Genomic DNA, 70,400 nt, shown 5'->3' on the forward strand with positions numbered 1-70,400 from the left:
TTCTTATAAGCCCCCTTTAAGTACTGGAAGGCTGCAATAAGCTCTCCCCACAGCCTTCTCTTCTCCAGGATGAACAACCCTAGCTTTCTTCACAGCCTTTCTTCACAGGAGAGGTGTTCCAGTCCTCAGATCATTTCACGGCCCTCCTCTGGACCTGCTCCAACAGGTCCATGTCTTTCCTGGACTGAGGACTCCAGAGCTGGATGCAGTACTCTAGGTGGGGGTCTCACTAGAGCAGAGTAGAGAGGCAGACTCACCTCCCTCGACCTGCTGGCCACGATGCTTTTGATGCAGCCCAGGATACGGTTGGCTTTCTGGGCTGCGAGAGCACATTGCCGGATCACGTCCAGCTTTTCATCTCTCAGTACCCCCAAGTCCTTCTCCTCAGGGCTGCTCTCAATCCCTTCATCCCACAGCCTGTATTGATACCAGGGATTGCCCCGACCCAGGTGCAGGACCTTGCACTTTGTCTTGTTGAACCTCATGAGGTACACATGGGCCCGCTTCTTGAGTTTGTCCAGGTCCCTCTGGATGGCATCCCATCCCTCAGGCGTGTCGACTGCACCACTCAGCTTGGTGTCATCTGCAAACTTGCTGAGGGTGCACTTGATCCCGCTGTCTATGTCATTGATGAAGATATTAAACAGTACTGGTACCCACTACGGACCCCTGAGGGACACCACTCGTCACTGATCTCCATCTGGCCATTGAGCAGTTGACCACGACCCTCTGGATGTGACCATCCAGCCAATTCCTCAGCCACCGAACAGCCCATCCGTCAAATCCATCTCTCTCCAATTCAGAGAGAAGGATGCTGTGGGGGACCGTGTCAAAGGCCTTACACAAGTCCAGATAGATGACATCCGTAGGTCTTCCCTTCTCCACCAATGCAATCACTCCATCATAGGAAGCCACTAAGTTGATCAGGCAAGACTTGCCCTTGGTGAAGCCATGCTGGCTGTCTCGAATCACCTCCCTGTCCTCCGCATGCCTTAGCATAGCTTCTCGGAGGCTCTGTTCCATGATCTTCCCAGGCACAGAGGGGAGGCTGACAGGTCGGTAGTGCCCAGGGTCCTCCTTTCTACCCTTTTTAAAAATGCGTGCAATGTTTCCCTTTTTCCAGTCACCAGGGACTTCACCTGACTGCCATGGCTTTTCAAATATCATGGAGAGTGGCGTGGCAACTACATCAGACAATTCCCTCAGGACTCAGATGCACCTCGTCAGGTCCCATAGACTTATGTACATTCCGACTCCTCAGGTGGTCACGAACCTGATCTCTTACAGTGGGAAGGACTTTGCTCCCCCAGTCCCTGTCTTGCAGTCCATGCACTCGAGAGGTGTGAGAAGAGAGGTTGCCAGTGAAGACTGAGGCAAAAAAGTTGTCGAGTACCTCAGCCTTCTCCTCGTCCATTGTTACCAGTCTGCCTGTCGTGTTCATCAGGGCGGGATACGCTTTCTTTGACTTTCCTTTTCTGGCTGACATACCTGTAGAAGCTCTTATTATTCTTTGCATCCCTTGCCAAGTTCAGCTCCAGCCGTGCCTTGGCCTTCCTGACCCCATCGCTACACAAAGGGGCAGCGTCCCTACACTCTTCCCGTGATACCTCTCCCTTCTTCCACTGCCTGTGGTCTCAGCTCATCCATGCCAGTCTCTTGCCTTCCTTTCCTGATTTCTTACACCTGGGGACTGAGCGTTCTTGCCACTCTGTGGAACATCTCCAAGACACCATTAGCCTTCTTTGCTGCAAGGTACATTATGATTTTGTTCATTCATTTCATGTGTACAGATCATTTCATGACTTTAAGGATGCATCTCACTTGCAGCTGAGTTTTGTAATCTTGCTGTCTCCATGGGCGTTATGCCTCTACACTTCAAATATACTCACTGGAGAGCAAGAAAATGAAAGGACTTGAGAGAGACGTTCAGGTCCCCATAGCAAGGAGAGCTAAATTTGATCAGCTGAATAATTTCTTTGGCTCCACTGATTGTTCTGACCGTTGGATGCCTGACTCACAAATAAATGCCAGGATTTGGGTGCCCAGGCATAGCTCTGTTCATCTCTCCTCAGGTCAGCTAGGGAGTCCCAGCCAAGAACATCCACAGAAGGTCAGACTGAAGCCTTGCCTTGCTCGGTAACTTGATTCCATAATCATATAAACCATAGCTGGTTTAATTCCTGTGACTGTATTGACTGGACCGGCAGGGATAGCAGTAGAGATTTAAACACCCAAATTATATCTTCCTTTGGATACCTATAGTTAATTATCCTCGTCTTCAGCTGGTTCTTCCCTATGCTGACTACACAGCTGAATCATGTTGTCCCCTGTAATGAAGACTTCTTCACTGACTATGGAGTAACAGCAGATATGTTGAACGCATGAAGACATCTCCATTGGGGTGTCTTCATCAGCAAATGGAAGCTAAGCATTGGGCTTTTTCTGACTAAAAGAACTAGGAAAGGAAAATATGTTTTGTCCCCATTTTGGTGAAAATAGATTCTTCCCTGCAAAGTCTCCTGGGGTTTGTCTTTCCCAGAAAGAAATTGGTTTTCTTCAGTGCTGTCACATAACTCTTCTGTTCACCCTTGGCACCTGGTCCTCTGAATGTCCACAGGGTAGAACTGACTGTTAATTACTTGTCTCCATCTGGAGTGAAACAAACACTTTTGTAGAGTAGATCACTCCAGGAATCCCTTTCAAGAGGCACCGTGAGTAAGACTGGAACAGGCTTTGTTCTTTCTGCTCTACACAGCCACTCAACACTACCTAGGTAAGCTCTGCAGTGTCAAACACCTGCAATGGCTCTCAAGCAATACTCTCAGTGCTGCAATGCAAACCCTCAGCTCCGTGTCATGGAAGTTTTCTCCTGGTTTTGTTTGGTTTGGTTTTGGGTTTTTTGGTGACTAAGCATAGCCCTCATAATAGTTGAGGATTTTTGAACGGGGGGCAGGGGGATGGGGGGGAAGGCCCTACACAGGCACACGCATAAATTTAGGGCCACAGATGCACCGTGTGACATTCAAAGTAGATGCTCAAACAAATGCTACACAGTGGTGGGATGTCCCACCATCCATGTCTTAGGGGGTGGAAGTCATTCCTTCCTGGGAACTACTTTATCAGGTTGAAGCAGCTATTAGCTCTGCTACAGTGAGAGCCCATGTAGTACAATAGGAGTAGGGGGGTAGGCCAAACCAGTGTGTGCTCAGCTACTGGAGAGGAGATGCCACTGTACAAAGGGAATGCACGAAGCGTTCGTACAAAGTGAAACAGTTCATGTCCATCCAAGCTGTTCCATAAGCTGAAATAATACAGCTAGAGAGGACAATTTAGAGATTCTCTCCTGAATCATACCCCTACCCCAAAGCAAACCAGTAAGGTAGACACTGCCACTGCCTGTGCTGGGAGAAGTCCACCACAGCAGGTTATCTTTAGTCATTGATTTTCAGGGAGAAGAACATGACCGGGCATCTTTTCTATTTACAAAGACAGAAATGAGGCTGAGGGAACACTGGGAAAAGTGAGTGCAACAGAGGTGTTGGAGCTGAAGTTTCTCCGCTTCTTCAGCTGTATGAACACAACCTGGTTTCCTGCACAACAGGAAAAGGATTGGTATTAACCATGCTGGCCATTGACAAGACAGAAATCTGGGTTGCACTAGGAGAACGAGTCAGGTGCCAAAATTTAGGCATCTATCATCACTGGACTTGCCTTGGGATAGCCAAGTGGGCCTCTATGCGTCACGCCAGAAGGACAAAAGCCCTCTCTCTGCTCCTTCTGGCCCAGCCCCACTGGGTTGTCTTCAGGTATCCTGAGGCATCACAAAGGATATCAGGCACCTCTCCGTAGGAAACCAAAGCCTCATGTAGAACCTAGACAGCTCTCTCTGAAGTAGCAATCTACCTGCCACTCAGACAACCATGCCTGCAGCTCAGTGGCTGTATTAGCTGGACCTCCAATGACTATGGGGAAATGTGCTTACAGATGTCTTATGCTGTAGGTCCCCAAATGCAGTTTAAACATTGTGCCTGTCAAAGACATCCGTGTAGGCCCTAAGAAACGAGCATTGGGTCCAAAACCAAACCAGAGAACGAATACAGAAAATGGAAAATACATCTTCCCTGGTTCTCCCCCAACAATCGACAAGAGGCATGTCAGCATAAAGCAAGCCGTTTCTAATTATTTTGCATCTGAAGTGCACACTGCTGAGACAGGTTCAACACCTTGTTCACCAGGCCTCCAGCCTGTCCTCTGGACGGGGCTTATTTTGTCCCAGCTGCAGGACTTTGCAAATGACTGGCTATACTGAAATTACAACAGGCTCTTGTATTATGGAAGCACTCTAAGAAAGGCTTTTGGTGGGTTTCAGCTAAATCCACTAAGTTCACTCAAAATACACCCTCAAGTCCAAGCTGCCTACGTAGGCTCTCTCAAAAGTCAGTCTGCTGAGAACATCGACTGGAGTCTTGTGCTCTTTTCTAGGAAGGTCAGAACATGCAAGGCTTGGGGAAGGAAGCTACTTAAGTCCATCCTTGAAATAAGTACTGATATCCAAAAGCAAAATGTTATGAACGCTTTAATAATAAAAGCAAGAGAAAAGCAGTAAACTTCAGAAGGAAACACTACTGCACGCCCTCAAAAGATTTTTTTTAACAATCCATACCTTTTTAGCTGTAAGAAGTGTTGCTATTTACCTCTTTCCCATCTGTCTATTGTTTTGCTCGCGATTATATTTTTGTTTTGTTCTGCTGACGATGGTTCTTTTGGCTAGAAATAGTATATGAACTTCAGTTGAACTGTTCCAACAATTACTTTGACATTTCCAAAACATTCATCCCTCTCTTCCAGCGGAATCCATTGTTCACACCTGGAATTTCTTTGTTATGACTTCTTATGCTCCCATCATGGAAATGTTGAAAAATGGTGTTAACTTTAGAGAAAAAAAGCCATCCCAAGCAAATGCTCCTATCTGTAGCTCTGCCTCATTAACTCTGTAATTCCTGAACCAGTCAAGTCGATACACACCTGCTAAATTATCTGGCAAGCCAATGGCATTCTCTTTGGCATGTGCATTCAGTTTTTCTTAACTTATTCCTGTTCATTCTATTGTTTACATATTCCTTAGTCTGATTGCCCCTGAAAATTTCTGTTTCCTGCCCATCTCTCCATTGAGCCAGCTCTTTTCAGGGTTCATGTCCTGAGGAAACTGGAGCTCAGGGGGGGCAGAGTAAAAGAGATGACTTTGTTTAAATTAAGATTTTTTTCTTTCTTTCATTAAAAAAGGCCTTGAAATTCTTTTGCAATGGTGATGAAAATTCCTCCTGTTTCTGTGCATAGTTAGTACAACAGGTAAGGACAGTGCTAATTAGAGCAGACAAAGGCTGTGCAAACAGAGCCTTTGACACTGCTGTGGGTGGCGGTGACAAGAGAACAGACTGCAATAAGAACTGTCTTACTGCTTGCACATGCATCAAAGGTTGGCTGTTGTCACTTGTTGCTTGATCACAACGATGTTTTTCTTCTCTCTGCCTGTTTCCCATATAAGCCAGACTAATTTCCTGTCAATATTTCTTCATTTCCATTCTTCTTCTCATACATAATTAAAATAAAAAATGAAAATTATGCTGTACATATTAATTGAAACACAGCTGAGTGCTCCCTCATTAGCTACTCAATGCTTACAGCTCTACAGGGAGTGGCAAAAGACCAAAGGCAGAGCTCATTATCGCTGCCAGCATTTTAATGAGCCCCTTGAGGAATGTGGTGCTACCTCCCTGTTACTTTGTAGCTGTGGCAAAATCTGGCAAGGGGCCTTGAAGAAATGACAGGCAGAAGCAGAAAGAAAAGTCACTTGCAGTTTTAATGGAGCCCCGTGTGTCATGCGAGACCAGAAACATAGTTGGACAATGTGTTCCCACCAGGTCTCATTAGAGCAGAAACTCACAGACTTTGATGTCTGTGAACAGCTCAGAAAGTGTTGTGGTTTAACCTGGCAAGCAGCCGAACACCACACAGCCATTCGCTCCCTCCCTCCTCTCCCCAGTGGGATGGGGGAGAGAATCAGGGGAAAAAAAAAAAAGAAAACAAAGTAGAATTCACGGGTTGAGATAAAGACAGTTTAATAGGACAGAAAAAGAGGGGAAATAATAATGATGATGATGATGATGATGACGACGACGACGATGATGATGAAGATGAAAGAATATACAAAACAAGAGATGCACAATGCAATTGCTCACCACGTGCCAAACGATGCCCAGCCAGTTCCTGAGCAGCGGTCCCTCCCCCCGGCCAACTCCCCCAGCTTATACGCTGAGAATGACGTCGCATGGTATGGGATAGCCCTTTGGCCAGTTTGGGTCAGCTGTCCTGGTTGTGCTCCCTCCCAGCTTCTTGTGCACCTGGCAGAGCATGGGAAGCTGAAAAGTCCTTGACAAGCGCAAGCACTACTTAGCCACAACTAAAACATCAGTGTGTTATCAACACTGTTCTCATCCTAAATCCAAACCACAGCACTATACCAGCTACTAGGAAGAAAATAGCCTACCTCATGACTGGTGTAAGAACAAATTCCAGCAATGTTCATTATCTCCTTGTTACAGTGGAGATAAAACAGACTGAACAAAGGACCCTTTGGCACTGCCCCTCTGCTTCCCAAGTTCTGCTCCCTGCCACTCACAGACTACACGCACACAGAATCCCCTGTCACCATTGCTGAATCAGCATTTGTTCACTCTCTTGGCGTGAAACCTCAAGTCTCCCTCATAACAAAAGCAGAATGCGCGCTTGCAAATAGTCAGAGATGCCCTGGAGTACCCCACCTGGCATCCAACTGCCTGTTCAGAAGAGTGTGGTTTTCTTATAGTTTCTACACCAGATTTAGTGGCCTGAGGAGAATGTCCAAGTACTGCAGGGCACCTCAAATGTTTGGACAGCTGAACTGAGCTCTGTACAGCTGTATTAGGCAACCCAAAGATGGGTATAACCATTTGCATGAATTCCAGAAGCTAAACAGAGTTCATTCCATCCTGGCTGCTGTAATGGTCGCAACTAGACCACAAGAACCGGACAAAGAATTATCTATCTTTTCAACCTATAGGACAACAAAGATGATATGTAAGGCTGAAGTAGTCATGTTGACTCTAGCTATAGCCCTGGAGAGAGAGGAACACCTCCAGAAGACAGCTCCTTCCACATGTCCTTGAGACATTCCCTGCCACTATACTCATCAGGCACCCTTTTCTCTGCTACGTGCCTAGATTTGCAGCGTTGTTTGTAGCTGCACTGTGGCTGACCTTTACTTGTCACATTCCAGAGTCCCTCTAGATGCATGGGGTGCAACCAGGGTGTGAATCATGTAAGTTTTCACTCCGTTCCCAAAGTCCAAGTTCCGAGTGTCCACAATGAGGCAAACTGCATTCACTCCTGAGCTCCAATAAATCCACAGGTTCCCTCTGTGTTGTGGTGGGACTCTCCAGCTTGTTTGTTCCGGGGACCATAACCACACACAACAGGAACAAAATCACATCAGTTGGCTCCCTCTACAGTTCTCCATCACTACCGCAGAAAGTCTTGCAAATTCAGACACTGCTGGTTGCCTGTACGCATATCCTAATTGTTGAAACACAGTTTCCCGCATTTTCCTTGTTCATCCTTTTACAACTAATGTCACAACAGAAGTTCTTCTTGTGCCCTTGACATCCCTTGCAAAGCCGAACTTGAGGTGAGCACTGGCTTTCCTAACACGGTTTCTACATGGCCTGGCAATGTTTCTCAACCTTACTTTGTAGCCTGCGTGCCACCTGGTTGCATTGGAGCTCTGTCATGAGCTCCCTGCAGAGGCAAACCGATCTCCTGGTAGGCCTACTTGCTTTCCAGAGTATCAGGATGGACTGTTCTTGCACTGGGGGAGGATGCTGTTCACAAAGACCTGCCAGGTTTCCTCAGCTCCACGAGCGCCACCTTCCTGTTACATATTAGAGTGTCCGTATCTCTAGTTGGATCAGCTGTCTGGAAAGACGCTGGGGGTTCATATTTCTCCCCAGTTTAGGCAGTGAGTTCAGGTGAGACATTCAGGGAACCATTCAGGTGTCAAAACATACGAGTTTAGTACAGATTTAGACAGGCTAAGGTTTCTCAAGCCTGTGTATGGGGCTTTCAGTCATGATGCAAGGCCTCCAGAAGCCACTTTCTGGAGAAGTGGCTGGAGGTCACATAGGGAGGACGAACTTCCTATGCTTAGGAATGTGAATTGCTTCTCCACCTTAGCTGAGATTGTTTCAGCACTGAGGGGTTCCCTTTCAGCCATCACCATTCTAAATCACTCAAGCTATATATTTTTTAAAGTAAATTGGATGTGCTAGGGCCTGTTTTCTGGCACAGAGGCCAGCTGACATAGTCTGGCCACATGCACTCTACAAAACTCTCCTAGCCACCAAAATTGAGATGCCCCACCCACATTGCCTGCTGGGAGTAGACTTTAGCTCATGCTAAATTCTGACTTGTTCCTGGGAGTTTCCCTGGACTGCTTACCAGTCCCAGGACCATGCTGACAGTTTAGGAGTGCAGACCCCTGTGTTCCAGCACCTAGGAGTGTGGAATTACCACTGCAGCGGCAACTTCCGAGCAGAATTCTTTTTCACCCTGGTCCTAGGGCTATCATTAAGACATGCCTGGATTATGCCGATTTACACAAGTGAAAACCTGGCTCTTCAAAATGCAGTGGGCAAGACAGGAAAGCAAGAGAAAAAGCAAAGGATTCCGGCAGTACCAGGGAAACGTTTTTGAATCTTGTTGGCCTTCAGATGGCAGCAAAGGATTAGAGATGAGGCTGAAAAAACTGTCAGAGACAGTGTCTTGTGGGGCTGGTGAAAGCAGCAGTTTGGAAGCAGGCAGACAACAAAATACGGATCCCCGATGGGAGTAATAAAAGACATTGATTCATTTACTTGCCTTATCCTTAAAGATGAGAGTAAGAGCACCGAATGGTCACCTTCATTGGTGTTGTTTCCAGCACTTCTTCAAGAGTTTCTTGGCTGTGTCCTAGGATCCTGAAGAGTGGCCAGCTCTTGCTTTGACATCATTTCGTGTCCCCTGACTCTACATCTGTTTCTCTCCAGAGTGGATTAGCTAGTTTCAACTCTGCCTTTTCAAAGTCAGTATTCTCTTTCAGATGAAGAAAATTCTGAGAGCAGAACCAACAAGCTTGTTAGTAGTTAAGCTGTTCAACCACCAGGCTGGGAGCAACATAGGTTCCTGAAGAGAGTCATCTGATGACATTTTAATGCCTATGGCTGTCCCATTTGGCCTACAGCTACCACTCCAGAAGGGCACGTTTCCTCTAGATCATATGTCACAGCTGCCAGCCCCATGCAGATGTCTTCCATACCCTAAAATATCGTGCAAGACCTATGTTTAGGGACTAAAATGGCACTCTAGGTATGCCTAATGTGGTGTGGATGTCTAAACTCCCCTGCTGCTCATGGGAGAGCTTCCAAACACAGCCACTGCAGCTGAGACTTGTTCAGCGCTGGCCAAGCAGACAATATCTGGCTGGATGAAGTGTTCTCTGAACTCAGCCATGGCAGTGACTAAATCCCCACTGATGACACTGTGAATTCAGATTCCGTGGCTGCCACGGAGATTCTCTCACAAAATGTGCGCGTTTGGATGTCCTTATCCACTGCTAAATGCTACCAAAGACACTGCAGTGTCTTTGCTGGAAAGAACCTTGGGATTGTGCCTCACTCAGTACTTATGAGATGGAAAAGGATTCCTGCTGAAGGCAACTGGGTTCTCTCTGGTACTCTTAGGTTCTCTGGGTGTTGGAGAGATGGTCCTGATTCCTGATGCAGAGTTGTAGCGTTCCTTCCCAAAGTCTTTCTGGAACTCTGGGTATCCCCCAATGTTCTTAAGTGTCCCTAGTTATAGGATTGGGTAGGGAATACCTTGTTGATGAGTAGTCCATTCCAACTGCACTGCCATTTTCTGATTTGCTGTCACCATTTTTGGCGCTCCCAATGACCTTGAGATGGACAGGGAGCATTGAACTATGGAGCTTCTTGTGGCATTTTAGACACGGGGAGTGTCCTGCCTCACCTTCAGCTGCTGCTCTGTATGGATACAATTGTACTCTGAATCCTGCGATGTACGTGCCAGCTCCATGCCGTTAACCATGGCCATCTCAAATGGCTCCAGGTGTCTGTGTTTTAGCAAATGACATTTGCCTGGCCAGACTACTGCAGAAGAGTTTAGAGACTGTAGAAACATGCCACTGAGTACCCAAGGGCTAGCCAGATATTGCTCTCTGGAACTGATGCTTTTGTCTGTGTAGATAGACCTTACAGTGTAGACATCAGCACTGGTGAGGCCACACCTGGAGTACTGCGTCCAGTTCTGGGCTCCCCAGTACAAGAGAGACATAGGCATGTGACACAAAGAGAATCCAATGAAGGGCCATGGAAGTTACGAAGGACTGGAGCAGCCTTCATCATCTGTGAGGAAAGGCTGAGAGAGCTGGGATCGTTTAGCCTGGAGAAGAGAAGGCTCAGAGGGGATCTTATCAATGTGCATAAACAGCTGGTGGGAGAGAATGTAAAAGACAGAGTCAGACTCTAGTCAGTGGTGCCCCGTGACAGGACAAGAGGCAATGGGCACAAACTGAAACACAGGAGGTTCCCTCTGAACATCAGCAACACGTTCCTCAGCATGAAATTCCCTCAGCGTGGCCGGCACAAAGCCTACGTCACGTGCCTTGCTCATCTCAGTGTGATCTTCTTGTTCATTTCCACTAGGATCGTTGTCTGTCATACCCACATCGCCCCCACTCCATGAGTTCTGAAGCTCACTGTGAATGTTCTCTGTTCAGTTCTTCCTCCAGTGATGAATCCAATCATTAACAGCATGAGAAACAAAGAGATGAAACGTGCCACAAGGAAATTGGTTACCTAGGAGCTTTTTCCCCAAAACCAAGAGGGTAAAAAGGAGGACCCTGGGCACTACCGACCTGTCAGCCTCCCCTCTGTGCCTGGGAAGATCATGGAACAGAGCCTCCGAGAAGCTATGCTAAGGCATGCGGAGGACAGGGAGGTGACTCGAGACAGCCAGCATGGCTTCACCAAGGGCAAGTCTTGCCTGATCAACTTAGTGATTGCATTGGTGGAGAAGGGAAGACCTACGGATGTCATCTATCTGGACTTGTGTAAGGCCTTTGACACGGTCCCCCACAGCATCCTTCTCTCTGAATTGGAGAGAGATGGATTTGACGGATGGGCTGTTCGGTGGCTGAGGAATTGGCTGGATGGTCACATCCAGAGGGTCGTGGTCAACTGCTCAATGGCCAGATGGAGATCAGTGACGAGTGGTGTCCCTCAGGGGTCCGTAGTGGGTACCAGTACTGTTTAATATCTTCATCAATGACATAGACAGCGGGATCAAGTGCACTCTCAGCAAGTTTGCAGATGACACCAAGCTGAGTGGTGCAGTCGACACGCCTGAGGGATGGGATGCCATCCAGAGGGACCTGGACAAACTCAAGAAGCGGGCCCATGTGTACCTCATGAGGTTCAACAAGACAAAGTGCAAGGTCCTGCACCTGGGTCGGGGCAATCCCTGGTATCAATACAGGCTGTGGGATGAAGGGATTGAGAGCAGCCCTGAGGAGAAGGACTTGGGGGTACTGAGAGATGAAAAGCTGGACATGATCCGGCAATGTGCTCTCGCAGCCCAGAAAGCCAACCGTATCCTGGGCTGCATCAAAAGCATCGTGGCCAGGAGGTCGAGGGAGGTGAGTCTGACCCTCTACTCCGCTCTAGTGAGACCCCCACCTGGGGTACTGCATCCAGCTCTGGAGTCCTCAGTCCAGGAAAGACATGGACCTGTTGGAGCGGGTCCAGAGGAGGGCCGTGAAATGATCTGAGGACTGGAACACCTCTCCTGTGAAGAAAGGCTGAAAGAGCTCGGGTTGTTCATCCTGGAGAAGAGAAGGCTGCGGGGAAACATTATTGCGGCCTTTCAATACTTAAATGGGGCTTATAAGAATCATGGAATCATAGAATCATAGAATCGACAAGGTTGGAAAAGACCCTTAGGATCATCAAGTCCAACCGTCAACCTATCACTGCCAAGTCCATCTATACCATGTCTTCAAGCACCGTATCTATCCGTTCTTTAAATACCTCTTAGGGATGGGGACTCCACCACTTCCCTGGGCAGCCCGTTCCAATGCTTGACCACCCTCTCGGTGAAGAAGTTTTTCCTAATATCTAACCTAAACCTCCCCTGGCGCAGCTTGAGGCCGTTTCCTCTCGTTCTATCACTCGTTACTAGGGAGAAGAGACCGACCCCCACCTCGCTACAACCTCCTTTCAGGTAGCTGTAGAGAGCAAGAAGGTCTCCCCTCAGCCTCCTCTTCTCCAGGCTAAACAACCCCAGTTCCCTCAGCCGCTCCTCATAAGACGTGCTCTAGACCCTTCACCAACTTCATTGCCCTCCTCTGGACACAAGAAAGATGGGGACAGACTTTTTAGCAGGGCCTGTTGCAATAGGACAAGGCGCAATGGTTTTAAACTAAAAGAGGGTAGTTTCAGACTAGATATAAGGAAGAAATTTTCAAAAATGTGGGGGGTGAAACACTGGACTGGGTTGCCCAGAGAGGTGGTAGACGCCCCATCCCTGGAAACATTCAAGGCCAGGCTAGATGGGGCTCTGAGCAACCTGATCTGGTTGTAGATGTCCCTGCCAATTTCAGGGGGGGTGGACTAGATGACCTTTAGAGGTGCCTTCCATCCCAAAGCATTCTAGGATTCTATGAAAACAAAAGCGTTCAGCTTTTTGTTATGACCATGACTTAATGAAGATTTTCTGCCTAATACTAGAAGTCTGGTGGCATTTTCTCTTTGAAAATAATTTATAGAAAATTCTCCCACCAGTATGAATTTACACCAGTTAAAAATGATTATGTTTATATTCAGAAGTCAATAGCAGTCCTCCCAGTTAACACCATTAACAGTAAAATTAAAATCTGTCTCTTTAAATATCATGCTTTTCTCCAACCAGTCATTTGCAAACTAGCTAAGGCTAATTTCCTATAAAACTTCTACAGCACCACAGGATAATGAGTGTTGGAAAGGACCTCTAGGAGTTCTAGTCCAGCTGCCTGCTCAAAGTGGGGTCAGCTATAAGATCTGGTCACTCAGGACTTTGTCCAGTTGCAACTTAAAACTCTCAAAGGATGGAGATTTGCACAGCCTCTCTGGGAAACCTGCTCCAAAGCTTCAGTCTCCACAGGCTGAAAAGATTTCCTTGAAGTCAGTCAGAACCTCTTTTATTTCAACGTATGCTCATTGTCTTTCATCCTCCCACCATGCACCACTGCAAAGAACCTGCCTGTATTTTCTCCATGGCAACTCTCTGGGTACTGCAAAGCTACTATTAGGCTTCTCCTCTCCAGGCTGAACATTCCCAGTTCCCTCAGTTTCTCCTCAAAGCACATGCACTCCAACTCCCTGATCTTCCTGATGGCACTCTGCTCAACTCAGTCTAGTTTCTTGATGTCTTCACTGATTTGGGGACCCAAAACTGGATACAGTAGTCTAGAAGTGGGCTAAGCAGTGCCAACTAGAGGCAGACAATCTCTTCCTTTCATTGACTGACTATGCTCCTCTTAACACAACCCAGAGTGCTGTTGGCTTTCTTTGCTACCAGCGCACACTGCCGATTCGTGTTCAGCTTGCTGTCTGCAAGGTCTCCAGGCCCTTTTCTGCACAGCTGCCTCCAAGACCGTCAGTACCCAGCCTGTATTTTTGCCGCGGGTTATTCCTCGTTACGTTTTGTGCAGCTCCTGTTGTCCCCATTCCTTCTGCCTGCCAAAACCCTACTGAATGGCAGCCTGATCTTCAAGGCTATCAACTGGTCTCCCCAGTTTTGTGTCATCTGCAGACTTTGCAGGAAAGTGTTCTGCAACATCCTCCAGATCAAGACGTTCAACGGGACGGGTCCGAGTGTAGATTCCTGCAGTGCTCCACTTGGTATCAGCCTCCAGGTAGAGTATGACCAGTTAATTACTACCCTCCAAGCCCAACCAGCCAGCCAGCCTTTTAGCAACCTAATTGTCCACGCTTTGGGAGACAACGTTGAAAGCCTTACTAAAGGTGAGGTAAATTACATCAATGTCCCTTGAAGGGATTAAAGACTCTTAGGATGTTTAAAGTCCGTTTATTTCTACTTTTCTGTGGAGGCCGAGAAATTACAAATCAGAGCATGAGAGCTTTATGGGTCTTGTTTGCTCTAGCAATGGGTTATTTATTTCATATTTTTGCTTAGGCCTTGTTCTGATGGGAAGCAAGGCTGGTGAGTGCTTTTTAGAGGAACAGAGAGTGTTTATAGGCATGGTGAGTGACTTTTCAGCTGATGAAGTTTGAAATGCTATGCCCTGCATTTTAAACTACTTAGGAGAGTGTCACCCTCTGGAAGAACATCTTTCCACATTGATTGTAGGAAGATTTAGACAAGCTGTTAAAAAACAACTGAGGTCATTCACATCAAGCTACGCTTTATGATATCTGAGACGGCTGTCATCTGAGTAAATGGAGACGGTCATAATACAGACATCTCCATTTCTCCAATTCTCTCCTTGCTTCTTAGGAACTCAGGGAAAGGGCCAGGGAGTGATGCATCTCACCCAAAACTAGATCTTTACAGTTAGTCAGGTGACCTTGAAGTGCCTGTTTCTCTCCACTTACTATAAAGGAAGCTAGCAGATGCTGACACAGACTCGGTCTGTAGTCTAGACACTTAGACTTGTCAGAGGAATCCCACCTCTAAAGTTTGCATCAGGCTGTTGAAAATGAACAGTTTGGTAGTCCCCTTAACTACTAGAAAGACAAGAACCAGTTGCTCTAGTCCACATCCAGCTGACACATATGACGTAAAACCTAAAGAATGCTGATATGGCATCTGAAAGCAAGGCTGGCTTCCCTAGAGTAGCCGATATTTAGCCCCAGGTATTTACATGTTTGCAGCTGTACCCCACGTACCTGGCCAACAAACCCACCGAGACTGAGGTGACACAAGCATCTCTCTCCACATCTCCAGGAGGGTACTGGTTTCTTATGTTAATCTTCTTGCCCTGTGTGGTTGTCTCTGACATCCTCAGACATCTTAAGTGGCATTAGATGCCTATGTTTGGGTGACTTTCTACCCAGTGGAGGGTGGAGAGCTTTCACAATTGCCCTGAAATAGAAACCAGATTCATCATTCATTAGATGAGTCAGTCTCCAGAGTGATTGTATTGTATTTAGCACCTTTGGCTAAAAAAAAAAAAAAAAAAGGGAGGGGGGTTTAATTTCCCAGCACACAAGGAAATACCTTCATTATAGACACTACATTCATGCATTTACATGTTTGTTCGAACTTAAATCTGGGTTCAAGGATGGTCAAATGAATCACAGCCTTTAAGTGATCATTTCTTTCCTCTGACTATAAAGGGAGGCTTCACAATCTCACATTATGAATTCCTAAAATAAGCTGAATCACGCCCAAAAAGACCACAGGGAAGTGAAGAAAGCAAGTGAAAAAGACCTCGCTGACACAGCTCAGAGGGGGTTCTCAGTATCAAGGAGAACACAGGGACATTGCTCCAGAAACAAATTCAGATAGGATTCAACACTCACATGTATCAACAAAAGTACCCAGTCTCTTTAAGACATATTTTGGGACAAGGGACCTTTGTAGCCACGGAGCGATGAATATCCACGCTTCCTCTTGCAAGTCTTGTACAAGTGTGTAATGCTGAACTGAGAAGTGCAGGGCATCACACAGCCACTGGAAGGGAGCAAGTGATGCTGATCATCTCACTGACTTTCCTATGCCTACAGCAAGAGTGTGGGATTCAGCTGCTTAAACACAGGCAACCATGCCCTTTTAGATGCACCACGCTATACCTCTCTGTAACGTGGTTAGATATGGGACTGGGAGGGGGCACCGCTGGGAGGGGGCACAGCCAGGGCAGCTGGCCCAGACTGGCCAAAGGGCTATTCCATATCATACGACGTCATTCTCAGCATATAAACTGGGGGGAGTTGGTCAGGAAGGGGGGACCGCTGCTTGGGGACGGGCTGGGCATCGTTTGGCACGTGGCGAGAAATTGCATTATGCATCACTTGCTTTGTATTGTTGTTGTTGTTATTACTACTACTACTACTATTTTGCTTCATTTTATTTCAATTATTAAACTGTTCTTACCTCAACCCATGAGTTTTCTTGCTTTTGCTCTTCTGATTCTCTCCCCCATCCCACTGGGGAGGCGGGAGTGAGCGAGCAGCTGTGTGGTGCTCAGTTGCTGGCTGGGGTTAAACCACGACAGTCTTTTTTGACGCCCAATGTGAGGCACAAAGGATTTGAGATAATAACAGGTTAGCCAGAGTGTATTAAGGAATTTATGTTTGTTAACAGTTGCCGGTCACAATGTTGATTCATCTGTTCTTGACATTAGTTTATCTCATCTGCACCATGCTCTTGTTTTTGCTGTATATGTTAAAGATTGCTGTTGGGTTTTGCAGTTTGCTGTGCTCGACAGTGATTAGTGATGTTTTGCCTGGGAGATTTGTTGTTAAAACAATGGCCTTGAGCTTTATCTGGTATTCGGGTTTTGTACTGAAGCCATTACTGTACTTCGGGTACCACCTTGTGGAGACAATTAGCAAGTATACTTCTTCCTCTGAGAGGTTTTTTTATGGAGGAAATACAGAATGGCACCTTTGCTGCCTTCTTCTATGATGTTTCCTCCTTCATTACAACAACTTTTCAGTATCTTGACCATCCTTGGGTAGTTAAGATACTTCTATTGGTACGCCTTGGGCATATTGTTTTGGTTTTGTCTAAGCTTAATATGCCCTTTAAGAAGATTACCCAGAGATCTGCCCCAAGGCTGGATAGTTAGGAGTGGCAGGGTGTGTGGGATAGCATGGGCAGATGCCTAGGATGGTGGGCCCCTCCAGTAGTTTGGAACTTCACCCCTGAACAAGTGCAGAATCCTGAAAAATTGGTAGAATATTTGGGAAAAGTATGCTGTCACGCTGCCAATTCTAGGGAGACACAAATCACTGCAATGTGCTGGGGCCTGGCCCATGCCTCCTGAGCCCTATTCAACATTATTCAGCGCCCTCAAGGGGAAGAGAAGGTCTCTGGATCCGACGACAAAACGGCAGGCACTGCGACTACTCCAACTCCCAGGGCAGCAGGAATCGGGGCTCTTTGATGCTGCTGCCGCCACCGCCAGCCCGCACCGGTGAGCATAGAAAGATTGGTAATGGGTATCACGTTTGTATTGTCATTCAACTGTATATTGCAATTGCTATATTATGCTTGTGCTGTGATTTCAGTACATTGCCATACTGCTCCGCTAAATCAAAATCCCACGTAATGCCAAATATCTTCAAATAGGTGAATTTTATACCAAACATTAAACTCTTCTCATGTGGAATACCTAAAAGAACCTGGTCAGGGAAGCTGGACTCTGACACTAATGCAGTCAGTCGGGTCTGAAGAGCCAGACAACCAAAGAGCTGGGTTCCATTTCCTAAAGATAAGCATCGAAAACAATTTCCACATGGCAGGAGGATATGACAGAGGACTTTTTGGAGAACTAAATACTTCTGGAGCAGCATCTGGAAGGCAGGTAGAATACCTTCGAGCACAGCAAATACTGCTAGGCACCTTTGTGTTGGCAACTGATTCCTCGCTCCTCACTTAGTCCAGTGTCAAATTTCTCTCAGCTATTTTAATCTGAATTCTATCAAAAAGTCAGCTTTGTAGTCAAGGATGGGCCTTGGAAATGCCTGGTTATATCTCTTAACTACAAATGGATTATGGGATAAGGAGCTTCACCTGAGAAATGTGAATGTGTTGTGTTCAAAGGGAGGTGAAGGAATTTCCTTCACTAGATTTGATCCTAAGCTCCAGATTTAGGATGACGGTCAAATTTTACATACCATGGCATGTAAGGGACCTAATTAGTCCATTTTACGTATTATAATTAATAAGGACCCATCTATTTCAGTTGCAGGTGGAAGGCTGTTGTGCAGAGCTCTACGGAACAGTTACTCACCACCACAATTGTCCTGTGGAATCTACTCGCACTGATACACCACAAAGGTGCTGAGCACTCAAGTCCTGTTGACCTTGCAAGTGAGATTCCTCATAAATAAGCTCAGTGTGATGGATTCGGACTGTTCCTGTACTCGGAGCACCCGATCACGCCACAAGTACAAGTAACTTACTTACGGAATTGATGAATTTGTTATGTTAAACATGCCACTCATTCCTCAATCACGTGGATAACCAATGATGATGATAAATTTGGCTTTGTTTTTCATTCTGTGAAGTAATAATGAACATTCACATCTTACGTAGTGGTCTTTGATTAGCGCTTCCAGGAGTCTAACAAGCTGTTCAGGTAAGAAGAAACAGAGGAACAATTCAAGTGTACACAGTCAGGCATCTAGTATCAATTTGGGTCTTCTAGAGGATGTGAGATATACACAAAGGTACATCGAAAGCCAGGCAGCCTTTTGGATATACAGCTGGAAGCCACACAGAATGACACAAACCCCCTGAAGAGGTGCTAAGGAGACACTCGGTTTCCTAAACATTGATGCCTAGCACCATTAGGTGCTGGATGGTATCTTAGGTGGCCTGCAGCTGTAGGTTTCCCTTAGGTTCTGTGTTATGTCTGCAAGCCTCAGGCAGTTGACTTGGATACCCCAGGGTATCTGCAAAAGCAGTAGTTGCTTATGGTGATTTTGGTTATGCTTGTGGACAGCTCCTTCAATGTCTAAAAGAGGTCAGCTGAGCCATATGAAACATGTTTTTCTCCTCACCAGCTCAAAGGGGAATCTCAGGGTTACTAGCTTCAGTGCAGGCTGTATTGGAGGCGCCTAGTTTGCTCAGATGAATCCTAGCCCCCAGCTAAAAAAAAGCTTCAAGAAGAACACTACCTTAAGCCTTATGGGGTTTAAATACCAATTCCAAGCACATATTGTGGCAAAGTGGAAATTTTGACGCCTTTGCAAATGTCAGCTTTGAGGAATCAGCAGAGGTCCTGTTACATGGAAAGACTGACTTCCCCAAGGAACTTTATGGAATCCTACGGTCGTATTTTTCAGTGCATCATGAAATAGATGAGGGGAGTTGCCCTGGCGATTCGTCCTCCTTAAACATCTAAAGAAAACTGCTGCAGCAAATTTCTTTAAATAGTGATCTTAGAAAGGCCGAGTCAGCCCATCCTGCAATGAACTGCCAAGAAAGGTCAAAGAAATCACGAGTTTGTGTAAATTTCTCTCCATAGATTCTTAACGACTTGTAGGGTGACAAGCTGTGGCTTAGGCATCTAAACCATAGACACAAAATGTTAGAGGAATGTTAAAATCTCAGGCTAAGTGCTGAAAAGCATTTGTAGTTACTGACATGAAAAGGTATGGGTGTCTTTCGGAGGGAAAAGGTTTAAGACAGTTGTCTTCCTTCAGCCATCTTTGCATCCCAAGGTATTCACGAAGAACTGACTCCATGGTTGCGGTTCACCTGCGTCTCTGTAGAACTCGTGTTTACATTTGCCATCAGTGTTGAGTCCAGAAGAGAAAACTTATGAAGGGAGTTCACATAATGGCTGAAAACAGCTGAGATGACAATTACAAATAAATATGAATATGAAATGTCTAAAAACATAGAAGTAACTAAGAATTGATAACATATAACTAAGAGTTTATAACATATAAGTAATTGAGTGTGTCATTTAATGTTTTTTTAAATACGCAAACTTACAGCTATGCAACCAACCGTGTAGCGTTCACATGCACTGCGACAATTACAATCCTCCTGGTATAGTTACTCTAAAGCAAAGATTAAATTGCTCCCTCTGCAGCAGATCCCTTCCTCTGACCTACCTTTAGCTGCCTAAAAAATCTGAAAAGCATCTCTTAAAATGTAAATTATTCATCTAAGAATCAACTGCCCTCAACAACTCTCTTGAAGTGAAATGGGACGCTCTTCAGAGGAGTGGGATTGCAATCAGCTGATTTGAGTTAGTATCACAAGTTAGACATTGAAAGCTGAACTAGTCACCCAGGCAACTCATACCATTGGTAAAGAGAGATGACCCTTTTCCAGAGAAAACTGTCTCATCCTCACTTGGGCAGTTAAAGCAGGTCAGATTAGCTAATTTGATAGTGAAACGTCTAGGGTAAGTAGCACAGGCTCTGAGGGCTAAAAATGACATGAGGAGAATCTTCCCTCAAATATCCTAAGTTATTTTCTGTCATTGTCTTCCAGGGGAAGAAAATGGTTAACACTTTCTAACCTTCAGGAAATATTCACATTTCTTGACCGCTTTACTCAGAGCGTCCTTCACCTCTCTGTTTCTCAGACTGTAGGTGAGGGGGTTGAGCAGTGGAGGCACAACAGTGTAGAAAACTGAGGAGACTTTATTCAGTGCTCTTAAGAGTCTTTGTTTTTGGCAGGACATGAACAATTATTAAGCTTCCATAAAAGACTGTAATAACAATGAGGTGGGAAAAGCAAGTGGAAAAAGCCTTTTGCATCCCAGTGGTGGAAGTCATTCTCAGGACAGTGGTGATGATACACATATAGGACACCAGGGTTAGTAGGAAAGGGGGTACTGCGCACACTGATGAGAGGATAAACACCAACGTTTCAGTCAGGCTGGTGTCACAGCAGGAAGAGTTTTATCACTGGAGTGAAATCACAAAAGAAATGGTCAATAAACTTGGGACCACAGAAGGAATGTTGTGAAATCAGGAAGCAGCTTATGGCCATAACAAGGAAACCATGCACCCAAGACCAAGCTACAAGCTGCAGACAGGATCTGCTATTCATGACAGCTCTGTAGCGAAAGGGTTTGCATACTGCTAAATACCGATCATAGGACATCGCCGATAAGCGAAAACTTTCAGGGACTGCTAGGGAACCAAAGAAATAAAATTGTGTGATGCAGCTGCCGATAGACGTGCTCTTGTCCCCAGTCAGAAAGCTGGACAACATCCTGGGCAGGATGGTAGAGCTGTAGCAGGTCTCCAGGCAGGACAAGTTGCCCAGGAAGAAGTACAGGGGTTTGTGGAGGCGCCGATCAGCCACCACCAAAACAAAAATGAGGATGTTGCCAATCACAGTCACAATGTAGATCACCAAGAAAAGGAGGAAGAGAAAAGATTGCATTTCAGGGATATTCCCAAATTCCAGGAGCAGAAATGTTGTGATGACTGTTTTATTTCTACAGCCCCCGTTTGCCATGGATCAAGCCAAGAGGAAATGCACCACAGCCTGGAATAAAGCATCAAGAACTACATTTAATTATTGATCCATCATCACCGAGTAGTTACAGAAGAAAGATGGTATTGTTAACATTGTATGGTGGTACGGTTTATTTTCTTTTTGAGCAGTTCTTGAACGTTCTCTGGATAATAATTTATGAGAGACGTTATTGTATATTTTTAATTTTCTCTTATGCAAATTTTTTAACAAAATTGCTTCCTTGAGTTTGGAAAGCATCACACAAACTGCGGCAGGATGTTTTGATGACCTAGACTATACCAGACCAATACAACCAGTGGAAAGCCGTAATATGCGTTTCCTAAGAACTGGACACGTTGACGAGCATTTGTGTATACTGAACTTGATAAAAACCTGAAATATCCAGAAAAATATTCAGGAAAATGTTGAAAGGTACGGCTTAGCTCACTTGGCAATATCTTTTGAAACCTGCAGGGTCAGAAAGTGATATTCCAGCCAACAGAAACAAGCTGTGATTCAGAAACCTTCAGTCAAAAGAAGAAAGGAAAAGAGAGGAATTCTTTGAGTGACCATTTCATCACCCAACATGACAAATACCATGCCTAGGAAATATAACAGATACTGAAGGAAATCATGAGAAGAAATGTACTTTTTATTTTAATGCACTGATAGTTATTAAAACTATCAATTTCTCTTCTTTCTCTCTCTCTCTTTTCTCCTCTCCCTTTTTTCCTTTTTTTTTTTAGGGGTTGGCAGGTTTTTGTTCATTAGTTTTGTGGTGGTGTGTGTGTGCATGTGCGCGCACGCTTTTTTGTTTTCTGTTGAAGAGTTCCTTCACAAGCTAAAAAAACACAAGGCTGAGGAACAAGAAAGTGATCTGCCAGGGACCTGGTGTTACTTGTTAAATTAAATGTCGTTGCACACACAGTTAACCTCAGTCTAGACAAGCGTATCTGGACATATTAATCCCACAGTCAGTGTTCAAAGTAATTGAGGTGAACTATACTGTAAGAGGATTTCTCTCTCTCTCTCAGCCACAGACTACTGTCTTAGTTCTGGACAATCATATTGAAATATCTTTATTTCATTCAGATAGGATATCCAAAAGGATAACACTTCAAAACCAAAAAAATTATTCCTGTGTCACAAACCGTATTTCAATAGAAAAGATCATGGGAAAATTGCCCACCTACCTTGCTGCAGGACAGTTTGCATTTGTAGTTCTTACAGGCAGACTGCCGAGGCTATCAGTACGATTTCTGCCCTTCTTGTCCCAAAATATACTGTACAATTGGAAAGTAAAAAAATACCTAAGGAAATTTGGCACTCAGTTACACTACGGTCAATACCTAGCAGATTGACAGCGTGCTTGTTTGTCTACATGTTCATCCTTCCTGCAGTAATTTTCTTCATATCCTTTGTGCATTAATGTCCACCCTACTGTTTCCATCCTAGACCAATCTTAGAGGATAGAAGAGCGTAATAAAATAATCTTTCCTCATTTGACCCAAATTAATCTGATTTACCTCTTAGAAATGTGATTTCCGCCTAGTTTGATATGATGCACCCTCACTTGACGCGCTTTCACTCTGTAGCTCAATCAGATCTTCCAGTGCATAAACCTTCTCCAGATGCCTGTGGCTCTGCTCTGCCTGCTTGTGTACTGCTGAAACACGAACCTCCATCTGGAACTGATATGAGATGCGTCAGTTGTCCCACTGCTTATTTCTGCTGCCCGAATAACAAGGGTCCCTGGGCATTACTGCATTTGGGAATTTACCATTAATAACCCACAATACCTCGCAGGCTTTGCAGATTTTTCAGACTACGACACAACTAGAACAGGGTGAAAACGGAATTTTCACTCTGAAAGAACATCTTTAACAAAGTAGTTTTCCTATTTGTCTTTCTTTCCCATTATCGGCCAAAATTGCAAGAAACTGCTAATTTTTGTGTGACTATTTATTTATTTATTTTTCCTAGACTGTGTTGTACAGATGTTGTATTGGGTCTGGCTGGGATGGAGTTAACTTTCCCCATACCAGCCCTCACAGTGCTGTGCTTTGTATTTGTAGCTAGAAGGGCACTGATAACGCACTAATGTTTTGGCTCCTCCTCAGCAGGGCTCGCACAGCATCAAGGCTGGATCTCCAACACCCTACACCTGCCCTCGCCCCCCCCAAAGGCCAGGAGGCTGGGGGTGGGCAAGAGGCTGGGAGAGGACATAGCCAGGACAGCTGACCCAATCTGGCCAAAGAGATATTCCATACTACATGAGGTCGTGCTCAGCAATAAAAGCTAAGAGAAAGAAGGAGGAAAGGAGCGCATTCGTCATTAAGGAGTTTGTCTTCCGAAGCAACCGCTATGTGTAGTGAGGTCCTGCTTCCCAGGAAGGGGCTGGACATCGTCTGCTGATGGCAAGTAGAGAATAAAGCTTTTTTTTTTTTTTTTTCTTCCTCTGGTTCTGCATGTAACCTTTCCTCTTTCTTTATTAAACTGCCTTTATCTTGACCCAGGAGTTTTTCATCTTATTTTCTCCCCCTGTCCCACTGAGGAGGGGGGAGTGATAGAGCGGCTTGGTGGGCACCTGGCCACCAGCCAAGGTCAACCCAACATAGATGTCTATGTTTTGACTATATATATATATGTGTGTGTGTGTGTGTATTTTACACATTGCCAACAGAATTTTACCTCTTAGAACAGACTGAAACAGACCAGAGCCTTAAAACTCACATCAATCATGTTTAAACTTTAGTTAATTATTAAACTCCATGCGTGCCCTTACATCAGGTATAGTTCTGTGCATTGTTACTGAACGCAGAAAAACTAAGAATGGTCATGGACAGAATAAAATTATAAAAAGAACCTTTTCGAAAGAATGTGGAAAGTGGGACTTCTTAAAGAAAATGAGCCTGCTCCAGTTCAGCTGGCTAAGTTCAGCAGTTTAGATGGCTGAGTCCAAGGTCAGCCCCTTTGCTGATAAGAGTTGTGGCGAAGAAAGCAAGAAGCAAGGGCCTGTCCCCCCAGTAACCTGACTTGCTGGATGGCCACTGTCTCTGGACCCAGTCCTGACTCTGACTTACCCCTCAGCATCCTGGATCCTTGTTGGTGAGGTCACTGCTCCTGCCCACCTTACTGCTGCATTTGGCTCCCAACTCAGCTTCCCTTGTGGAGCAGCTGGCCTTTGCTGCTCCCTGACAGGTCCCTCCACATTCAAATCTGCTGGACCCAGGCAGGCTTAAGAAACCAGTGGAAATGTAGTACCCCAACTGCTTCCATGGATTTGTACCCAGGGCCACAATCTCTCCACAGCTCAGTTCCCTCCTTTCTGAGCAGTGCTGTCTACCAGGGATGAATTCACAAATGAAAGCATAGGGTGAACCCTGGAGAACGTCAGAGCATGTATATGTGTGAGAGGTGGGGCAGTAGCTACAATAATCCCCTCGGCAGCAGCACACAGCTGCCCTCCAGCCCTGTGGCAACTCCTTGTACCACTGTCACCAGTCAGATTGCTCACCTGGCTGCTTCCTCTTCTGCATGCAGCAGACTCTGCTGTCCTGTCTGGACACAAAATACGTGAGCATCTGAGCAGACTACCTCTATGTCACACTAAGACCAGGTATTATTTCTTTGCCCTTCAAAAGAGGCCCAGACTTGAGGGGGCTGACATCCTCCAGAGATGCTCAGAAGAGAGATACTGGAGCTCCAGCATCCCAAAACCATTCACAGCCACCAAGTGGCCTCCATCAAGAGCCAGTGAGAACCTTCAAGTATGCATCCCAGCTGGACAGACGTTTTGGGAAGGTGAAGCTAGCTCAAGGGGTCAGCAGTTCAGTATTTGCGGCACTTTTTGACCAAGCGTGCCGGTTACTCATCGCCTGTGGTGAGGAAGGGAAGAGTGGAGAGGCAGGAAAGTGTTCCCTAGCTACTCAAATGCAGCAGGTAGCATCTACACCTAGGGCTCATTTGCCTCCTCAGAAGCATCAAGACTATTGGAGCCAACATGGGGTGTTCCACCAGTTCTTGAAGGTAGTCATGGGCCACGTCTTCCAGCAGCACGTGAATGTCGGTTCACCCACTTCCTCAAAGAACTTGATCTCCATGGGTGTAATGAGACTGTGGCAGAATTTGAGCAGAGGCAGCCAGAACTGTCTGTGCTGATCGAGGCTGTCACACTGTCCTTGGCGTGGTCTTGTCTGAGAATCACAGCAATCCTGAGAGGCAGATTGAAGGAAGCTGCCCAGGTTTGGTGGCCAAGTGAGAGTTCAGTGAGAGACAGCCAGGGTGTGCTCTGGCAGCAACACAGCTGAAGTCAGACGCAATTTGGCCCCTTGAGCGTCTGGAGACTACCGATGAGATGGGTCGTCTCAACCAGGGGCTGGCTGCCAGGGAGGCATGAGCATGGGGCTGGCTCAGGCGAGGAAGGTGGAGACGGAGCATCCCAATCCAGCAGGTGAGGGGAAACACCCATGCCAAAAGTAGGTATGTAAGTTTGAGCTTGTCTGCCAACTCTCCCCATTCCTCAGCTGGCCAGTATGTTGGGTTTGCTTCTTTGCAATCCACTACCCAATTAACAGTCTGGCACTAATCAGTGTAGGGACCCGAGCCCAGCCTCCAACTCTGCAGCCAGTGCTGCAGGCCTGGCAGGGGGACAGGTTCCCGGAGGGACGAGTGCCACCTCCTCAGGCACACAGAAGACGCTGTCCTGGTTGCAGGGGGCCCTTGGCAGCTGCTGCCCATTGCATCAGACGTGAGGACGGAGCGGAAGGGCTGGGCGGCGGGGGGAGATTTGGCAGCCTCCCTTTGGCCAGGAGCAGTCCTGCTGCGGGGTTTGCAGCCCTTTCCTTGGCTGTGCCCGGAGCATCCTGCGGCGGCGAGGGACGCTGCTCCCCGCCCAGGGCGCCCGCCCCGGCCGGGCGCGGGGGGGCAGGGTGCGCAGACGCTCCCGTGGCTGCAGCAGCTGACGCGGGGCCGTGTCCCGCAGCGCAGGTCGCAGGCGCTCCCGCCCACTCGCCGCTTCGGCTTCCAGGGCCGGGTTCCAGGAGGGGGGTCCAGGGACCCCGGGCAGATCCCCTCCACCGGGGGTGTCCCCTCGCCCCTTCCCATCCCACAGCCTCCCAGCCACCCGGCATCCAGGATCCCCGCTGACCCCACAGCCCCCGGGGAACCAGGCGCCGGGGTGCTCGGGAGGAGGTTTGCAGCCACCCGAGTTGGGGGTGGGGGGTGTCTCCGCCCCCCTGGCCCTGCCTTCCCGTCAGTCTGTCCGTCCGCCTGCCCCTCCGCCTCTTTCTCCACCGCAGCCGTCCCTCTGCTTACGTAGCCCTGCATCTTCCCGTCTGCCCGAACGCCTCTTGCTCTGTCTCTCCATCCCTCCCCCTTCTGTCCCTGTGTCTCGTCCGTCTGCCCCTTACTCTCTCTCCCCCTCCTCTTCCACCTCTCCGTCCATCTGACTGTCAGTCCATCCCTCCTGACTCTGGCCTTGATTCTGGTGAGTGCCTGCTTGTTTGTGCTTTGCTTTGTTATTCCGTCCTTACGCTCTCTTCATTATCCCTGTTCCCTGGGGAGAGCTTGCCCCTATTCAATCCATCCCTCTGCCCATCCCTCTCCCCTACTCCCCTGAGGACTTACACCCTATTTGCTCTGTCTGTCCACCCCTGATGGTGGGGTGGGGATTTTTCTGGTGCTCCCCACTCTGTCACCTCAGAGCGGGACCTGGGGAAATTGAGGCAAATGTGTCTGAACCAGAGAGATCTATGCGGATGGGTTTGGAGTGGAGGGCCCTCCCTTGCACCTGCCACTTGGCCACAAGACAGCCAGATATCACTTGAACTACACCCTCCCCCCAGTGCCTTTCTGGGATTTGCTCTGCAATCATGGAATACCTGACCCTCACCTCATTTCTCTCTCCATCATGTTTCCCCTTATTATCTGGACTTTCAACCTGCCCTCGCAGGTGCTCTCTCTCGTGCAGCTGCATTCACACAAGACTCTTTGTGATGGGTACCTGCTCATCTCTTCTAAAATGGACCCCTCCACCTGTTCATCCACCCATTTCAACAAAAATTCTAATGTCTCTCCGCTTCTCCACCTATGCATCCATCTGTCCCAAAATGGACCTCGTCTGCCAATCTATCTATCCGGCCATGGATGGATAGCCATGTATTGTTCATCCCAATATAGTCCCATGCATCCGTCTATCCGTCCATCCGTCCATCCATCCATCCATCCATCCATCCATCCACTCTTGCTTTGACACCTTCTTCCCTCCATCTCCCCTTGCTATCCCTCAGTTCTCTTTAAGATTCTCCCATGGGGGGGGGGGGGGGTGCAGACCTCCGCAATGCAGAGATACTCCCGGTGACGTCATGAACAGGGATTTCTGAAGCCCTGGGTTTGCTCTGGCTGAACCTGGTGCGCTGGGGCTTCCAGCTGTGTGTGTAGGACTGGGGAAATGGCAAGGAATCTTCACCAAATAGGGGCTGCCTGGTGGTTTCTGTGGATCTCTCCTCTTACAGGAGACTCTTCTTGTCTGCAGGTCTCCAGAAATGTGGCGTCAGAGCTTTGGACTTCTAGAAAAATCCTACGCCCATGATGGTGAGCTGGGGACAGACAGCGGAGGGACATTTGGGGGACGGGGGATGCTCCCAAAGGGGGACAAAGACAGGAGAAGGATAGGCAGCCACAGGGGGAAATATCTGGACTGGATCTTCCCAGAGTGAAACAAGGATGGGAATGGTCAAGAGCTCTACAGGAACCGGGTGGGCACCAGAGGTATGGGGAAAAAGGGAAGCTGGGGCAGTGAGGGACAGATGCTGTTCTATGGCAGGCTCACACTAGACCCTCAGTAACGGTCACCTAGTCTTGGTTTCCAGGGTGGGAACAACCACATACTTGAAGTAGCCCCAGCCACCTCCTTGTGTCGTTCATGTGTGCTGATGGACACGTTGCATCTCTCCCAACAGCAGCAGGATCCTTTTTCCTGGGGAAGTGGCTCTACGAGTCCCTGTGCTCAGTGCCTCTGTGTGGTGCTGTGGTGGATGTTGCTATCCAGGATTACGTGGCTGACGTGGCCTCCGAACTCATCTACCAGAACAAGAGCCAGATCTCCAAAGAAGTCCTCTTTGCCTTCCCCCTGGGCCCCCACATGGCCATCTACTCCTTCCAGGTCCGCAGCGAGGATGCCAAGGTCCAGGCCATGCTGCGGGATGAGGTACCAGCATCCAGGGACAAATGGGCAAACCACCACAGGAGCATGGGGTGAGCAGCCCATGGCCTGCATGGTGATCAGCTTTCTGTCCCTCCCTTTCCCACCCAGGTCCAGCAGTCTCATGAGGCTATAGGAGGCTGGGAGAATCTGGAATACCTTCAGAATGAGTCTAGGTATGCAGGCGAGGTGTTTGCCTGCTTCCTGGGCACCCTGTCCCCCGGCAGGGAGGTGGTCGTGACCTTGCACTATGTCCAAGAGCTGCCACGGAAGCCCGATGGAGCAGCCCAGTTTGTGCTGCCACCCACGCTGCATCCCTACACAAAACACTATGGTGAGTGACCCCACAAGGCACCTGCCCTCCCAGTCACACACCCCACAGAAGGGTCACAGACTCCCCATGTACTTTACGAACAGGCACGATGCAACTTCCCTTGGCACCCGCAGGGGGACACACCTTTTTCCCCCGTGCAGCCCCTGGACAGATCCACGTATTCTCCCTTGTGCCCCATGAGGGGATCCACACTTCCCACACACATTTCCCATAAACGGACTCATGGACCGCTCCATACACCTTATTGACAACCCCCAATTCTCTCCATATGTCCTATATATGGATGCCACATCCTGCCCCAGCCCCGCAGGGAGAGCCTTTGCCCTCCCCAGTGCCATGTTTCTCCTTGCAGCCTGGAACTGTCTCACTAGCAAGCTGCACTACAGCCTGCTGCTCACCGCTAGCCTGCAGTCACCCCGTGGAGTGGCCAATGTCCAGGCCAACTTTGCCCTCACCCCTTTGATCTACACTGCCCAGGACCGCAGCACTGCACAGGTACGCCCTCCTGAGTGCCAGGATCCTGGGGGGAGTTGGGGGGTGGGGTGTCATCCCTGAGAAAAAGGGAATGTACTGGGATCAGTGCCTGTGCTCCTGGCCAAATGCTGGGTCTGGTCCCCTCCTCCTGTGTACGACCAGGCACCCTTTCTCCAGGTCTCACTGGATGGCAGCCCCCCAAGTCATGATGATTTGGAGCTGCTGGTGTATTTTGGAGACCCCACTGAAGTCAGTGCTGTGGTGGAGAAGGGAGACCCTGGGGCCCCTCCAGGTGAGCGCAGCTGGGGACGGAACATGGGGGCACCTCTGGGTTGCAGGAGGCATTGGCCATGGGGGCACACTGGGGATTCTGTGGGGTGAGGTATCATTGGACACTGGGATGGGAGTGGGAGGCATTCAGGTGGGATAGTTTGGGTCCTGGGGCTCCAGGGTGGGCTGCTGGGGACACTGTGGTGAGGTATCAGATAGAGCAGCATGCACACGGGAAGTTCTATGCCAGGGCTCACTGGGTAGCTGTATTGGAGGCACTGGGTTGGAATACATGGGACACTGGGCTGTGCACCTCGTGGAGAGTACTGTGGGGTTTTGAGGTACCAGTGTGGGGCATCAGGGGCCCTGGGATGGGTAGAAGCTGAAAGCACGACGAGAGTCAGAACCAGGATGAGGAGAGGGTCTCTATCTGGCCTTAATCCCACCCCATACCTCCTCAAGGCTCCCTGCCTGGTGACCGCATGGTGTTGGTGACGCTGGCGCCCAGCATCCCTGAGGCAGTGCCTGGGCAGCGCCAGTCTGGAGAGTTCATCTTCCTCCTGGACACCACTTTCCTTGAGCATGCACAGGTACCCCCGCAGAGCAGGGACCAGGATGGAGTGGAGGAGCAGGCTGATGGGGAGAGGGCCAGGGCAGGCATTTGCAGAGGGACAGAGACGTGAAGGGGGACTGCTGGGGCCTGAAATGGTCCTGAAATATCTCAGCTGCCCAGCAGAGTTCAGGGCACTGGCTTGGCTCATCCAAGGGAGTCCAGGGGCTGTAGGAGGACCAGACGATGGGCAAAGGCATCTGTAGCCCCCCAAGTGCCTCCCAAGACTTGCCTGCTGTGTCTTTCCACAGGACTCCCTGCCCTTCCTTCTCAAAAGCCTGCCCCTGGGCTGCTACTTCAACATCTACTGCTACGGAGAAACCTCTGTGGGCATCTACCCGTGAGCAAACATGGGGCAGGCTGAGTGCTATGGGGCTGGATTAGGTGCTGGTGGGTAGGGCTGGATACTGTGGGGCATGGCTGGGTGCTGTGGGGCTGGAATGGGTGCTACGGGGCAGGGTTAGATGCTGGAGGGCAGGTGTGCATGCTCTGAAATCGGCTGGTTGGTATGGGGCAAGGTTGGGTACTGGAGGGCTCGACTGGTTACTGTAGGGCAGAGCTGGATTCTGGGGATGGGATCTTTGTGGCATTATGGGACAGCACCTCCTGGGGTTCTGTTGAGCAAAGTCTTGTAGGAGCTATGAAGGCAGGTCTCTTCAAGAACTACTATGGGGCAAGGACTTGCAGAGGACCCTAGGGCAGAGCTGTGGGAAGTGCTATGGGGCAGGGTCTCAGGGAGCACTAAGCACAGAGCAATGTGCTCTCCAACATGCTGTGCTCCCTGCAGGCAAAGCGTTGAATATACTCAGGACAACCTGACCGAGGCCATGCGGCGCATCCCCTCCACCGGCTCCAGTTTGGATGACACCAATCTGCTGGGAACCCTCCGCTCAATCTACAATACCCCTCGCCCCCACGGGCATACGCGCCAGGTCTGGGTGCAGGGGCATGGAGGGGTGGAGGGACAGGTGTCTCAGGAGGAGAGAGAGGACACAGGAGCGTGGGTGGAAGGAGCCACCCAAAGTACATGATGGTCACAAGGGAACAAGAAGAATACTGTGGGGTGTGGGGGAATGAGAAGTGAGTCTATATCTTTGGGGGTTCCTGTCCCTGAGTGGATCTCTCTCCCTCGGGTAGTCTCTCTACAAGGGCTCGCTCTCCTGGGCCCCTCTCTCCATTTCAGGGGCCTGCTCTCCCGGGTTTGGGGTGCCTGTGCAGGGCCCTGCCACTCATGTCCCCTGTCTCCCAGCTCTTCATCTTCATGGCCAGGCTACCCCCGGACGAGGAAGTCATTGCAGCTGAGGTCAGCCGTCACCGCAACAGCCACCGGTAATTGGGACTCTCTGCCCCCAGTCCTCCAGTCACCCTTTGGTTGTCCAGCCCTTTCCATCCCTGCTGAGGACCCCTGTTCACCAGTGCCTGTCCCAATCCTTGGGCCCCTCCAGTGCCCCCAAGACCCTTCCCACCTTGCACAGCTCTCCTGTGCCAAGTCTCCCTGTGGGAGTCTTTGCTTACTACTCCCACAACCACGGCACCCTTCACACAGTGAGCAGGGAGACTGAGGCACAGGGCTTGTACACCCTGATGTGCCCCCAAGCTGTGCCCCAGCTCCACTAGACTGACCCCAGCTCTACCCCAAGTCCCAGCTCTCCTCTGCCAGCTCCCTGTCTAACCCCACCTCCAACCCCAGTCCCTCACGCCCTGCTCTTCCTCCTGCCCCCTTGTTCTGCACCCCAGCTTTGTTTCCCCCAGCTTTAACTCCAGCCTGTGCTCTCCAGCTCTACCCCAACATCCTTGTACCCACCTCTGGCTCTCATTTCTGACACCTTTCTCTGCTTCCCCCATAGGTGTTTCTCCTTCTGCTTCTCTCGGGACAGTGTTACGCTGGCTACGGCCCTGGCCAGGGAGACAGGGGGTGAAGCTACCTACGTCTCCTCTGACAACAGCGTGACAGTTGTGGTAGGAACCCAGGAGCCCTGGCAGGTTCCCCGCTATTCCACAGACACACTGGCTTCCAAGTACCCCAGCACCTGGACACAGTAGTCAAGACCCAGCTGCCCCAGGAACCCAGGCACTCAGGCTTCCCCTGACTCTACCCCACCACCCCACCCCACTGAGAACACAGGTGCCTGGGCTTCTGCCCCGCTATAACCCACAGACCTGACTGCGCCAAGGGAACCCAGCTGGTGCAGGCTACCCCACACATTCCCCTGTCCCGCAGGGAACCCCGACACCAGGGGCCGTGGGCTGAACCCTGGTGGAGCTGCAAACCGTGGTGTCCTGCCCTCTGTCCCCAGGTGTTGAAGTGCCTGAAGGAGGCCCTCAAGCCAGCAGCTGAGGGAGTGTCTCTGAGCTGGACCCTGCCCCGTGGCCTGGAGGTTGAGGTGCTGGGGGACACCCCTCAGTCCATCTTTCGGGATGAACACAGCCTCGTCTATGCCCAGATCCATGGACAGGCACAGGTGAGAGCTGGGACTAGAGTCACCCCCACTTACCTCCCAGTAACGACCAGTAATCTTTCAGTAACTTCCCAATATCCCCCAGTAACCATCTTGTGTCCCCAGTAACCTCCAGTAGCTTTCCCATGTGTTCCCAGGATACGATGGTGGCCAAGGGGGTCATGACCTTGCAGTACAGCCTGGATGGCCAGGATGTCAGTCACACAATTGAATTCCCGCTGTGCCCGCAGGCAGATGGCCGGTGAGAGCCTGTCCTAAGGGAAGCTGCATGCATCCCCCTCATTTCTAACATGGACTCCAGCTGAGAGGGGGCCCAGTTAGCTTATGCATTCTCACCTTCCACACACAATCCCAAACTGGCAGAGAACGCAGGTGCCCAAGCACGGCCTCCTTCCCTGCTTTGACCCCACCGTGGTAGGACCCAGGAACCTGGGCATCACTTCCCTCCAGACAGACGAGGACCCAGGCAGCCACATTTTCCCTCTGTCCACCCTCACCCCTGAAGAGAGAGAACTCAGGTGTCCAGGCTCTCTCTCTGTCCACCTTTCCCCAGCATGGAGATGAGCCAGGTGTTCAGGCCTCACCCTGCTCTGTCCCCAGGCTGGCTGTGCATCGTCTGGCCGCGAGACACTTGCTGAAGAGGTTGTTGCTAGAGGCTGTGAGTGGGTCAGGGGATGAACCAAGGCACCATGCAGTTGAGGTGAGCCTCACTTCAGGGATCATCTGCCCCTTTACCAGCTATGTGGGGGTTCGCACATCACAGAGGGTCACCTGGTACCGAGGTAAGGAAAGACACCTGCGAGGAAGAGCTGGTGGGGCAGCTCCGTGGGATGTTCTCACTCCACTGGAGCTGGAACCCCAGCCACAGAGCACCCCCAGTCTCATGGGGTAGGCCCCATCACCACCAGGTGCTTCTTTCCCATGTGCTTAATTCAGCCCCTTTCCCTGTTTGCCCTCAAAGGGCCCCTGGCACTGTTGCCGCCCCGCCAGTCACTCATCCCCTGCCAGATTGTTGAGCTTTGTGGCTCGGGTAGAGTCTCTTCCTGCTTTCCTAAGACCATCTGGGAACCACCTGGCTGGCTGACAGCAACGCGTGAGTCATGGCTTGCCCTCCATCGACTCACCCGTGGCATTGCTGTCCTGCCCCAGCGGGGGGCTTGCTCAAAAGGGAGGGGGTAATCTAATGTCTTACAGGAGGGTTATGCTGCCATGTCTTGCCCATGGCATGGAAACCAATGAATTTTGCCTTTAACCCTTCCCTTAGTTACCCTTAAACCTGCAAGTCCTTCAGCGAATACGAGACCCAGCTCAGGGGCACCCAGGGAGGGGACAGGGATGGTGCTGGATCATAAATACACTTTTGGATAAGATGTGTTGGGGGGCTATCAAGAGAGGTCTTGGGACGTGGCTGGGCAGGAATGTCAGGAGAAGAGGCAGTGGTCCAAGTTGGGGATGAGTTAGGGGTGTCCAGAAAGGGCTGTGGGTGGGAGTGCTTGGGGGACATGCAGGAAGGAGCTTAGACTGCAGGTAGCTGCCTGAAGAAGAGCAGAGATAATGCTGTGGGGCATTGCACAGAGGAGTAGAGAGGGGTCACCTTCCTGTGATTCTCCCAACCCTCCTGTTCACACCTTCTCCCACAGCACGTGAACCACCACGACCATTTATTTCTTCTCTCAAGCATGTGGATCCCATGGCATTTGTTTTGCGCTCTCCAGTTTTTGAGCCTTGGTTCACCAAAGCTTTTACTGAGTGCCAGAAGCTGGTGGCACTGCAGAATCTAGACGGCTCCTGGGCCCTCAGCTCAGGACTCAGGCTGTGCTGGAAATCGATGAGGCTGAACTCAAGGGAAAGCTGCCTGGTGAGGTAAGGGGAGAACCTCTTATGGTGGCGGTGTGTCATCCTGGGGCAGTGGGAACCCCTTGGCTCATGGCAGCACTGGCAGCCAGAGAGCAATGAAGGGATCAGAAAGCAGGAGCCACAAAGGAAGGGGTGGGAAGCAGTGACGGGGCAGGGAGGATGCTCAGCACTGCCTGCTGGTTTGAGACATTGTTCTCCTACAGGTCATGGAGCCAAGCATCTGGGCCACAGTGCTGGCTGTGACCTGGCTGCGACCTGGCTGCGACCTGGCTGTGACCTGGCTGCACAGAAACGACAAGTGTTACCAAGACCTCTGTGAGTTGCTGGAGGCCAAGGCTGTGACCTGGCTGTGCAACCGAGCTGGTGAGTCTTGAAGGTCCTTTTCCTGCTGATCCCCACAGCACAGCCTCCTCCCTTCTCGCTCCAGTGGGACCTGCCTCACCCCTTCGCAGGAGCACAATTTCCTGGGGGCAGCTGAAGGAGTCCTGTGTCCCCTTTCTCCTTTCCATCTGTGGACTCTCCCTCCTGCCTGACTCCCCTAGTGCCCCTGTCTCTCCCTGATTGCAGTGTCCCAGCTGGACAAGTGCCTGGAGGCAGCCAACACCCTCCTTGCGAGCAGCGTGAACCCAAGTGTCTTCCGGCTCTGAGCTCAACACGTGCCTTGTGCTACAGACCGGCAGCGCCTGCAGAGCTAAAACGGGCCAGAAAGTATAGCCTGAATTCACCTGCCGTGCTGGGATACCACTGTTGCGACCAGCTGGGGTCTTACATTACAGATGAATTCTCACTGCTTATGTCTTATACTAGTTGGGCTGAAGCTGTATCATGCTGAACTCCTCAAGAGAAAACATCCAGTTCAGAGCCAAAAGGTGTGACGCAGCCTTAATTTCAGTTGCGTCTATGAGCCTTCCTTCCAGGGGCCATCTACGAGTCACCAGGAGGGACACGAAAGGGCGTCGCTGTATCAGAGAGCTGTGTATTGTAATACAGTAAATAAGGTGCTGCCATTGCTCTTGGAAGAGCACCGGCCTGTTTCAGGTTAGCAAGACAAGAGCTGAGGACTTGCCGGGCTTTTTCTAGACTACTTTTGGCTTGACCTTATTTCAGCTTGATCTTAGTGGGAGCAGCTGTAGCAACCCTTTGCCCAGCAGATAGATGACTGATGTCTAACTTATCCTAGCTGTAAGAGAAAAGTTGTCAGGTGATTAATGTCCAACTTGGTTTTAGCTTTAACTTTTTAACTCCGTTGGAGCATGTGACTGTGAAATGCTCTTCTCCCTTCAAGCCTCCCCTCTGCTGTCTGGAGCAGACACGGTGCAAATGTCTGTATGCACTGGCAACTCACTCCTGCCCTGGAGCTCAGTGGGGAGACAGAGGAGTCACCTTCCCCAGAGATGCAGATGGGATGGGGCTGAGAGGAAGGTGCCCTCCCACACTCCTTGGGGTGTGGAAGGAGGAAAGAAGGGCATTGGGACCTCACGTTTTGGAGAGGTGAATCACGACTGGGAGGAAACCCTGGTAGCTCAGCTTACTTCAGCCACCAACAAATGCACTGTTGATCCAGGGTCAGGTTTTGGCTTCTTCCCTCCAAAAGACTCCCAAGGGTGACTCATCTGATCGTACTTTGCTGGTCTCCATGGCCTGCAGGGAATGCCAGACTCTGCGTCTTTCTCCCGGTTGACCATTGGCAGAGGCTGAAAAGGCAACCTCAGTCACCCACAGCTGCCTAATTCTGAAGGAGTCGGTCCCATTATAGTCTTCTGCAGGATGTGAACTGAATGTCCTTCCTGGAGCCTCACGGGGCTCTGCTGCATCAGTTTGGAAAAGCCTGTGCTTGTTGCCCCGCCTCAGTTTCTCTTTTTCTCACAGCAGGCTGAAATGCTTTGGAGGTCTGGGGAGGGACAGCCATTGCCTGAGGTGCTGAAACAGTTGGCACCAGCTCAGAGCTTTCATCCACCACAGGGATACACTTTATGCAGTGCTCCCTCCCTGAAATCCCTAGGGAGACACCCTCCAGGACACTGATTATTTCCATAACACTAGGAAATGGCATTCAGGGGCTTCAGGCCCAGAGCCCCGTCTATGGAAGGAAGAGTGAAAGAGCTGAACTTTCTGTTGGCCTTCCTGTGAGACCAGGGTTTTCAGAGGGAAGCAATATGGGGCAGAACAGGTGACACCCAAACCTGAGCCTTCCTTCCCAAGCACCATCACAGGAAAGGTCCTCGTGCTCTTCATTCACAGTGTTCAGTGGGGGAAACTCTCCTAATTGCACTTGTCATCGGCATCTCCAGACACAGTTCATCCCAGCCTGGGAGAAAGGTGTATTCAGAGTTTGCGTGCATCACCCTTTTTGAGCAGCCTATTCATCCCAGGATTTCCATGGGCCACCTAGGTGCTTTCCTTCACCATCTCCATCTCCCTGTAAAGACTCGAAAGCCATGGGGACAAAATCAGCAGGGACATCATTGTGTTTATCCACAATGTTGGGAAAACCCTAGGATGTAGTCTGGGCAGAGGGCTCTGTTCCTTGAGCACGGACTTTCCCTGGGCACGCACTCAGGCTCTCAGGCTCGTAATGGGTATTTACCACAAGCATGCACTAGATGATGCTCCTTCCCCCCTTCCCCCTCTGTTCACTCAGTCTGGCAACACTGAGCAGAGAGCCCCAAAACCACAGCAGAAGGCTCAGAGGTGCTCAATACCTGCAGTACCAATTCTTCTACTGACAGGAGAAAGGGCATCTGATACGGTATGACATCAGTTGTGTGTTTTCCTCGGTTACTGGGGAGGAAAGTGTAAAGCTGTGTTAGCCAGTGAGGAAAGAAACGGTGACTCTAAGAAGCATATGTGTAGAGATCTGTAATACCTTACACAGACTGTGGCATGTGGTTATGATAAACACAGCAATAGCAGGTGCATTTATGTTCAAATGTGCCAGAATGTGACTACGAGATAGCTGTGATACGATTAACTCTGACAATTGACAGTGGATACCTATCTAAAACTTAGCCACGCAGCCATGGTCACTATTAGCAGTACAGTGTTATAGTTATGCAGGCACTTTCAGGTGCCTCTCAGATCCCTGAGAGCTACCAACCTGCTGAGGTCCACAAGACCTGTGTACCAGCCCTTAGAGTCCACGCTCAGGACACAGGGGTTTCAAGATCATCCCACCCAACATGTTCCGGTGGCCTGGAGAAGACCTTTGCCTCCTATTCTCCCCTAGGAGGTGCTGGTTCGCTACAATCCCAGTAAGAAAAGCACTTGAACCCTGTCAACTATTATTTAACATGCTCTTTATTCAAGCTGACTCTATAAAGAGAGAGGATAACATAGAAAATGTTACGTCCCTTCAGATGCTGGGAACGCCAAGCCGTGAAGCATCAGCTGGGTCTCCAACCAGGGTGCAGCACACCGCACAGATCCCGTGCGTGGAAGGGTCGCTCGAGCTACTGGAGGATTTTCTTAAAGGAAAACAACTGTATTCATCATTTCTACTGTCAAACAGAAAGGACGCTCACAAGTTCACACGAGAACTTCTTTGCTGCACTTTTAGACGTAGGCAAGGACAGCAGGTGCCGTAATCGCCAGCACCGAGCACACCGTGCCTGCAGGCTCCTCCGTTCCAAAGAGCTGCTGAGATTGTCCTGCAGCTGGGACATTTGTGCGGCACAGCCCAGCCTGACAGCCACATTCTGCATGCAGGACGGCACGGCATGGGCACGGCATGGGCACAGCATGGGCACGGCATGGCACAGCGCAGCGCAGCCCAGTCCAGCACGGCGCAGGCCTGAGCCTCCTCTGGTTAACTGTGTTGTGGACCACTAACTCCTCGACATGCAATGGTCTTCAGTCAGGATCGCTACACAACCACAGCAGTTCATTAGATGGTGGAGTCTTCACTGATGATTTTCCTGCTAATCTCACCCCACGACCTTGGAACTGGCCTTTTATCCCCTCTAATTTCAATGATCTGTGGCTTTCTGTACTTCCTCAGTTTCTCCAGGCAGGTTGTTGTTTATTGTCCCTGTTAAGTCAGTTCTGTTTTCCTGAAGACTCAGCTCTGAGACTGGCCCAGAGCCAATCGACCACTTCGCCCTTGTTGTGCAGCTGTCCTATCAGTGATGTTACTGTAGTATCCATCCTATGATGGAATAATTAGCTAGATACGCGCATGCAGCAGTTCAGCAAGCAACGTTAGCTTCTGCCTCCCCATACACAAAGCTAAGTGTATTTGTGCTGCATGGAGAAAGGGGAATGGGAAAAACAGACGTCACCAAGAAACTTCCTCCTGCTGGGATTCAGGAAAGCACTTGATTGATTCCAGGTGCCTCTCTTCCTCCTCTCTCTCATTGTTTGTGCAGAGGCTGTGCTTGGGAACACCTTCACGGTTGTGCTGGTGGTGACACACCAGCATCTCTGCAGCCCAATGTATTTCCTTCCGTTGAATTTGTCCAGCTTGGAGATCTGCAATACTTCCATCAACCTGCCCAGGCTGCTGGCCAACTTCCTGACTGGGGACAGGACCATCTCTGCTCAGGACTGCATGGCTCAGCTCTATTTCTTTCAATCTCTTGCAGTCTCTGAGTGTTACCTGCTGGCCACCATGTCCTACAATCAGTACCTGGCCATATGTCACCCCATGCTCTATACAAGCATGATGAACTGGAAGGTGTTTTTGCGGCTGGCAGCTGGCTCTCGGCTTGGGGGAATGACTAGTTCCACAATCATCACATCCTTCTCAAGCCAGTTGAAGTTTTGTGGCCCCAGCCCAATCGACCACTTCTGGGACTTGATCTCTTTGCTGGAGCTCTCCTGTAGTGACACCAGGCTACTGTAATGTCCATCCCAGATGTAGTCTTGCCATTTTTGTTCACTCTGGCATCCTATGTCTGCATTACAGCTGCCTTCCTGAGGATCCCGTTGAGCATGGGGAGGCAGAAGGCCTCCTCCACCGTGTGTGAGAAGCGAAAGACTTCTCATACATCACTGTGGTCAGCATTTTCTAAGGGACACTTCTTCTGTCTGTTTGCTGCCTGGGACACCTCCACTAAGAAACCTGAACCAAACCTTCTCCTTTTTTGACACCATCCTCACACCCCCGGTCAACCCACTGTAAGCCTGAGGAACAGAGAGGTCAAGCAAGCCTCGAGAAAAGCTATCAGGAAAGCTGTGGCCTGCACTGAGAGTGCACGCTAGCTGCGCACCACTGGCTACAAAACACGCCTATTTCTCCTCAAAACTGTAGGGATGATGTGGAGGGAATGTATTATGTACCAGGCACAGCTCTGGAGGTGTCTGGCTTTCAGAACACTTTTAGAAAGGTGGCGGCGGGGGAGAGGGAAGAACGCCTTTCAGAAACGTGAGTCTTCACTAAAAGGTAGTGGAAGAAAATGTCTTTGCCTTATTCCTTTGAGGGAAAGAGAACATTCTTGCATGTGGGAACTGTATACCAAGAACTACAGTCTTCCTCCATAAGAGACCAAGAAAGACCACCCAGAAAGCTACTGGGGGTAATCAGGCATGTGCATCTTGAAAACCAGCAGCTTCAGCAATCTGGCAGTGCTGCTTGTACAGACTACTGCTCCACGTGTGTGCTCTGAATTGCAGGTTTGGGGATTGTGCTAGCTGTGGTGGGGCTAGTCATGAAAAATGAGATAGACATGAGAACAAGGAGTGAGAAAAAGAAAAGGATACTTGGGAAAGACTTCGCCCTCCCCCAAGTAGAAGTTCACAGATCCATTGCTAAAACTTCTTCATCTCATCTGTTCTTTTTGTTTTGTTTTGTTTTGTTTTTTCTGTTGTTTGGGGGGGGGGGTTGGTTTGGTTCGGTTTGGTTTGGTTTGGTTTGGTTTGGTTTGGTTTGGTTTGGTTTGGTTTTTTTTACAGTCATTAACCTTTACTGTTCTTGTTTGCTTAGCATTTGCAAAACAACCACATCTATTTGCAAATTTGTGTCTTCTGAGTGTTTAAGGTCTTTCTTTGAAAACCAGCCTATTCACTAAGGAAAGGTATGTGCTTGTGTGACTGCCCGGAGCCAGAACCTGCAAGGAGCTCTGGCTGCAAGGAGATATCTCGGGAGCTCTGGCTTTTTAGTATGAGCAAGGTCTGATTCATTGCCAGAAGGCTTATGGACAGTGGTGAACAGCATGTTGTTTCTCAGGTGTCCGGCAAAGTGACGTGTAACACTTTCTTCTGGCCTCAGGTATATTCAGCTGCAAATAAGATGTGCTGATATTATCATTCATGCTCACTGTGATCCTCCTTTTAAGACTTTCAGGGCAGAACCTTTCTAAATTATCCACCACGATGCATGCAGGTGATTCCCAGGAGGCTGTCAATTCCAATACCACGGGGAATTCACCCATGGGCCTTTTTGCTTCCCCTTCAGATGGGACAAACCAAATTTCACCTCGCATTCTTGTTGAAAAACCAAATGACCGAAGGGCCCAGAGAAATGGGACAGGGGTCACCTTCCAGGAGACCAGGGTCTTCTGAGATGCACTGAGAAAAACTGATACCCAAAGTAACAACAATGTCCCTCTGAGTTGGCTCGCAGGAAGAGAAAGCTGAAGACAGAACTGGTGATGGGTCTCGTCAAATGCCAACTCCTGTCTAGCCTGTCGTACTTTCAGTAGTACCAAGTACCAGAAGGGCACATATGTCATTTGCATACAGATAAGGCAGTGCTCTTAAAGGTCCTTGAGGTGGGAAGGGGATGCTGCATTTTTCACTGTTCTGCTGTCTCGCACATGTTTTACTGCCGTGTTCCTATGGGTGGGAAAATTGCTGAGAACAGATCTATTTCAGTCTGAGACCTGACCCAAACTAAACCATTAGTGGGAGCAACAGGAAGGAAGAAAAAGGCTGAGTCATCCCCCCAGGGTGCTTATGTGTTCTGTTGGCAATCCAAATATCAGCTGGTCATTTTTCCAGGTACTAATAACAATACTTGTAAAAAACGTCTGTTAGGCTGTGACTGCCTTTATGCATCTTGCATATCAAGAAGAGAGAAAAAGCAGCATCCTTAATATAAATGCAGCTGGTAGGAGTAGGGCATTCATCATCCAACCCTTTGTCTAGGTCTGAGGTTTGACAACAAAATTAATGAGAGCAGGGTTGGGGGTGGGAAGGAAAAACTTGCAGGAGCCAAAACTCTTTGGAGTTCTGTTCTTGCAGATGGAAATGTTTGGAACTTCAGATGGAAGCTGCTGTGGCTGAGCTAAAGCAAAACCAAAATGAGAAGAACTTCTGCATGAAAGCTCTAATTTCAGTTTGAACCAGGATCATTCTGCTGTAACAAAAATCCCTCGTGCTATGCTGAATCAAAACAAGCTGCTGCTTTTTGTTGTGAACAGGGGTGGTTTGCTTAAGAAGCACCCAAAGGCTAAGTCAATCTTTACCAAATCATTAACGCTCCCCTCTTTTGCCTATGTGTATATGCAGATATCTTCCTTTATTTCTGCATGTCTGTGCAGTTAGGTACACAAAACACAGTCCTGGCCCATCCTGTCTGCTCCTCAGCTGTGTTGCCTGTTTGTAATCACCCATCAACCTCCACTTTTTCCCAGTGAAAATATCTTCATTATTTTCTTTCTCTTAGCAGTTAAGGAATGTAATTTTCTGACTCCCAGTGGAAGCTTTCAACTTTGGTGTCAAACAAATTTCAGAACATTGACAGAGCCCGTCACCCATGCCCTGCCATTCAGATCAAGTGGATGTGCTCCTTCCTTGTCAAAGGACTTCCTTTGCGAGGGGTAAGGTGAGACAGAGAGGCATGTGGGACAGAGAGCTTCATTTGTGATAATAAGAGCCTCAAGTTTGTTGAGTTAAGTGAGGGACAAAGCTGCCATTATGGTATGGCGGTATACTTCAGAAAGAGTTCTCAGAACAGACGGGTTTGGGTATTCTGTTCCCACAAGTCATTTGCACTCACTCTGCTAACTTACCAGCAATTGTTACCAAAGCCATCTTAGCCCAAAGCCATCTTACCCCGAGGAGGCTGCGTAGACTTGCTCACAAATTTTAATCATCATTACCACCCAAAATGAAAAGAAACGCAGGGAAATGAAATAGAGATCCTTATATTCCTTGAATCTGTAGAGCTGACATACTCTGCAACAGCTGATCCATCAGGAGCCCTTTTCATGACTCTTTACAAGAGCTGGATTTTTGCTGCTGGTTAAGATACTCTGTGGTTTTCCACGCTGATTTATCAATTAGGCTACTTTTTAAAGTTCTGCAGACCCGTTATGCCTTTTAAGCGATCCATTTTTCCCCTAAAGATTTCATGTTGGATGAGACGAGTTAATTGCTCCTTCCCAGCTGATAGTCTTTGCACAGTAATGGCTTTATTAAATGCCTGTGAATGTGCAGTGGAGCTGTTGCCCAAAAAGCAGATTCTTTGCCCGGTGTGCAATAGGCCAATAATCGCACACTCCGGAGAGACATTGATTACTTATTTCAGGTTTACGTAAGCCTGGGCGTTCAGTGGTTTCCCACAAATCAAAGTGTGCGAGCTTTCTACCGACAGCCCTTTTTATACAGTACGAATGTAGCACACGTAATCCATTACATAATCTTTTTGCTACCTGATTGGTACATGCTAATACATATTAACAAGATAAGTACAGCTTTACAGAGCACGCTCAGAGAGTAGGGGTCTCCTTAATCGAGGGAGGGTCCCACAGTAGGGGGGGTGTGATTTTTAGTATTATAACGAGAATAGTTCATATAAAGGACAGGTGTGTTGTCCACTGTTTCCATAGTGTCCTTGGTTGGTTTGCCTCAAAGAATCCAAAATCAATTATTACTGACATCTCAAAGGACATCCTGGTTATATTTAAACTTTTAATATACGAGCAGCATCTATCAGGCTACACTCCTATAAACCAACTGTCCACCTATCAAGTACAGCCTGTTTCCTAATAATGCATTTCTAGTCAACCCTCAACAATTAGTAATGAATTTCTAGTTAACCCTCAACAGAGCTACCTGGAGTATCTTCCCTCAGTCTGGAGCCACTTCGTTTGCTCAACAATAGCACATAGAGAAGTTTAATTGTAGGCTGAGTGTAGACATTGCTGACAGATATTTATCTCCCTTCCCTCCCCAGAACAGATTTGTTATTTGGGATGATGATTTTAACATTGATGGCTTGTTCACAAATGTGAATATATTCTTTCCATTTTTCACTTTTCATTATTCAGAGAACCATTGGTGGCTACTGAAGGTAATCCAGGCCCTAAAGGGACCGACACACATGAGTATTATACTCTTGAATTGTTTTAGGACAAGAAAAAGAAAATACTTCAGAAAAATCTGTTGTCCAAGCAATTTAGACTGTTTGCTCGTACATGTAGTTAGATTGCATGCTAGAAATAAGGGCGAATAGAGACACAATGTGTCAACAAAAATGCATTAGTAAGGTATTCCTATCCTAAAGCAGGGAGGGGCAGAAACTTGAATGATTTTTAAAATGTACTTAGCAAGGGAAGATCATGATGTGTGTTTATGTAGGTCTGTATAAATATATGCACATAGACACGTATATCTATATATTTCCTCTTTCCTGTTTGGTAGCTGGCACCAAATCCACTCATGCCGGTCCCCCCATTAGCTGGCACTTAGTCTGTGTAGAACACATACACACGGATAGAGTGACACTATGCAGAGAGAGAGTTAAGAAAGGGATTAATAAGAAGACAGGACAGACTGCGGTGACCAGGCGCAGGGCTCAGACAGACAAGCACTGACTGGCCCTGATTTACACCCGTAACTGTCCACTCCAGTTTGTTCCTCCCCAGTCCTCTTCCGCCAAATATTCCTTTCTAACTTCACCCCTCGAATATCCCAAAGCCTCAGTTCCTCTGGTACCCCTTCTCAGCTGTTACGAAGTTACAGGGGGGGCTCTCCAAAGCTGTGTCTGGAGTTTCTTAATGGCCCATCAACTTGTGATTGAAGACTTTTGGTCTTTGCCATTGTCTCCATTATCCCTTGCCTCCCAGGTTTGTGTCCCTCTGTGCTCTTCTTTATTGCTTCCCCCTTTACTTATTATCATCTTTGCATTGAAAAGGTCCTTGATCAGATAACCCTAATGAAGCAGACCCTCTCATCTTCCACATACTTTTGCAGTCAGCACCTCCAGTACCCACATACTTCTTCCTTAGCAGCTGCCATCTTTTGGCAACATTTTCACATCTGTCATCTCCCCAGAGATGCTTGTGTAACTTCAGATTGAAGTGACAGTCCTCTCAATAGGCCAGGCACTCAGACGGATCCTCTCAAGCAGACTTGGCACAGGGAATTCTTTCTGGTGGCCTTTCCACCTGAAAGATGCAAATCTTCACTCTGCTGCTGCTGCTGATTTATCTGCTCACTCTCCTGGAGAACACCAGCATAATTTCCACCATCGAGTCTGACCACCAGTCCCACACTTCAAAGTACTTCTTCCTCAGCCACGTGCCCTTCTTAGATATCCTGTTCACCTTGGTGATTTTCCCCAATCTTTGTCAGCCTTATCTTGGAAAAATAGGCCTTTGTAACGGCTACCTGTGAATCCCAACCTTCTTCTCCAAGTTCCTGGACTTCCTTCGGTTGCCTTCATCCAACCTGAATTGATGGTAGTGGTCATTTGCAACCTGTTGCACTATAGTGTAACTTTGAATGGCTCATCATGCTCCATGTTCACCCTTAGCAGCTGAATGATGGCATCGCTACCCACACTTGGTGCCACCATCATATAAACCAAGCTACCCTTCTGTGCCCAAGAAACTGGACATTTCTTCTGAAACGTTACTTTTGTTTCCTTTTTTTTGCAGAGATCAGCCCGTATATGCATCGGTTGCCTTGTGTTGCAACTAAGCATATGCGTATAAACATCAAAGAATTTTGTGTGTGTGTGTACCTCTCTCTCTCTCTCTCACATATATATGACAGAATTAATCACCACTGTCATGGGAATGTTCAGAGGACTGATAAATTAGACCAGTTTCAAACTTTAAAACAGAATTTCACTAGGCCGACATTCATTAATAATACAAGTCACCAGTGGTTAGTTTTTAATCGTTATCATTCATTATCACCGTCTATTCAAGTCTTAACAATGTTATTCTATGCTTGTTAGTGTCTGACACAAGCAAAGCTACTCCCTGGAATTCAGCAAAGTTACTGCTGCTTTGATGACGCTGGTGATACCCATCCTCAGATCCCCCATCCACCATCTGAGGAGCAAGTCCCAGAAGAAGCTTTCAGGAGGACATGTTTTCCCCAAAAGATGGACTCTTGATCCAATCTATATATTTTTTTTAAAAAGGAAGGTAAGAAGAAGCCTATGAATTGTATATTTTCTTTTCCTAAGGACATTTGATTAATTTTTCCTGTAGATAAGTTTCGATTTGATCCTTTTCAACCTTTCCCAAAGATATTTCTGCTCTTGATATTTTTCTCTGTCTAGCTAGTTTTAAATAAAATGGCAAGACATTTCTTCTACGTGTCATGTTATCATTTATTTATTTCTTTCTTTTCAGGGCTAATTTTCCTCAGGAGAAAACTAGGAACAGTTATTAACTCTCCTCCCATCTCAATATGTTTGTGGAGCCAGTGAAGAACTGGTATGGAAGTGGAACTCTGTGGTGTTTCAGACAGATATATCTGAGTTACTCATCACGTCTTCTACAGAATCAAGACTCAGAAATCTTTAAAATGATCCCAGTAGTTTATACGTGGACTTTACCCCTGCAGAGTGGGACTCCAGTTCCAGCGGCTAGACTCACAGTATACCAACATGACAGACACAATAGTCCTGAATCTTCTCCCACTTCTGTGGAGCAATGTGTTCAGACAAACAGCTAATGCCCTTTACCATATTTCTAGCCTTTCTGTGATCAGAGGATGCATCTGTGATGGGCAAAGCTGTGCCCACTCACACTTGTTCAGAGGCATTGCCAATGTGTGATACGCGCCGAGATGCAACATCCCAAGCTGGGCCTTGGTGTTGGCACGCAACATAACTAGGTTCAAGATTGTGCTTGATCCATGTGACAAAATTACACAAAAAAGAGCAGCTGCGTTCACTAACACAGGACTTCCCTTCTGAACCTACTACTGTGTACAGGGATGGCCTGATTTACTTCCTCCCCTACCTACTTATTGTAACACTATCCTGCTTGGCTACCCTACTTGCACATTTTACAACAACCATGAAGCCTCCATGCCTCCTTCAGTAAGACTGGGTCCCTGCCAGAGCAGCAACAATGGGAAGACTGGTGAGTTTTTAAATCTACAGTATTTTCAATGGATTTAAATCTCCATTAAGCAAGTCCCGTCTTACTGAAAACCCCTTTTGTTGCCTTCACTAACACTGTCAGCTAAGATCCTCCAAAGATGGTCTTTGATTTCACCAGGTCCTGCAGGTTCAGTGTTATGTTTTACAAAGCTCCGAAAATGCTCTTTTTAAAGTAGTAATCAGTTAAATGAAATCCCATTGCAGGTACTATGCCGAAGTCTAGAACAGAGACACACTTTATAAATCTACTAATATTTCTAGTTTCTCTCTAGGAAATAAATAAATAAATGATCCGATAGATAAATAAATAAATAACTATTTCTGACCACACCCAAGCTTCAACTAGCAAGACTTAAAGGGAAAAAGGGAACGTCTGGTTTTGTGGTTTTCTTAGCTGTACTGATGTGGAGATGTGAACTGCTCCCGACAGAGAGTAAGAACAGCATTTTAATGCTTAGTTTGCACACATAAGACACAGTCTTGGACTGATTTGCAGCTTACTCTATAACCTAAAAATGTGTTCACGGAGACGCTAGCTAATGACTGAGCTCATGTTTTCAAGCGTTTGCTAAAATCCCGGCCTGCATCTGTTGCCAAAACAGCTTCAAGTGATTCTTTTTTTTCTTCTTTCACTAGACACACTAAATGCTTCACTTCCGTACAAGAAAAATAGTTCTGAAGAATACCTGCAGAAACTTTTCAGGCTTTACCAGTTCCAGACCATTCAATTAACACACTTTCCTAACTTTTCCTAAGCCTGGCAGCTCTAAAGAGAAATGATGATCCCACAGTAATTGAAACTTTTGTAGTTTTCATAATTGGCATCAGGGAAGAAACAGGTGATAGGTTGAAATGATCCACTTTTAATTTGCTTGTGGACTTACATGATTATGACAGGCCTAAAATGACAAATGTATTTTTACATGGCCATTTTAAGAAACCAGAAAAGGGAGCTGTCTTTTGGGCAAAGGCCGAAGGGTTATTCTCCTGAGTAAAAATAAACAAATAACAAAATGCTTGATTTTCTTATAACATAGCATTTTCTCTTTATTCTTAAAATAAAATAGTCTTTTCAATTCAGACTCAAAAATGAAAGCGCTATAAACAATACCTGCAGTTATCAGGGTCCACTACAGAGGTCAAGCAAAACAGCAAGGCTAGGACAGAAAATTCATCTAGAAAGAGCTGGTTGTAAGAAAGCCAGCATGACCTTCATGCCCAGAGTCATCTTAGATGAGCACAACCAGCTATGGCCTCAGCTGCAAGTGACGATGGTAAAGAACAAACAGGAACTCAAAAAGCATGACGTTTTCTTCTCCGGAACTCTGGTTTCAGATTTTAAAATCAGCCACCCCGAAAATGTTCCTAACAGCTTCGGAATTGCAAGGTGTTCCAAAACAAGTTTGGAGTTTTTCATTCTCTTGTATGTTGAAAGTTCAAGGGTTTTCCCACTAGATGAAGTTGAATATATCTTCACCCAAGGCCCCCAAAAGTACAAATACCATCTCTACCCCTAGACTCTCAGTGCTCTTCCAGAAGGTGGATCTTGAGATGCACTGACAGATTTTTAGATGCTCTCCATTAATGAGTATTCAAAGTCCATACTTCCCACAGAAGGCAAAGCTATAACACAATACAGGCACTACAAGGCAAGGGTTCAGGCAGTAGGCAAATACATATGCCTTAAACTCTGCCACCACCCATCGGGGTCCCTGACAGAATAACCGTGGTTCTGTTTCCCCTAAACTGAAAGAAAAATTCCGCCAGCACAGAAACAAAATAAACAGAGCTTGTAAGCTAAAGTTTGCAAATCCACAGCACTGACCACTCTCTAGATCCGATAAAAACGTCCTTCTTCTGTAACCTCACCCAGTGTACATTCCTGTGGCAAGTTCAGTTTGCTGCAGTCCATCTTCATACACCAATATGGTCTTTCTCTTCTTACTCTTGCCCTCCTAAATCACTTTTGTGTTTCCAGTATGGTGTGTATCGGATGCCTGGTTCTCTTTTCAGAACCAGCTGCCACGTTGCTAAAGTGTACTGGAGACTCATCTTCCACCAGGATTTGTCATGTAGGCAAAAAGGGAGTGAGGGACAACCGATCAGAGACAACAGCAAAGTTTCTGACACTCACTGCACAAATGCATACTTGGAATATTTGTACATCTTCAGCCTTTAAGGTGATTCCCTGCAAAGTTTCTTTACTTTTCACGTCTCATCAGACTCGCAATTGCTCTGTAAGAACTGCACATGGAGAAATATTCTTGCAGGGCTTCTTGAACCTGCCTGTTCCTCAGACTGAAGATGAATGGGGTGAGCAGAGGAAATACCACTGTGTTGGGAATAGCTACCCCTTTGCTGATGTCGAGCCCACCCATGCGTACAGGTTTAACATACATGAAAACGCAGCTCCCAGAAGAGATGAAGACAACAATAGGTGAGATGCACAAGTGGAAAAGGCGTTCTGCTTCCCTGAAGCAGATGAAATGTGCAATATAGTGGAAATTATATTGGCATAAGACAGGACTGTGATAATGGAGCGCCCAGGAGAAGAAAAACAGCTATTGAGAAGTTAACATGAGAAGTTAACAAGAACTAGGACAGGTTGTTTCTGTGCAGGAAAGTTTTACCAAAGGTGCACTGTCCCAGAAGAAATGGTTAACGTTTTGGTTACAAAAGGGTAACTGGAAGACAACAATTGATGGGCCAATTAGAAGTGCAAAATTCAGCCCCCATGAACCAAGCACTAATAAGCTACAAAGCCCATTGCTCATTATGGTGGAGTAAGACAAGAGGTAGCAGATGGCTCCATATCTGTCAAATGGCATTGCTGCCAAGAGAAGAAACTCGGTCATGCCAAAGATGAAACATAAAAAAAATTGAACAAAAGCAATCAGTCACAGACATTGTGTTTTCTCCTGATGCTAGGTTGAACAAGACCTTAGGAATGACAGAGAAAGTGAAACCAATTTCCAAGAGTGAAAAGTTCCAAATAAAGTAATACATGGGCACACGGAGCCCACGGTCCACGACGCTGATGGTGACAATCACTAAATTTCCAATTATAACTGAGGTGTAGATGACAAGGAAAACCACAAAGATCTGCAACTTCCCGCCATCTGTGAAACCCACAAGGATGAAATTCTTGACCATGGTTCAGTTTGCCATTGCAACACTTACTTATGTGTCTCGTGCTGTGAATAACTGGGGGCGAGAGGAGAGGGAGGATTCAATGCTAGATTTTAAATTTAATTGTATATGAAACATGAATCAGCAGAGACATGAAAGGGAAATGACTCTCTAACATGAAGGCATGCTGTCAATAAACTACTCAATACTTTTGTTTTCTTTTCCATCAGTACTGGCTTCTTGTTTATTCCTGATTTCAAAATATGGAAAATTATACAGCTTCTGTAGTTCATAATACCACTGTACAGCCAAATCCAATTTCAGAAAGAAAGCTGAGAGGACTAAAATAAGATTTCAAAAGAAAAACATGTCACTGAAGTCAGTTTCTACTTATCTCTTCCAATTTCTTTCCAATCAAAGAAAACCATGACAAAGTTTAAGGGACAAGAAGAGATCCTCTTTTTGCTGAGGCTTCTAAACTCCGGATGTATTTGAAACTAGAGGTGTTGCAAGAAAATAAAGCCACTTTCCAAAAAGTCTGCTTTCAAAAATTTTCACATGCATAGTAAGTTAGTTACCTCTGTAACAAGATGAAAGTCAGGGTTTAAGTCTAAGATGTTTCATGCTCCTGATGTTCTAATGCACTAGCTACGGCTGAGCTCTGTCTCTCTTCTCCAGGCAAATTCTCCAACACCAAATGATGAAGGGTTTTAAGTAACGGACAAAGAATAAGGGGGAGGGAAGATATCTCCCCTGGGACAGCACACAGTCTTGTAAATGCAAACACCACCACTGGCTTAGCACATTAAATTCTCTCATTACTGTTCTTTCTAGACTGTGATCATTGTCAGTGTAGTCATACATGAAGATGAACAGTAGGTCTCTCTAAAAGCACGGTTTCATCCTCTGGTGAATGGGAACATATCAAAATCTGAGTTAGCAGACTGTTTCCCATTCTTCAGAAACCAATACACGTGGGACCTTGGGACTCAGTACTAGTTCACCCACATTAGCTAGCTAAATTCTGACTGGTTTTACTATCACCACTCTGAACCTCTTGATATCAACTAAATAAATGTGTTATGTGGAATGTTTTGTTATCATCACTGTTGCAATATAGCTCCTCATTAATTATTCAAATGATAAAGACAAATAGGTGGTTTTGCGTTAAAGACGATAAAGAATGAAAATGCAAAAAGAAAAAAATCTTATTATGGGAAAAGGAGGGAGGAGAAGCCTTCTTGCAACAAACTTTACTGATAATGATGACTCACTTCATTACATTGACTGAGTGAACAATAAACAACCTGGAGCCTGCTCCCCAGATCGATCTTTTGTCAAATGCAGTCACACTGTAAAACTTCAATCTTTTCAGGCAACCATAGCTCTTTCAAATATCCAAGAACTATTTCCTCCTCTGTCCTGTCCTTTGTAAAATGTCTTTACAATCTGCACCATCTGTATTTTAATTGTTCTTCTTCTCCCCGTTAAACCAGTCGCACAGAAGATCAGAAAAGACAATGCCAGATGAGGTAATAACCTTAGCATTGCCCATTAAGTCTGTTCAGTGAAAGAAGTTGCCTGATTCTTCAGAAGCTTTGGTTTCTTCACTGCAAATCACAGGAGCAGATCATGTCAGTGACACCATCTGTTATTACCATCTAACAGGCAGACTTGTAGGAGACCAGAAACCTGTTTGCAGTTCACAAGCAATGGAGCACCTCCAGGCGGCAACTCAGGCCAGATAAGGCAGACACCTGCATTAGGAAGTTGCACCATTCTCAGGAGGTGCTGAGTGATTGTACACATTGATTGTGAATTAGCTTACATCTAAGTTACAGATTTCTGCAAACAAGCCAAATCACTTTCCTGGATCCCACAGACAGTTCCGTGGAGGCTGATTAGGCACAAGTGACAATATGTAACTCATTCTTCAGGGCAGCTGACATACACATAACTCAGGGCCTCGGGGCTCATTTCTTCCTTTGGATGCCAACCAACAGCAACGTTGGAGTGACTGCTGTATTCATTCACGCCTTACCTACTTCCCTTGGGGCATGATGACAGGGGAGCTGTGGCATTAGATCCATTTGTACTACTGTCATGAGGCCTCCTCTAAAAGAAAGGTTAGGTGTTAGCTCCCCAGAAGCTCCAGGTGAGATGGTGGCTACAGGATGCTAATTCAAATGAGTTGCACACTGACCTGGTTAGTGCCTTGAGCTATATAACATCAAACATTGGCCTATAACATCAAAGCCAGATTTTTTTCATATGGAATGAGGGCAAAATAAGAACTTCTGTGCAAAGCTTTTTAGGATGGAAACAAAAGTTTCTTCTTAAAAGAATTCATAAAGGAGTTTGGTTCCTGTGGTCCAGATCTACAAAAGCATATTAGAAATCTGCAACTCTGTTTTTTTTTTTTCAAAAAAAATCCCTCTTTTTCCTTTGTTAGTCTGGATCACTGAGTTGTTGGCATATTGAAACCAAACAACAACTCTTTGTACTTCTCTATTCAAGGAAAAAGTTTGTCTGTTGCCATATATTTAGACTGTGAATGTTTTCTGGCAATCACTTAAAAATGGGTTTGTTCTATATATATGCAGTGCCAAGCCCAATGAGATCCTAACTCCAAAGTTACTATTGATCATTAGCAGTACACTAGTATAGTATACTAGTATTGTAGGAGATTGACAGTTTACCACGAATCATTTACTTTTGAGAAAGAAAACGCCCACATTTACAAGTGGACAAGTTTTGCATCCAATTGCAGTTACACCGGAGTATATGTCCAACTGCTTTAAACTTTTATTTGTCTAAATCTCTAACTAGGCATAGATAAATAGTAACAATAATGAGCTGGTAGATTTTTCTCCTGTCTTACAAGAAGCAAAGCAAAGCAAATGTTGCTGTTCCACAAATACATTTGAAGTTTTAAGAATTCCCCTTACCTGAGAACAATACTAAGACCTCAAAAACAGTAAAACAGAGCTACCAGGCCCACCTTCAGAGAGCTAGGTGCAAACGTTTACTGAACTCCTGTAAAGAGGTGCAAATCCTTTCCTGTCTAGTCGAAAACAAGGTCTTACAGCTGATTGCCATTCCCTTCAAATAAACATTTGGACTTTCCTACTGTTCTCAAACTTTCCCGCAAGAACTTTCCCGCAAGAACTTTCCCACTTGGTGCAAACTGGTGAACATTCAGAGAGATGGGAGGGGTGAGGAGACCAGTACAATCTAGTGTAAATTGTCCTGAGGCGCAGAAGAGCAAGGTTCATGCTACCCCTCATCTCACATGAATGCCACAATGATGGCTCCATTAGTTATTCTATGGTACGTAATATGACTACAATTCTTTTGGGGCAGGCCTTTCATTGTCCCAAAAGCACAACGCTCCTTCTGCATGACTTGTGTAGCAAGGTGCTCAATGACAGCCAGGTTCAGCCACCAACAATATAGTTACCCTTTAGACTTAAAGGAGGACATGATCTGTAAACGTCTTCTACTGCATAGAAGTGTAAGGCCTGCACTGGATCCTGTTGACTTCTGGCAAAGTTAGAGAGAGAAACATTATTGGACCTTGTAAAAAGGCATTCCGCCTATTCATTCACCCAGCCAGTAAGTCCTTTGCTTTGATTCCTCTCTTCTAGATCACAGGGAAACCATTAGACATATCCATCACTCCAGCGTTGTTATTTCAAAGTCACTAGATTGGGCAGACAGCTGTAACAGCAGTCGCCTGCTAATGTACAAGATTTGTTTATGGAACTTTTTTCCTTTGGGTAATTTTTTCTTTCCTGGCTTCTCTCATCTCATCTCTCTTCTCAAACGTAGAAGCTTACAGGTTGGACTCATCTGACTACATGGAGGTACCTAACATACATTCATCACTCCCAAATCTCCTTAAAATATTCAGATATAGGCAGTAGAGACCAGGGCGTAATTCATCTTTGCCTGGTCAACAAAAATAGATTATATAAGCCACTTCTCGGACACTAAGTTGTAGGCTCACAATTTGCATAGCTTGCATTTACTGTAAAGAGAGGCAGAGGAAGCTACATTAGATGTGAAGAACGTCTTCTCATGTGATGTTTCTCTGTATCAACACATAGAGTTGTTTCTCAAAACAGTACACTTTTCACATACAGTTGATTCTGGCAGTTTTTTCTCTGTCATCGTGTACACTTCTTATCACAAACATCAGTCTACCTAAACAGTTGCAGGAAAGACGGTGGCAGCACAATGATAATGACTTAATTCAGATGATAACCATTAGGGTTACCATAAAGATCATAAGCCTCTATTATTTGCACTCCTGGAACTCTGTTCTTTCTTGGTATTTTACTTGCCTGCTCCAGTGTCCCTTCAAGCAGCATTTGTCAGGCACTGCATACACAGCAATAGAGATGGTAAAGCATTTGGGGGGAGACTTGTGTATGCAAACTGAATTTGGGTAGTTTAGGTACTGAAAAAATGGATGAGCAACAGTAGACTGGCTGACTAAGGAATGGCTGTCCAGAAAATGATGTGGGGGTTCTACCGGACAGTAAGTTGATCAAGAGTCAGCACTGTGCCCCTGCGTTGATGAAGGCTGGCAACCCACCAGGCTGCATTAGCAAGAGTGCATCCAGCAGGTAAATGGAAATTGTTGTTCCCCTCTAACTGGCAGCAGTGGGGCCAGAAATGGGAAAACAATATTTGGTTTGCCCTCATGCTGCCCAGTATGAGATTAATGTAGAAGAAATGGAAGGACTATCAGAAGAGACCATGAGAGAGTTAGGGTGCTGGAAGGCTGAGCATATGAGGAGAGAGACAGTGAGGGGCGGGGGGGACATGCACAACACAGTTCCTGGTATCTAGCATCGGTCTTCAACTCTTTACGGGAGGTTATAGAGAAGATGGAGCCACGCTTTTCTCAGAGGTGCACCTTGGAAGATGAAGAGGCAATCTGATAAAATTGCAGCAGGGGAAATTCTAACTAGATAGGAGAAAAAGAAATTCCTCTGAGCATTGTTAAGACTGGACCAGGAACCCAGAGAGGTTGTGGGATCTCCATCCTCTGACATGGTCACAAATTTAGTAGGCAAGACCCTAAGTAATATGACCCAATTTTGAAGTTAGCCTAATTGAAGCAAAGGGCGGGACAAGACCTCCAAAAGTTCTTTCCAAACTAAGTTATGACAGTTTTTAGATTCCGGGTACAAGCTGCTACCCCATATTAATGAGAGAGATAGTGGAAATCTTCCTGTCAATAAAATCTATAGTTAGAAGGAAAGAGACATTCTGTGTCAGAAGTTCTCCCTCCCAGAGTCCAACTAATGATACCTACCAGGACTAAGAAAACATTTCCATTGAAATACATTTTTCTGTTTCATTATTAAGACCCTCTTGCCCAGCTGAAGTCACAGATGTCTGCCAAGCTCAGAGCTCTGTGGTGACTGAATTCATACTTCTGGGTTTTCCCGTGGTCTGCGAACGGGATGTCCTCTTCTTCATCAAGTTTCTCATAATCTATGTACTGACAGTCTCTGGGAATGTGACCATCATCTCAGTCACACTGGCTGATCATCGACTCCACAGCCCCATGTAGTTCTTCCTTTGCAATCTCTCTTTTCTCGATAACATGGCGGCAACAGCCATTGTTCCAAAAATGATGAAAGATTTCATCTCTTGGGAAGACTGTCTCTGTGCCCGGATGCATCTCACAATGCTATTTCTACTTCTTTTTTGGCGCTACCGAAGTCATTCTCTTGGCTGTCATGTCACTTGATCGCTATGTGGCCATCTGCATCCCACTCAGATATTCCACCATCATGAGCAGCCAGAGGTCCTTCCAACTAGGGATGGCTTCTTGGGCTGGGGGCTGCTTCTCTGTCCTCTCTCCCATGACCATTATCTCCTGGCTCCCCTTCTGTGGGCCAAATGTTATTGATCACTTTTGTTGTGACAGTGAGCCATTGATCAAGCTCTCTTCTGCAGACACCCATCTCCTGGAGCCGGTGAAGCTTGCGTTGTCCACTACTATACTCTCTGCTATTTACTATTCTCTCGTATCTGTACATCCTCATCACTATTCTCCATATCCCCTCATCTTCAGGCTGGAAAAAGGCCTTCTCCACTTGTGCCTTCCACATCACCGTGGGGTCCATAATCTATGGCAGTGCCATCCTCATGCACATAGCGACAAACAAAGAGTTTTCCTTCAGCCTCAAGAAGGCAGTCACCCTGCAGACGGCTGTTTTCACTCACTTGCTTAATCCTTTCATCTACACTTTGAGGAGCCAGTAGGTCAGGGATGCTCTGAGGGACACTGCCTCCCACATCCTCAGTGGTACAAGGGCTTTCAGAATGAACTGTAAATTGAGTGGACAATAAGGGCATTCTCAAGATCGCCATATTCCCAGCTTTCTACATAAACTGCAGCTCATCTCAGACAGGCTCTTTAAGGAAGTTTGCAAGAAGCAGCATTCCTGTGTGCATGATTTTTCTCCCCGTGTTCCATTCTTATGGGAAACTCCTTCCAGTGAATGAAAAAATGCCTAAACTCGGATATTGTGCGTGTTCCACACAGGATACTTTGTACATGCCAAAGACACAGTAAAAAATTACATCTGTTTGATTAAAACAGAACTGTTTAGTAGTATAAATGACTCTGCTGTTAAAAAATATATTCATGTAAGAGTCCTAGAAGACTTCTTTTGCCAAGAAATGATCAAGTGGTAAAGCTTAGGGTTATTAACACACAAAATTCCCAATCCAGTCTTCAGTAACTCTTCTTTCAGTGAGAAGCTCATTATGCCAGCTGCTTTCAGTGTCCATGGATAAACAATGGTATGTTCTTTTCAAAGCCAAAGGACGCAAAAGACTGCTGTAGAGAACCGGTACCAAATGCGGTTTTGTCTCGACATTGCCGCTATAGCGCCATCCGGCGTCGCGCTGTTTGAGAAAAACAACCTTGTGCGCCTGCGCAGGGACTAAAGGCGCGGAAAGAGCCGAGGCAGGGACAAAAGGCGCGAAAAGAGCAGAGGCGGGGGCAGCACGTCCGTGGCGAACCGCACGTACGCATTTGTGATCCGCGCATGCGTGAGAGCCCCTGTATCAGGAGCACACGTGCCCCTCGGCGGGGGCGGCGGCGGCGCGCGAGACCGCTCTTTCCGTTCCTGCACCCTCAAGCCTCCCCCGCCTTCGGTCCCCGACGAAGCCTGAGGCCACCGAAGACCCAGTGGAAGATCATCAGACTCGAAGTGGTGGTGATAAACTCCTCCTCCTCTCCCCCCCTATTCTTTTCCTCTCCTCCCTTGCCCTCCCTCCTCCCTCCATTCTCTTCTCCCCTCAAATAAAAGGAAAAGGTTGTATGACATCTGACCGATTCCAGCGTCTTAATCTCGACCTTGGGATCATATCGAAACATCCCCCGACATTGGGTCGGGACAAGTGCGTATTTGCACATGGAGTGCTAGATGATGTTCGGTACCACAGAACTGAAAATACTATTCCAATGCAATCTGAGAAGAGAGGGACGGACAGAAATGTGCTGGAGGTGACCCAACGCCGCCTTGTCTCCACACTGAGACTTACAGTAGCAATACCCCTTGCTCCCCCTTTCAAGTGCCAAAAAGAGCAGGCAACAGAGTTGATTTTCATGTACTATACACCATTGCTGGGATGAAGAGACATCCTCACCAGGGGCTAGCTGGCTGGCCATATCTGTTTCAAACTCCAGGAGAGCAGATCAGTCCTTACAAGGAAGAGAGAGAAGCAAGAGAGCTGAAGGACAAGAAAAAAGATAAATAACTATATGTAAAGAAGCATTCAAAGACAGAAACAAGCCAAGTCATAAAGATACAAGGAATGGCTCTGTTCACTCAATATATGTAAGTCATCATAACTTGCAGAATTAAGAGAAGATTTGGTTTCAGTTAAAACTTTGCATCTTGTAGGTCCAAATTAAAAAGGCATATCTATAAAAATAAAATGTCAGCTTTACTGACTACCTCTGAACTGATCACGTTCCTTCTCTGGTACAAATTCTATGGCAATTAATATACAAAATAAGAAATATAGGAGTTAATATTTGACTTTTGCCTAATGACCACTAAGGAGGGCACCTCAAATATTGCTGCAATAAGGAAAGGCCTGGAAGGAAATCAAGGCAAATAACTGATTGAATTGCTCACCAAGAGCTAAAATGTCTCACACTTGGAGAGATGAGTGGAAAGCAGACTCTTACTGCTTGAGGGAATTTAACAAGAACCAATGCTGGCTCTCCAAAATAACACGTATTTCGTGAGAGCAACAGGTATGTGGCCATCTGTAGGCCACTACACTGTGTAAGCACAACAAACACAACAAGTATGTGCTCTGCTTATCTTGTCTTGGCCAGGGCACTGCATCCAGTTTTGGGCTCCACAAGAGAGGGAAAATGTTGATACACTGGACTGAGGCCAGTGGTGTGCCAGAAAAGAGGTTGGGGCTGGAGGCATAGCCTATGGTATGAATCTTTCCCACAAGTTCCCAGTTGGTCCACTGCCCACCTGTAGAATCGTTGCTTCATCATGTAAACGGAAACCCCTTCCACTTTGTCCGTGCCTGTCTTTCGCATATAGCCTTCATGTGTCACAAAATCAGTCAAATAAGAGCTCGGTTACTCCAGTGACATCACAGTTGTGCATTGGCTTGCAGAGCTCTGACCGACTTCTGTTTGTGCATAGCCACTTGCAGAGAGCCCAGTTTTATGCTGTTTCATTTTTCCTGAGGGCTCTCCCACTCTCATTACCCTGCCCCATGGATTTACCACACTGTCCTCTGTTCCTGCCCTCACCTGTAGGCTGTCATCCCCAACCTCCAGCGCTCCTTGTTTAAAGCTTGCCTCATAAGACTGACTTCTTGAAGGATTTCTCATTACACTGCCTTAAGCTCCCTGGACAAGTGAGTGGATCACACAGGATGTGTGGGTTTTCTTATTTTCATATTTCAGGCTGAGAAATTGAGAGATATCTATGTAGTGCAAAACCAGTGAAAAACCTGGGCTCGCTTAGCAGAACAAAAATCAGGTAATAAGAATTGGCCAATAGCACACCCCGGAGGCAAAGAAAGCTAACAGCAACCTGGGCTGCCTTAGCAGAAGCACGGCCAGTAGGCGGAGGGAAGGGATTATCCCCCTTTGCTCAGTACTTGTGAGATGACCTCTAGAATTCTCTGTCCAGTTTTGAGACCTAAACACAAGAGAGACATTGACAAATGAACCCAGGGGAGTGTCAATGAACCCACCCCAGAGATGCATCAACACAGCCAGAAAATCTTCATGTGTGGTTTGCCACCGTTTCCTTCTACTCTGATCTTCCGCAGTGCATGACTGTGAGGTCAGTCTCAAGCTGTCCTTTGCAACAAAATAGCTAATTGCACGAGAAACTAAACTCACCATGAATGGTTACAGTTCAGTCTACAAATTCTCCCACAAGGCTCTATGGAGAAAATCAGGCTTGAGTCCCTCTTCTCTGCACAACTTTCTGATACTTCCAGCTCTATGCCAGCACGCATTACAACTCCAGACATCCCCACACTACCCACCATAGACTCCACTCACACATGATACGCGGCCTCAGTGTCATGCAAAACAATTCCTACCTTTGCTGTCTGCACCACGGTCTTCTTATTTCAAGCACTTTGAAGTGAAAAAAAAGTCATTGTGTCTAAAAATTGTGGGCAAGAGGACCACTGTATGGCACCTACCACAGACCTTGGCAAAATGCTACACAGGGTGGCCATGGCGATCTCTCTAGGGGTTGCTAATCCAGAGTATGGAGCAAAGCTGCTTTGCACTCCCTTGGCCTAAGCATCAGGGACTGTAACAGTTTCTTTCAGAACTGTAGATACAGCCTACATCTTAATTTCTAGTCAGAGCACAAGGCAACTCTCCTTTATAAATCCCTTAGCTAATGAGCCAAAAATGAGGTTTTATCTTTTCTGTCTTTTTTATCTTTAACTTTTCTGTCTTTGTGGAAGACACCAGGAAGAGTTTTCAAGCCACCGGAGGTAGGTGTACAGACAGGCTTTTGTTCAGGAATGCAGTCCCTGTTGCGGGCTAGCCTACGTGAGCTGTGCATAGCATACTGCCAAGGTCTTCTCTGAGCCACTCATGATGCCGAGATAAAACGCTGTTTTCTCTTGAAGGAAATGTCCAGTTTAAAGAGCCTGAAACTAAGACACGGTCATGTTGCAGGGTACCAGAGGGTCTACTTTTGTCTTTTTTTTTGTTGTTGTTTTTAAGCCCATCACTGAGGGTGTGTGCTGCAGGATTGGAGGGGCACTGTGAATGAACACGTTAAAACGCAGGGACTGCTGGGGCACTGATGGCAACATACTCAGTGTGGTACACATACTGTCTCTCTGCAGTAACGCGTTTTCCTGATGAATAGAAAAAGGTGGCTCAGTTCAGTAGAGAGCCAAGGACTGAATTCATCCATTCATCCATTCAAGCACTGAACATGGTTTGTACCCAGAAGCAGACCACCAAGCTCTCAGTATTCAGCAGAAATCTCAGCGACGTTTCGAAAGAATTCTGGGAGTTTTTCAAGGCACATTTTTAATGATCAGCATTGGAGAAGAAAATTCCTGAGAAGTAACACTGATGAAACATGGCTTACTGAAATGCTGCAAGGTAAGGAAAAAAAAATTTCACTGTTCCAGAAGTGAATCAGGATTTGATCATGTCTGTTTACTTCGCAGTCATGCACAAGGACATCAGGCTATCCCATAGCTGCTCCTCTGACAAAAGTGTGCACAAGCTACCTAGTGCACTTTGGTGACTCCAGCTCTCAACCTAAATAATCTGTCCTCTGGTGAACAAGGAGGTCTCAGTGTCCCTCAAGAAAATGGGACCCTGTCTTTGGATGTAGGCTTCCAGAAGTCACCCACAGCAGCACTCCTTCCAGGTCTGGAGCTTTGGCATTCACTTTTCTGCATGTGTATGACTCTGAACAAGCTCAGCAATGTCTAGAATAAAGACACAAGATGCCCATCGCTTCTTCCAGGGTTTCCTCGCTGGTTCAAAACTGGCTTCCTACCTGAATCCTCTTGGACCCAATGAGGCCTGCGGGAAAAGAAGAGGTCAGGGGCAGGCTGAAGTGCCTGTCTGGGTGCACTTTGGCTGCAGGAATGGGATGACTCCCTGCCCAGCAACTGCTTTTTCTTCTGGTGGGGGGGTGCTTCCTGCAGGGGGACACGGAAGCCTTCCTCCACCCCCACCCCTACCCCCCACCATCTCCCCGTGGGGCAGGCGGTACTGGGCAGCACCCCCTCCCCTCCCCACCCTGTGCAGCACTGCCACAGTTCTCACCCCAAGACACCCCTGCCACACACAAGAGGCCTTTCCCAGGCAGCATCCCCAGCTCGGAGCCCCCAGGATGGGGCCAACCCACAACATGGTCTCTATTATTGCCCCTCACCTCCCCCCAGCCTGGCTCCCCCATCCGGTCCCAAAAAGCACCCTCTGTGTGGGTTCCCCATCGCTCCTGCTTTCCTCATGGCTCCACTGACCTCCCAGAGCTACCCAGAACCTGTAGCACTCCTTCACCCAGTGCCTTCCACCCATCCCAGCAGGCAGGGCTGGCAGCACCCCTGGTTCCCAACCATATATCCCTAAGTGCACATTTGGCAGCATTCCCGTTCCCGGAATCCACCCAGGCACTGCGGCAGTGACCGCAGCTCCCATCCATCCCTGACGTGTCCCACAAAGACCAACCCTCCTCCTCCTCCTCGCGGGTCTGTGAACATCCTTTCATGCTGCAGCTGACAGGTTTCAGTCCCCGGCCCGTTCCTGTGTCTGTCTGCTCATTGCTCCTGCTGCTGTCTGCTGTTCCACGGTGAGTGCATTTGTCTGTGCATCCATCCTTCCTTCCCTCCATGTGGAAGGATTGCAGACCTGTTCTGCGTGCATGCGTGCATTTGTCTGTTTGCGCTTGCTGTACCCTGGCAAAGGCTTGGAGGCTTCTGTGTGTCTGTCTGTTTGCGGCCCCATCCTGCCAGGCCACTTAGTTCAAATGGTACCTACACATTTGGGGTCTCTAGGGTCAAGGATAGCAGGCTAAGGTCCAAATTCACAACGAGACACATGCACGGATCATGATATTTGTAAATCCAGTCTATTTCCTAACAGAAAATAAAATACAGGAACACAGATATGCAAGCATATGAATTTTGTTATTGGGATCCTTAAAAGCAGTTGCTGGTAAACCAGGATTTCTACTATGAACAAAGGATCATATCTTTGGTCTTTTATTATTTTAGCAACTCTCAGTTTCATCAAATAGGGGCTACCTCCCCAGGAATTCCTCTGACAAAGGGGTCATCCAGAATCCGGAGGATTATCCAAGTACAGATTAAAGAAACTGACAGCAAGGATGGCTGACTAAAGACAGAAATCTCTGAAAGCACCAGAAAGAGTGCGAGCGTGCTTTCTCATATGAGTAAAGTGAGGAGAATTATACCTGTCCTTACGTTTGGTGGTGAGTGAAGTCCGAGCCCGTGGTGTTGGGTTTGGACCCGTTGACTTTCCTTCCTTTCTTTTTTTCTTTGACTTTTCTCACTCTCTGCTTTTGCTCTGCGCAGACCCCAGACTTACAGGAAAAACTGACGTTCATTCTTGTGGAGTCGTTTGAGATTTACACGTATTAAGAAAAAGGGGCCATTAACTCAGAAGGTCTATCTGGGGCAGCGCTGGCATAGAATAAAAGACACAGCTGTTAAGGCTGGGCTGAGTCAGGGGAGCGGGAGATGCTTCTTCGCCTGGGAACAAAAGGGAGGTTCCCGAAAGCCGTTCCCTTGGAAATCCCACCCCGAGCAGGATCAAGAGCTGACAGCTCCTCCCAGCTCTCTTGCTGCTGTTACCGCCATGCCTGGCAGGGAACTGCGTAATCATGCATCGCATCCTCCCGGCTGCAAGGTTAGAAAGACTTACCCTCCACCCCGATTTTGTTAACAGTCATCACTTCAGTCCTGAGGTAATGGGGTGGATTTCCATGCATGAGGCTTACGTCTGCCCCAGTACACAGCAGAGCCGTAACCGCTGCTTACTACACCGGCTGCTCAGCGTTACAAGCCGCGCTGGAGAGGGGCCGCCCCTTCCCTGGGCTTGTTTGCAGGGAGGGGGACGCAATTAAGGCAGGCGCCTCTTCCCTGTGACCGAGGGAGGGGCGGCGGCGGCGGGGGCCCCGGGGCTGCGCGCTTCCCTTCACGCCCTCTCCTTCGCCACCTCCACCGCCGGCGGCCGCGCAGAGATGCTGTTGCTGCAGTCCTGCCCCATCCCCGCCGGCGTCCCCGAGGTCTCCCACCCCCGTTCCCCCCTCGCAAGCGGCTGGTGTCTCAGCGGTGCCCGGGACGGGCCGCCCCTGCGCCCCGCCGTTTGCTGCCCGGGACCCCCCTGCGCTGCTGTGCCGGCGGCTCACCCAGGGCCGCTGCTGCAGCGCCGAACGGCCCCGTGTCCGCTCCAAGAGCGTCAGCAACAACCAAACACAACGCAAGTTTTCCTTGCCTTTTCCTTGCGCTACCCCGCGTTTCCTGGGACGCGTTAATACTTCAGATAATGCATTCAGATAATTCTGCCTCACTTTCCCAATTCACCAGGAAAAGCATCTGGGCCAAGTTTCTTGTCCCCCCTCGCACCGCCTTCACTCCTCATTCATTCCTTTGCCCCATTCTCACCCCCTCTTTCTGTGCCCTCTGGCAACCCCCCTTGCAGGGCTTCAGGAATTAATCTGAATGTATCTATTTTAAATACCTACATTTATACGTAATAATCTTGAACTGAAACCTACTCTTGTGCTAAGAGCAAGAGGCTCTTCCTCTTATTTAAATTTAGGGGTGAGATTTAGTTGTTGAAATGTGGGTGTCTAGTATCATTTTAGATGTCCTGTCATTTCCAAGCTAGACGCAGGATGCCAATATGTATAGCACAGGACCTATGGGAGACAGCTAGATGGGATTTCCTCACCTTTGCGAGGACAACTCACCCATGCCAGGGCTCCTTGCTGCAAACAACCCTCCTGTCCAATGTTTTGACAACTGAGTTAAGGCTCTGTTCCATGTTGGAAGAGTTCAGACCACTGACCTGTACACAGACCATTGACCTGTACACAGGTTTTAGGTGCCTAATTGACAGATCAGTCACAAACCGGGCACTTTTTATCATCCTCTCCCTCACATTCCACGAAACTGCATTTGCTCATCAATTCCTCCAACACCCTCCTGCCCCTCACTTCCCTGGATGTGCATCCATGCATCCTAAGTACAAATTCATTCATCCATTCCCCCTCCCCAGCTCCCCATATGGTCACCGTTTCTGCCATTCACTCCTACTGCCACTAAATACAGCCGCCTCCAACTATCCAGCTACTCTCCTCACACAAACCCATGCATTCCCATCCTCCCAGACTGTGCTTTGCCTGCTCTGTCTGTCCACCCTTCTGCCCATTTCTTTCTCTGTCAACATTGCTACTGGTGTCCTCCAGGTGCAATTGTCACTGCTCAGGCCCAAACTCATGCTGTGCCTTATGTCTCAGGCTGTGACCCATCATTGCTCCCACCTTTCCTGTGCTCTAATCTGAATTAAGCACCAGCACCCCATTGAACCCACAGGCATTTTTGACACCTGCAATTCCCATCTTGGGTCTCTCTCCTACTAATCTGCTACCAGGTTGGTGAGAGACGGGCAAAAAGGATCCTGAGTTGGGACGTGAGGAAGGAAAGAGTCATCTTGGCCCATGTATGTGAGGGAGAGCTCCTTACCTTGGAGGAAGGGATGACAGAGGTGCCCAGTTTTTTTTCACGAGATCCTCATAGCTCACTTTATGCTCTTTCCCACACAGAAGCTGTCTTCAGCCAAAGAGTCAAGATGCGGAAAAGTGGCATCTTGAGAAAAGAGTATGTGCATAGAGGTGAGTTGGGGCCAGAAGGGTGGCATCTGTGAGCAGTGGAGAAGATTTTACCTGGGAGAGCAATGTGCGAAGGAACTGATTTCTTGGGTGGCTGACAGGGAGGCACACGTCACCTTGTTCTGGGAACTCAGGGGCATGTCCTGTAGTCAGACTTCACTTTTTCTGGTTGGCATAGCAAAAGATGTTCTTGTAAGTGTGAATCATCTCACCCATAGTGCTGAAGGCTTTCCAAGGAAACCATCACAAAGTGGGAGGATGATGCAGAAGAGATGTCTCCTAGTGTGGGATGGGGGGCAACACTCCTCAGTACTATGATATTGCATCACCTCTACTGTGGTGCTACATCATCCCCTACTGAATTGTGTTGGGATACCTAGGTACATCGCTTGATTGGTGAGTTGCATCATCCCCTCCAGGTGAACAATACCATCTTCTGTACACCACCCCCTTCCAAGACACTACAGCAACCCCTATGAAGGTCTTATACGTTCCTTTGCTAAAGTGCCACTCTATTCCTACTACATTGTTACTTCATTCTTGACCAAGACACTATTCCAACGCATTTTACTATCAATCAGGTTTGATGCACCACTGATGCCAAACCTTGCCCTAATACAAGATACTCTTCATCTCAAACCAAGGGCAAAGGTATGGAGAAGATTGCCTTTCCACGGGCTGCTGTCATAGCAGGAAGGGAGGTCATCAAAGCCATCTTCCAACCAAATTCAGATCTACACATTGTTGGCCTCAAATAATCTGTATGCTACAAGTATGACAGGTGAGAAAGGGAGGTCAGTGAGAAACACCTCCATTGCTGACAGTGAAAAGGAGATGAGGTGACTTACTATGACTCTACCTTTGATGTCATGCTAAGTGCCCTTGGTATGGTCCCCCCTTCCCTTACAGTAGTCCAAAAGGAGTGGTATATCTGCTTGAGTTGAGAATCAAGCTCATCTCTTTGGAGCATTAGTTTCAAAGCAGGTGGTGGGTCCTGCTCCTCTCCCTGAGATATGGTCTGAAGGTTTGAGGAGCTGCAGGGCACCTCCTGCCATTTGCGTGAAAGTCTATTGTGGGACTGTCTCATGCTATGTGATGGGGGACAGACAGACTCCCCTCAATGCCATGGTAGGCCTGAACTAAGTTGACAGCCTTAGGGACCTTTCACTGCTATTTGTCGGCTTCTGCAACTGGCATTTCTGTGGCAGGTTTGGACACACAACTGTTTCCCACTACAAGCAGACACCTCAAATTTAAAGTTTCCAATGTGCAACCAGAGAGCCTGACAGCTGTTGTGTCTTCCTCAGGCTTATTCCAGAGGGGCATATGGTTCTTTTCTTCCTATCCTTATGTGGAGCTGGAAACTGTGACAGTAAATGTAACCATCCAGGACTTTGTAGCCGATGTGGTGTCTGAGCTGGTTTTCCGCAATACCCAGCAAGTCTCTTGGGAGACCATGTTCATCTTTCCTGCGGACTCTGACACTGTTGTACACACCTTCTACGCTACCATGGGGGACACTCGTATTGAAGCAATGCTCTGGGAAAAGGAGGAGGTACTGGGACTGTGGTGGGAGGGGGTGGTCCGCAGATTGGGATTGCAGTGGGAGGGGGTGGTTCACAGATTGGGATGAAGGGTGGAGGTGAGAGAATGGAGAGACCTCAGTGACACATTTTTCTCCCTCTGTGGCAGGCCCAGCAGCTGTGCAGAGCCACTCCAGGCATGGAGAATTTAAGATACCTGCAGGACCAGTGGGATCTTTGGGGTCCTTTCTTCGTTTGTTTCTTGGGAACCCTGCCTCCTGACAGGGAGGTGGTCATCAACCTGTGCTATGTCCAGGAGCTGCCACTGCAGCCTGATGGAGCTGCCCAGTTTTGCTGGCCACATGAGCTATTCCCCCGTGAGAACTACTTACGTGAGTGATCCCACAGGTGCATCCCCAAGGGAGGAACACATCACTCCCCAGCATCCCTCTGGGGGGGACCCCCATGTCTGCATACGTGCCTCAGTGAGACAATCTGAATCTTCCCCCTTGCACCTCACAGTCAGGAACCCCACGGGTCTCCCCATATATGCCACAGCAAGAGATCCCCACGGATCCCTGTACAGACCACAGTGTAAGTCTACAGATTGACACCCCCCACCCTCACCCCTCCCCACTAAGCACCACAGTGAGGGACGTCTCAGATGCCACATTTCCCCCCTACCAACGACAGACAGTGCCCCACCATAGCTGTCTGCTGCCCTAGGGTCTCTTCTTTCACCTTCTCACACCTCTTTCTCACTGCAGGCCAGATCCTTTCTAAGGAGGAGGTATTCGAAAACCTGCACTTCAGCGTCTGTCTGAAGTCAGCCCATGGTGTGTCCCATATAGCCGTTAACACCAGCCACACCCCTCTGCAATACACGGCTCCAGATCAGATGTCTGCTGAGGTACGGCCCTGCCAGATGCTCGAGTCCCAAAGGGGGAGAGGAAGGAAAGGTCTGCAGCCTGCTGATGCTCCTTAGGACTCCTCAATCCTTTTATTTTCTTCTCTTTCCTCCCTACACCCTACTTGTACTCAGGTCTCCTTGATATCGTCACCCTGGCTGCAGGATCGTCTGGAATTGCTGGTGTATTACAAAGGGTCTCATGCTCTCAGTGCTGTGATGGAGAGGAGAGATCCCAAAGCCCCACCTGGTGAGTGAGGAGGGTGGAAGTGGGCATCAGGGAGAGGGTATCAGGGAGACTGGGGGGATCTGAGGGACTTTTCAGGCAATAGTTCAGAGCTCAGGGCTATGTGGAGGACAAAAGCAAGGAGACAGGGAAGGGGGCTCCAGCCTAAAAATCCTCCTTCTTTTCCCCCACACACTCCAGGCTCTCTGCTGGGAGACCCTGTGGTGATGGTGACACTGATGCCCAGCATTCCTGAGGTGGTGCCCAGTCCAGGCCAGCTTGGGGAATTCCTCTTTCTCATGGACTGCAGCCTCTTCCAGGATGCACAGGTACCACTGGAGGAGGTCCTCAGGGAGGATTTTCCACACCAGTCAGGCCCAGCTGGTGGGGACAGAGGCAAGCTGCTTCATGTGAGCAGATGTTCTGCCTAGCTTCCCCATCTGAGCTCTGCCCATCCCTCCATCTGTCCGCAGAACACACTGCTCTTCCTCCTCAAGAGTTTGCCTCTGGGCTGTTACTTCAACATCTATGGTTTTGGGGCCACTTTCAAAGCCTTCTACCCGTGAGTTGGGGGTGATGATGGGGCAGGGACAAGGGGTAAGTAGAGTATGACTTTTCTAAGTGAAACTATGGGCCAAGCTCTTCCTGGGGGGCGGTTATAGGGCAGGATGTGTCAGGGGCAGTGAGAGGGTAATTCCTCTTTTCAGGGTGCTTCTGTAGCACTGGTCATGAGGTAGGGCTTTTCTAGGGACTGTCTACGTGAGGGTAGCCGTGGGCCAGGTTCTTCGCCCTCTGACACTCTGGGTGTCCTCCCACAGGCACAGTGTGGAATACACGCAGGAAAGCATGGACAACGCAGTGGGGCGCATCTCCTCCATCTGCCCTGATCTGGGGGGCTGTGACCTGTTGGGCCTCCTAAGGTCTATCTACAGCACTCCTCTCCTTCATGGGCACCCCCGCCAGGTATCAGGGGCCAAAGGGTTATGGGGAGGGGAATGGGTGTAAACAATGGGGTAAAGGTAGACTTCAGGGCTCAGGGTGAGATGTTCTGCTGCCGTTTGCACCGGGAGTTGGCATGTGGGGGGCCATCCTTGTGGCAGAAAATGACACCATCTTCGGGGTGAGCAGCATGGGAGGGCCTCTGTGGAATTTGCCTGCACTTGGAGAAGGTGGATCTTCCTTGTGGGGTGCCCCTTTGTGCTAAGAAGTGTCCTGGTATTAATGAAAGGAGACACACAATCTCTTTTCCTTTTTCAAGGCCAGTGGGCATGAGAAAGTAAGGGAGCAAACTGGGAAGGCTTCCTGCATTTCAGGAGGCTATCTTTCCTCTACAGGGGTGCCCAGCCCTGTCAATCTTTGTTTCCCCTCCTCTCTCCCTCAGCTTTTCATCTTCATCCAAAGGAAGATCTCCAATGAAGAGGAAGCTGTCATGGCTGAGGTCTACCGTTACCGGGACCAGCACCGGTAATGGGAGAGCCCTCTTCCTGTCCCCTAACATGCTAATGCACGACCTTCCTCTCCCCCTGACTGTCAGAGTCCTTCAGACATTCTCCCAGATCCTAGTCTTCCCCAGATCTTCTCTTTACCTCAATGGAACTTCAGCAACAACCCCCACACACACTTTCCTTACCTCACTAAGACTGCCTATACTCTTCATCTAGTGGGCCTCCTCTCCCAGTCTTTCCCTGCTCTGCTCAGCACTTTTCCTCTTCCCCCTCACCCTGAAATACCTCAATGTGCTCTGCAGGCCCAAAACCCATTCTCACAATCTCCCTGCCCAGCAGGCAATGTTTCTCACCCGAGAGTGAATGGGAAAACTCTGAGTCAGTTTCATTTCTATGATTAGAAGCATTCTTACCTCTCCAGACTTTGTCCTTTGTACCACTCTTGTCCTTCATGCCTCTCACCTTTGTCCCATCTCTACCCTCCCCCTCTTTTCCTGTACAGGTGTTTCTGTTTTCCTACTAACAGATGTGACAGCTTCAACCTTTCCCAGGCCATGGCCCTGGAGACCAAAGGTGAATGTGTGTGCATCCACTCTAGGATGGACATGGCATCTGAGGTAATGACCCAGCTACCCCTCTGCTCTATTCAATACCTCCCATGGCTCTCCTAGACATGCAAGGCAATCCAAATACCACCATCCCCTCCAACTCAGAGACCCCCTCCAACTTCCCTCCCTGCTCCGAATGGGGAGGCAACCCAAGTGGTCTGTGCTCTCTGCTTCCCCTTACCAGGCAGTGAAATGCCTGCAGCGGGCTCTGCAGCCTCTGGCAAGTGGGATCTCACTACATTGGGACCTTCCACCTGGCCTGGAGGTGTCAATGATCAGAAAAGCTCCTGAGATGATCTTCCAGGGACATCAGAGCTCCATCTATGCCCAGATCCATGGGCAAGCACAGGTGAGAGTGATCTAGGAATGACATGCACTGGGGCAGGGCTTTCTAAGTAAAGTAAGTAAAAGACCTACTTACTCCCTGTCTCACCTTCTCAACACTGAGTCCTTCACCTCTGCTAGACCTGAGAAAGACCACGATCAGGGCTCTGTGAACCCCCTTCTTTCCCCCAGAGACACCACTGCTTCTGCTCCAACCACGGACATCTACTACCTTAGAAGAGCAGGGAGGGAACCTAGGTAGCCCAGGTGCCTGTGCCTTGCAGATGAACATTTCTGTCTGACTCTTTCCCTTGCATCACCAGGATCCAGAGGTGGGTGAGGGAGCCGTGACCCTTCAGTACCACGTGGGCAGCCAGTCGTTCGATTACACACTCAGGTTCTCACTGTCCCCATCACCAGACGACAGGTGAGAGGGTAACACGCCCACGAGGCAGAGTGACATTGGCAAGGTCTGGAGGAGGGACAGCAGGTGTTGTTTGCTTGCACCCTTCCC

At 47.9% G+C, this 70,400-nt stretch overlaps 2 protein-coding genes and 3 pseudogenes across 10 annotated transcripts in view; 3 read left to right on the forward strand and 2 right to left on the reverse strand.

The window, feature by feature from the left end:
• Positions 1-11,323: 11,323 nt before the first annotated feature.
• Positions 11,324-13,492, reverse strand: LOC148051816 (uncharacterized; annotated as a pseudogene).
• A 6,846-nt stretch (positions 13,493-20,338) lies between these two features.
• Positions 20,339-21,303, reverse strand: LOC148051817 (olfactory receptor 6B1-like; annotated as a pseudogene).
• Positions 21,304-26,653: 5,350 nt separating this feature from the next.
• Positions 26,654-35,158, forward strand: LOC148051818 (von Willebrand factor A domain-containing protein 5A-like). The gene is made up of 17 exons (XM_087735223.1): positions 26,654-26,791; positions 27,839-27,897; positions 28,266-28,513; positions 28,619-28,841; positions 29,194-29,336; positions 29,493-29,607; positions 30,048-30,175; positions 30,447-30,535; positions 30,983-31,127; positions 31,445-31,524; positions 32,043-32,154; positions 32,493-32,657; positions 32,792-32,895; positions 33,255-33,436; positions 34,370-34,512; positions 34,715-34,874; positions 35,079-35,158. Exons 2-17 carry the CDS (start codon positions 27,849-27,851, stop codon positions 35,156-35,158), a joined length of 2,166 nt encoding a protein of 721 aa, XP_087591349.1. The 5' UTR covers positions 26,654-26,791; positions 27,839-27,848.
• A 3,527-nt stretch (positions 35,159-38,685) lies between these two features.
• LOC148051819 (olfactory receptor 6M1-like) lies at positions 38,686-56,830 on the forward strand (annotated as a pseudogene).
• A 4,862-nt stretch (positions 56,831-61,692) lies between these two features.
• The window catches only part of LOC104018585 (von Willebrand factor A domain-containing protein 5A), a 17,010-nt gene continuing 8,302 nt past the window's right edge, over positions 61,693-70,400 (forward strand). Inside the window, exons 1-15 of one of the 9 annotated variants that reach the window (XM_087735248.1) lie at positions 61,701-61,787; positions 64,616-64,684; positions 64,788-64,856; positions 66,161-66,408; positions 66,546-66,768; positions 66,899-66,970; positions 67,144-67,286; positions 67,419-67,533; positions 67,711-67,838; positions 67,983-68,071; positions 68,328-68,472; positions 68,891-68,973; positions 69,457-69,571; positions 69,747-69,911; positions 70,210-70,313. In XM_087735248.1, coding sequence (XP_087591374.1) covers positions 64,814-64,856; positions 66,161-66,408; positions 66,546-66,768; positions 66,899-66,970; positions 67,144-67,286; positions 67,419-67,533; positions 67,711-67,838; positions 67,983-68,071; positions 68,328-68,472; positions 68,891-68,973; positions 69,457-69,571; positions 69,747-69,911; positions 70,210-70,313 — 1,673 coding nt within the window. In that variant the 5' untranslated portion in view covers positions 61,701-61,787; positions 64,616-64,684; positions 64,788-64,813. Of the gene's footprint in view, positions 61,788-62,234; positions 62,867-64,557; positions 64,685-64,787; positions 64,857-65,434; positions 65,635-66,160; positions 66,409-66,545; positions 66,785-66,898; positions 66,971-67,143; positions 67,287-67,418; positions 67,534-67,710; positions 67,839-67,982; positions 68,072-68,327; positions 68,473-68,890; positions 68,974-69,456; positions 69,572-69,746; positions 69,912-70,209; positions 70,314-70,400 lie in introns of those variants that run through there. The other 8 variants (XM_087735249.1, XM_087735246.1, XM_087735251.1 and 5 more) reach the window with 8 other exon arrangements.

The sequence above is a fragment of the Nipponia nippon genome, unplaced genomic scaffold (assembly GCF_047370975.1).
Source record: "Nipponia nippon isolate SJK-2023a ecotype South Korea unplaced genomic scaffold, ASM4737097v1 scaffold_53, whole genome shotgun sequence".
In the NCBI taxonomy this organism is placed as follows: Eukaryota; Metazoa; Chordata; class Aves; order Pelecaniformes; family Threskiornithidae; genus Nipponia; species Nipponia nippon.

What these genes read in the sequence shown, in the direction of transcription:
- LOC148051818 (XM_087735223.1), top strand. Translation starts at nt 27,849, where the DNA reads ATGTGGCGTCAGAGCTTTGGACTTCTAGAAAAATCCTACGCCCATGAT. An exon ending in CGTCACCGCAACAGCCACCG is followed by an intron (nt 31,525 to 32,042) that starts GTAATTGGGACT and finishes CTTCCCCCATAG; the next exon opens with GTGTTTCTCCTTCTGCTTCT. An exon ending in AGATCCATGGACAGGCACAG is followed by an intron (nt 32,658 to 32,791) that starts GTGAGAGCTGGG and finishes ATGTGTTCCCAG; the next exon opens with GATACGATGGTGGCCAAGGG.